A 70,565-nucleotide genomic window follows, 5' to 3' on the forward strand; every position below is an offset into this window, starting at 1 on the left:
ATGTTTCCATTATTTTTGAAGAGGAGTGCTATAGCTCAGTGGCAGAGAAGCTGCCTTGCATTCAGAAAGTCTCATGTTCAGTCCCTGCTGGCATCTCCAGGTAGGGTTCATAGAATCATAGAATCTTAGAGTTGGAAGGGACCCCAAGGGCCATCCAGTCCAACCCCCTGCCAAGCAGCAAACACCATCAAAGCATTCCTGACAGATGGCTGTCAAGACTCTGCTTAAAGATCTCCAAAGAAGGAGACTCCACCACACTCCTGGGCAGCAAATTCCACTGTCAAACAGCTCTTACTGTCAGGAAGTTTTTCCTAATGTTTAGGTGGAATCTTCTTGCTTGTAGTTTGAATCCATTGCTCCGTGTCCGCTTCTCTGGAGCAGCAGAAAACAACCTTTCTCCCTCCTCTAGATGACATCCTTTGATATATTTGAACATGGCTATCATATCACCCCTTAACCTTCTCTTCTCCAGGCTAAACATACCCAGCTCCCTAAGCCGTTCCTCATAAGGCATCGTTTCCAGGCCTTGGACCATTTTGGTTGCCCTCCTCTGGACACCTTCCAGCTTGTCAGTATCCTTCTTGAACTGAGACTCGGAGACAAGACTAAGTGAGATGAACCAATGGTCTGGCTCTGTAAGTTTCTAGGAGAACAGTCTGCCTTCTGCCCATCTCGTTTACAAGGACAATGCCTCCAAGTGTAGCATCAGCCCTGGGCATAAAAATTAAGCTGGAAATTCTCCCCAAAGGCCAAGTTCCAGGTTCCACACTTGCATACAAAGCTCCCACTGCTGACTAAAGGATGTAGATGCCAACGAGCCTTCCTGTCTACTTCAACAAGTAATGGGCAAAACCAGAGATTTTTCCAAGGAAGCCCTGTTCCTTGGCAGGTCAAGTCTGTGATTGACTGTGGTTCCTGCCTTTGCAGGGGGTTGGACTAGATGACCCCCTGGTTCCCTTCCAACTCCACAATTCTATAATTCTTGTGAATGGTTTCTATTTCCACCCCTCCCTCCCACCCACTCCAGTTTCTCATTTTTCCAGTCTGCCTCATTTCCACATCTCTTTGCTTCTTTCTATTCAATTCCTCACGTAAAAATTGACCAGGGCTTTCGTCTGCGTGTCTCCTAAAATATGCATTTTTTTATATACCATTTTGCAAATCTCCATGGGAGCTGGGAGTCCAAAACCAGAAGGTCTCTCTAAAGTCTTGTTTTTCTTTGTTTGCTTGAACGCACACACAAAAACAAATGCAGGCACAATTTTTAGAGAAGAGCTCAATCCAAGGATGGCTCATGGTGCAGAATTGAACCATCTCCCCACAAAGCTGTCCAGTTCGGAGCTTTCTTTCTACGCCCCCCTACATTTTAACCGGTTCTTTTCATTGCTTAGAACAGGGGTCTGCAACCTTTAAGACACAAAGAGCCACTTGGACCCGTTTCCAAAGGAAAAAAAAAACCTGGGAGCCGCAAAACCATTGCGACATTTAAAACAAATATAACGCTGCATATATTGTTTCTTACCTTAATGCAATAATAATAAATAACGTATAGGAGCCAATGCAAAGTATAATTAGTAAAAACAACAAGAATAAGTTCTTACTTTTTTGCATTGACTCAGGGGCATACCCAGGATCAAAACTAGGGGGGGGGCAAGCCATGGTCCTTCAGGTTGTGACATTTCAGCACGGAAAGGCGAATGAAACCAAAATTTTAGGGAAATTATATATAATTATAGCAGTGCTTTATTACAGTAGTTATTACAATTATTTGCTTGGTTTTTTAAAATTTTTATTCTAGTTACATGTCTTATACCAGGGGTGGCCAACTCCCAAGAAACTGTGATCTACTTTCAGCAGTGATCTACCCCCGTTTTTTGGGGTTCAGCTCAAAGTTGTTTTGGGGGGGTGTGGTGGGTGGGAGAGAGGGCTTCCCCCTCTAAGATAGGTTGGCAAGCGAACTAAGAAAGAAAGAAAAAGGGGGGTGGGAATGGAAAAGTGGGGTGGAAAAATATAAATTGGGGGTGTGGTGGGTGGGAGAGAGGGCTTCCCCCTCTAAGATAGGTTGGCAAGCGAATTAATAAAGAAAGAAAAAGGGGGGTGGGAATGGAAAAGTGGGGTGGAAAAATATAAATTGGGGGTGTGGTGGGTGGGAGAGAGGGCTTCCCCCTCTAAGATAGGTTGGCAAGCGAATTAATAAAGAAAGAAAAAGGGGGGTGGGAATGGAAAAGTGGGGTGGAAAAATATAAACTGGGGGTGGGGTGGGGTGGGGAGAATATCTATTAAAAATATGTAGTAGTTTAAAAAATAAAAATAAAGGGTGAAAATCTTTTTCTTCTTTTTCCTTTTTTTGAAAACAAAAACAAAAGGGGAAGAGAAAAGAAAAAGGGGGGATAGAGGGAGAAAAGGGTAATAATAAAAATTCAAATAGAGTGGCTGCAGCAGCTGTGGGGGGTGTTTGTTTATTTTTCGTTTGTTTCTTTGTTTTAAAAATGGGATTTCTCCCCTTGGATTAAAAAAGGAGGGGAGGAAAAAAAAGAGGGGGGGTGGGAGAGCAAGGCAAAAAGCCAAAAAGCAAAAAACAGGTTTTTTTGGGGGGGGGATCGCGCCAGGCTCTGCAGCGCGCCGGCCTCGGGGCTCCGGGCCCCCGAGCCGCCCTTGGGGCCATCGTTGAGCATGTACACCGCCCGCAGCGAGCGCTGGCGAAGCACCGGTTGGCGGAGGTTTCAGAAGCAGCCCGGACGTTTTCGCCGCCGCCGCCCGGCCTTCCTGTTGCACGGCGGCGCAGGAAGGCTCCGAGTCCCGGCCGGGCCCCCGGGCGCCCCCCGGATCCCGCTGCCAAAGAGGCGCCGGACGGCGAGGCAGAGCAGCAAAGCCAGGCGGAGGCGGCAGCAGCACCATCCGGCGACCGACGCCGGGAAGGTCCCCCGCCCGCCCGCCTCTCCGGGGGCGGGGAAGGCGCAACGGAGCCAAGCCCCACAAGGACACCCCAGCCGCCCGCCGGGCCCGACACTCCAAGGAAGGAAGCGGGCAGGCGCGGCGGGTCAGGAGGACGGCGCGGCGGGCGCAGCCCAGGCGGGCCAGGAGCGCAGCGCAGTGCCCCCACCACTCCGCGCCACAGGCAGCCGCCCCGGAGCCGAAGGAGGAGCGCCTGTTGCGCGCTCACAGTGGCGGGCCACGGCGGGGACGGCCCCGCTCCGCTCCGCCAACTGCGCTGCCGCCGTCGCACCAGGCCCCGCCCCCCGCGCCTCCCCCCGGCTGCCCCCTCCCTCCCTCTCTCTCTCCCCCCTGCAAACCGCCCCTCCATCACGGGCAGGGCTGGCGCGTCTTCCCTCCGGCCGAGGAGTTCTCAGGCGCAGTGCCCCCACCACTCCGCGCCCCAGGCAGCCGCCCCGGAGCCGCGGCAGGGCCGCGAAAGAGCCGCATGCGGCTCCAGAGCCGCAGGTTCCTGACCCCTGGCTTAGAAAGTGGCCCCTTTGCACTGCCCCAGGGAGAGGACCTTGGTGGTCGGTCGGATCTAGGAGGACCTTTCCTGGCCCCGGACTGACGATGGGAAAGTTAAGAGGCATAAACATTCTCACTCCCCCTCAGCTTAAAAAAATGAGCATCTTTATCAGGTCGGTGCCAGAGGCAAAAGGAGGGTCTGGGAGGCTCCTTCTTCACTTTTGTCTTGTGTCAGCAGATGATCGAGACTCGCTAGAAAATTGTGGTTTAAAGGCTGCAAACAGGATGGACGGATCCTTTGCTTTCAAAAAGTAAAAGCTCAAATAACAAAGCCTATATAATCCCTAGTATAGTAAGACCTTCGGAGCAGGCATTAAAAAAAAATTTCAAAAAAAAATTGTTCCTTGATAATTTGTCATCCCCTCCATTATGGAACCCGGGGCGGCCCGCCCCCCTCGCTACGCCCCTGATATTAAGTAAAACAGAAACATCCTCACCCAACACCCCCCCCCAGCTTCCCCCCCCCACCTCTTTCCCGCTTTTCTTCCCAATGTCTCAACAAATGAAACTGATTTGTAAAAATGATACATGGGGAAAAATACGAGAGACATTGCACATACTTTTGTAAATCAAGAAATCTTTAATAAAAATACTTCCGGGGGGTGGGGGGGGTGGGGACTTGCACTGAATTGCCTCTCCATATATATCAAGTTGGTGGAATGTGCCATGTAGCAATATTTTGTCCTACAGGTGCTGTTTGGGCACATATCAGGAGGCCTTGCACTGTCCCCTCTCCAGGAAACGTTTCCTGGCTCAACTGTCACAACATTTCCCCTGCCAGATGACACACTGGAAGCAGCTTCCAGGGGTTTGGAGGGAGCCCGGTGGCCGCAAATCTCTCTCTGCCACCGCAAACCCACTCCCAACTGCTAGTCTTCCCTTCCCATTTGCATTGAAGTAACAAAAAAGAATGAACCGAAAAGCAAACTAACTAACCCCCCCTATCCCTCTAGGAAAAAAACTTTTCAGGCAAACTGCCCATGGGAAATACATTGAAAAACACACCTCTTCATCCTTAGCAGAGAGCAATACAGTGGTACCTTGGTTCTCGAACGCCTTGGTTCCCAAACGCCGAAAACCCAGAAGTGGTCCGATTTTCGAATGTTTTTCGGAAGCCGAACGTCCGATGCAGCTGTCAGCTGTTGTTTCCGGGACGCCTGCACCAATCAGAAGCTGCGCCTTGGTTTTCGAACATTTCGGAAGTCAAGCGGACTTCCAGAATGCATTCAGTTTGGCGCTTTTGTATTTGCTATTTATTTTGTGTTTTTGAGGCTTTTTCGGTTAATTGGTTTTTGTGACTGTGTGGAACCCAGTTCAGCTCCTGACTGACTGACTGACTGATTGATTGATTGATTGATTGATTGATTGACTGACTGACTCTGTAAATGGATAAAAGCCCCCCATCTAAACAATGACTATCATCAGTGCAGGTAAGGGGGGAAAATATTTTTAATTTTTACCATCTACAATACTGTCTTATTTATTTTATAGTACAGTACATTGATTCTTGCTTTCCTTTTCTGGATCAATGGTCTCGTTAGATAGTGAAATTCATGTTAAATTGACATTTTAGGGGTTGTTTCTAAAAGTCTGGAACGGATTAATCCATTTTGCATTACTTTCTACGGGAAAGCACGCCTTGGTTTCGGAATGCTTTGGTTTTGGAACGGACTTCTGGAACGTATTAAGTTTGAGAACCGAGGTACCACTGTACAGAGCTTTCTTCCTATATACATAAAACGTAAGGGTGTCGTCAAGCTGCAGTTTGCAAGGCAGCCATGCCAACTCCAGGGGGATGACAGAACAGCAGGCAAGCAGGTGAGCGAATGCACGGTGCAAGTGGCAATTGGTCGCAGAATTGTACAGGTATGGAAGGGATCCCAAGGGTACCATTATTATTATTATTATTATTATTATTATTATTATTATTAGCATCAGCTTCTGAATACCAGTTTCTGGAAACCATAGGCAATGAGAGGACTCTAGTGCTTGAATCCTGCTTCTGGGTTTCCTACAGGTATCTTTGAGAGCAGGATGCTGGACTAAATGAGCCATTGGCCTAATCCAGCAGGCTCTTCATATGAAATGTTTGAAGGGCACCAGGTTAACCAAGTCTGCACTAATGGATCTCCTATTGAATCTATTCATTCGGCGAATTCTTCCTGGTTTAGAGGGCTGGGTGTGGTCCTTTTCTTTTCCTTCTTGCTGCTGACATTGCATTTACTTGACAGTTTATGCCAAAGCAAGTGCTCTGGACCCTCCTTAGCATTTTGCATGACAACATCACTAGAGTGTAAACAGCACCACCTAGAGATGGGCTGATCTCCATGTCACCAAGCCAGTTCTGGGAAAGGAGCTGGAGGGATAGACTGTAGATGTGGATAGCGAATGGAAGCATGTGCTGGGCTGTGACCCGGGGAGACCCAGGTTCAACTCCTTGTTCGGCCATGAAGAAGAAGAAGAAGAAGAGTTTGGATTTGATTTCCCGCTTTTCACTACCCGAAGGAGTCTCAAAGCGGCTCACATTCTCCTTTCCCTTCCTCCCCCACAACAAACACTCTGTGAGGTGAGTGGGGCTGAGAGACTTCAGAGAAGTGTGACTATCCCAAGGTCACCCAGCAGCTGCATGTGGAAGAGCGGAGACGCGAACCCGGTTCACCACATTACGAGACCACCGCTCTTAACCACTACACCACACTGGCACTCTGCAGGGCTGTTGTCAGGATGTCGTGTGATTCTTTTCCCCCCGGAGGTCCTTGGAAAGACAAGATCAAAGGCATCTTTCTGGACAATTTCAAGGTGTATGGGGAGATGACTTTCTTCTCACTGTTTGAGGGAGCTTTCCAAGGAGCTTAGCCTTGAAATGCAAAGGATGGTCAACGCAGCTGACATCAAAGGCCATTTCCTGCAATCTGGAAGAGGCAGAAACTTGCAACAGACGCATTTGGGTCGATGTGGTTTGAGTTAATGTAAACTTCCTCCTCTACAGAATCTCATGGTATTTCCTGATTCCTACACAGACCCACACTCACCCCACCCCACCCTGGTGTGATTCCCACAGTTTATTTTTTCCCTAAGGGAATTTTGCTTTATGGAAAATCCTGGCACGTCAAATTCCGTCCTGGATTTTTGCATGATTGTTATCTTTGAAATACTTGCTGTTGCAGATTGAATCTCACCACTTCCTCTCAGAAATAATCTGTTAGTCCTTTTTCCTTCCAACCCCCCCCCCCAAAAAAAACCCTCAGAAAGGTAATTTAGGATGAGGAATGGATAGGGTGGTGTTACAGTAATACTAACGTCTCATATATATAAATCATATGTTCATAAATCTACAAGGCAAACACACACATAAGTATATCAACCACGTGTCTGAAATAGTACAGGAGAGCAATCCTGGAGCCATTTTGACTCTCCCAAATGGACCTCCAATATTTCTCTACAAGGAGGAAGGAAATGGGAAAAGCTCTCCAATGTCTCTTTGCTCAAATCCTGTCTCAAGGATCTCAAAAGGAATAGCCAGGCTGCCCAGGTTGTTGTTGTTGTTGTTGTTCAGTCGTTCAGTCGTGTCCGACTCTTCGTGACCCCATGGACCAGAGCACGCCAGGCACCCCTATCCTGCACTGCCTCTCGCAATTTGGTCAGATTCATGATGGTAGCTTTGAGAACACTGTCCAACCATCTCGTCCTCTGTCGTCCCCTTCTCCTTGTGCCCTCCATCTTTCCCAACATCAGGGTCTTTTCCAGGGAGTCTTCTCTTCTCATGAGGTGGCCAAAGTACTGGAGCCTCAACTTCAGGATCTGCCCTTCCAGTGAACACTCAGGGCTGCCCAGGTAGAGGTATCAAAAACATCAAAATTATCAATAAAATATAGTTAAAACATATTTTAAAGTATTACACACACACACACACACACACACACACACACACACACACATTATATTCATAGTATATATATGAAGCAGGTTCCAAAAAGAGCACAGTGAAGGCGCCTGCCTGGTGTCAATAGGCAGGGAGTTCCAAAGTGTACGTTGTCGTTGGCATCCAACGTACACTTTGGGGGGAAATGCGATTTTTTTATTTAAATCGGATTTTTTTAAAATTTAAATCGGATTTTTTAAAATTTAAATCCACCCTGAGCCTTACTGACTAGTGATTTAAATCGTGATTTCAATCAGTTTGATTTAAATCCAATCCACCCTGCAAGGAACTCAAGATGGCAGCCGACAGAAGCTTCTCGTCGTTCAACCCAGCATCAGGAGACTGGGAAGGATACGCCAGCCATTTCACCTTTCTCCTAGTAAGGTGATCTGCAAGCCAACTGATCTCAAGTTGCTAAGGGCTTTATATACGAAGAACAACATCATGGCCGACGGTCAGAAATGATGGTGGGAGCTGGCTTGATCCAGCAGCCTCTTTTTGCATCCTGCGTTCTTCGGATTTCCCCCAAGGCTCGCAGAAAGCTTTTGCATTGAAGGAAATCAGTTGCAGGGGGGAAATATCTGACAGATGAAGTTAGACAAAGCCGCAGAGTATTGCAGCTCCAGACGCCCGTCTCCAAAACAGAACACAAACATAGTTGATGGGGGTGACATGATTTCCGCCAAAACCAAACTTGCGAAATTGGGTGTGCTTCGTATATCCAAAAGACTGGTGTCAATAACATCCAAGAGTCATTCCTCCTCTTCTGCATCCGGTGGCTACCCTGGACGGTGCTAAACACTCTGACTCAGAAGGGAGCACTGCGATGGGTGGGGTGCCAGCGACTAGGCTGTCTGCCCTACCAAGGAGAGTCAAGGCCAGGGGTCAGCAAACTTTTTCAGCAGGGGGCCGGTCCACTGTCCCTCAGACCTTGTGGGGGGCCAGACTATATTGGGGGGGGCATGAACGAATTCCTATGCCCACAAATAACCCAGAGATGCATTTTAAATAAAAGCACACATTCTACTCCTGTAAAAACACCAGGCAGGCCCCACAAATAACCCAGAGATGCATTTTAAATAAAAGCACACATTCTACTCATGTAAAAACACCAGGCAGACCCCACAAATAACCCAGAGATGCATTTTAAATAAAAGCACACATTCTACTCATGTAAAAACACCAGGCAGGCCCCACATATAACCCAGAGATGCATTTTAAATAAAAGGACACATTCTACTCATGTAAAAACACCAGGCAGGCCCCACAAATAACCCAGAGATGCATTTTAAATAAAAGGACACATTCTACTCATGTAAAAACACCAGGCAGACCCCACAAATAACCCAGAGATGCATTTTAAATAAAAGCACACATTCTACTCATGTAAAAACACCAGGCAGGCCCCACAAATAACCCAGAGATGCATTTTAAATAAAAGGACACATTCTACTCATGTAAAAACACCAGGCAGGCCCCACAAATAACCCAGAGATGCATTTTAAATAAAAGGACACATTCTACTCATGTAAAAACACCAGGCAGGCCCCACAAATAACCCAGAGATGCATCTTAAATAAAAGCACACATTCTACTCATGTAAAAACACGCGGGCCGGATTTAGAAGGCGATTGGGCCAGATCCGGCCCCCGGGCCTTAGTTTGCCTACCCATGGTCAAGGCGGAGGGAGAGAGGCCATGGCTGAGAATCAGCAGGAGCATTGGGGTCTCTCTCTCTTTGCCCCCCACCCTCAGCCCCTTGGCCGATCTTATCGGAGATTCCTCCATCCGTTCTGCTGAGACAGGCCAGCCCCATCAGGTCCCCTCTCCCCTCAGCTGTCCCCTGGGGGAGAGAGAGGAAGCAGAGCTCACTCCATCACCTTTGCTGAAGGCCCAGCTGCATCAGGGTCAATGGGGGGGGGAGGCTATTTAGAAACGGGTGGGACTCTGGTTCATTCGAGGATTTGAAGCAGAGGTTTATTCTATTTATTCATTTATTTTATTTGTACCCCGCCCTTCATCGAAACATCTCAGGGCAGTTCACAAGATAAAAGCACAAATAAAGAAGAGAGGAGAAAAGTTGGGTGGCCACCTGCCGTGGGAGCTTTAGTTGCATTGCAGGGGGCTGGGCTAGATGACCCTCGGGGGTCCCTTCCAGCTCTACAGTTCGATGGTTCTCAGATTCTATGGTGCCTGAGTTTTGATTTTGATTTCCCTCTTCTCTCCCTGTCCCTTATCACTTGTGTGCAATGTTTTTTTTTTTTTCCAGATTGCAAACCTGTGGGTAGGGACAGTGCCGGATTTACGTACAAGCTAAACAAGCCTGCTATAGCTTAGGGCCCCACTCTCTTGGGGACATCCAAAAAATTTGCAGGGAGGAAAAACTGCATGTACATTTCCAAAATATAAGATAAAAAACAAATAGTAAGTAAAATCTACATACAGCAACAATGTTTTTGTGTTGTGTAGGCTCCTATGGTGTAAGTCATGGGCCCCGCCTGCTAGCCGGCTCCCTAAAATATCACTGGTTTGCTCCTTTCTGTATCAATTACTCCCCTTCATGGATCACTGCCTTGTCGTGGCGAAGGGGCTTGAATTACTCAGGGAAGCTATGAGCTATGCCGTGCAGGGCCACCCAAGATGGACAGGTCATAGTGGAGAGTTTGGACCAAACGTGATCCACCTGGAGGAGGAACTGGCAACCCACTCCAGTATCCCTGCCAAGAAAACTCCATGGACAAAGACAACAGGCATATAAAAGATATGACGCTGGAAGATGAGCCCCTCAGGTCGGAAGGCGTCCAACATGCTACTGGGGAAGAGCGGAGGACAAGTACAAGTAGATCCAAAGCTGATGAAGCGGCTGGGCCAAAGCCGAAAGGACACTCAGTTGCGGATATGCCTGGAAGCGAAAGGAAAGTCCAATGCTGTAAAGAAAAGTATTGCATAGGAACCTGGAATGTAAGAACCATGAACCTTGGTAAGCTGGATGTGGTCAAAAATGAGATGGCAAGAATAAACATTGACATCCTAGGCATCAGTGAACTAAAATGGACGGGAATGGGCGAATTCAGTTCAGATGACTATCATATCTACTACTGCGGGCAGGAATCCCGTAAAAGAAATGGAGTGGCCCTCATAGTCAACAAAAGAGTGGCGAAAGCTGTACTGGGATGCAATTTCAAAAATGATAGATTGATCTCGATACGAATCCAAGGCAGTCCTTTTAACATCACAGTAATCCAAGTTTATGCACCAACTTCCAGTGCTGAAGAAACTGAAATTGACCAATTCTATGAAGACTTACAACACCTTATAGAAATGACACCAAAGAAGGATGTTCTTCTCATTATAGGGGATTGGAATGCTAAAGTAGGGAGTCAAGAGATAAAAGGAACAACTTGCAAGTTTGGCCTTGGAGTTCAAAATGAAGCAGGGCAAAGGCTAATAGAGTTCTGTCAGGAGAACAAGCTGGTCATCACAAACACTCTTTTCCAACAACACAAGAGACGACTCTACACATGGACATCACCAGATGGGCGACATCGAAATCAGATTGATTATATTCTCTGCAGCCAAAGATGGAGAAGCTCTATACACTCAGCAAAAACAAGACCTGGAGCTGACTGTGGCTCTGATCATCAGCTTCTTATAGCAAAATCCCAGCTTAAATTGAAGAAAGTAGGAAAAACCACTGGGCCAGTAAGATACAATCTAAATCAAATTCCTTATGAATACACAGTTGAAGTGAAAAACAGGTTTAAGGACTTAGATTTGGTGGATAGAGTGCCTGAAGAACTGTGGATGGAGGCTCGTAACATTATACAGGAGGCAGCAACGAAAACCATCCCAATGAAAAAGAAATGCAAGAAAGCAAAGTGGCTGTCCAATGAGGCCTTAAAAATAGCGGGGGAGAGAAGGCAAGCAAAATGTGAGGGAGATAGTGAAAGATACAGGAAATTGAATGCAGATTTCCAAAGAATAGCAAGGAGAGACAAGAGGGCCTTTCTAAACGAGCAATGCAAAGAAATAGAGGAAAATAACAGAATGGGAAAAACCAGAGATCTGTTCAAGAAAATTGGAGATATGAAAGGAACATTTCGTACAAAGATTACCACAATTAAGGACAAAAGTGGAAAGGACCTAACAGAAGCAGAAGACATCAAGAAGAGGTGGCAAGAATACACAGAGGAACTATACCAGAAAGATATAGAGGTCTCATACACCCCAGGTAGTGTGGTTGCTGACCTTGAGCCAGACATCCTGGAGAGTGAAGTCAAATGGGCCTTAGAAAGCCTTGCTAACAACAAGGCCAGTGGAAGTGATGATATTCCAGCTGAACTATTTAAAATCCTAAAAGATGATGCTGTGAAGGTGCTACACTCAATATGCCAACAAGTTTGGAAAACTCTGCAGTGGCCAGAGGATTGGAGAAGATCAGTTTACATCCCAATCCCAAAGAAGGGCAGTGCCAAAGAATGCTCTAACTACCGCACAATTGCACTCATTTCACACGCTAGCAAGGTTATGCTTAAAATTCTACAAGGCAGGCTTAAGCAGTACGTGGACCGAGAACTCCCAGAAGTGCAAGCTGGATTTCGAAGGGGCAGAGGAACCAGAGACCAAATTGCAAACATGTGCTGGATTATGGAGAAAGCTAGAGAGTTCCAGAAAAACATCTACTTCTGCTTCATTGACTACGCAAAAGCATTTGACTGTGTCGACCACAGCAAACTATGGAAAGTTCTTAAAGAAATGGGAGTGCCGGATCACCTCATCTGTCTCCTGAGAAATCTCTATTTGGGACAAGAAGCTACAGTTAGAACTGGATATGGAATAACTGATTGGTTCAAAATTGGGAAAGGAGTACGACAAGGCTGTATATTGTCTCCCTGCTTATTTAACTTATATGCAGAATTCATCATGAGAAAGGCTGGGCTGGATGAATCCCAAACCGGAATTAAGATTGCCGGAAAAAATATCAACAACCTCAGATATGCTGATGATACAACCTTGATGGCAGAAAGTGAGGAGGAATTGAAGAACCTTTTAATGAGGGTGAAAGAGGAAAGCGCAAAATATGGTCTGAAGCTCAACACCAAAAAAACTAAGATCATGGCCACTGGTCCCATCACCTCCTGGCAAATAGAAGAGGAAGAAATGGAGGCAGTGAGAGATTTCACTTTCTTGGGTTCCATGATCACTGCAGATGGTGACAGCAGTCACGAAATTAGAAGACGCCTGCTTCTTGGGAGAAAAGCAATGACAAACCTAGACAGCATCTTAAAAAGCAAAGACATCACCTTGCCAACAAAGGTCCGTATAGTTAAAGCTATGGTTTTCCCAGTAGTAATGTACAGAAGTGAGAGCTGGACCATCAAGAAGGCTGATCGCCGAAGAATTGATGCTTTTGAATTATGGTGCTGGAGGAGACTCTTGAGAGTCACATGGACTGCAAGAAGATCAAACCTATCCATTCTCAAGGAAATCGGCCCTGAGTGCTCACTAGAAGGACAGATCCTGAAGTTGAGGCTCCAGTACTTTGGCCACCTCATGAGAAGAGAAGACTCCCTGGAAAAGACCCTGATGTTGGGAACGATGGAGGGCACAAGGAGAAGGGGACGACAAAGGATGAGATGGTTGGACAGTATTCTCGAAGCTACTAACATGAGTTTGGCCAAACTGCGGGAGGCAGTGAAGGATAGGCGTGCCTGGCGTGCTCTGGTCCATGGGGTCACGAAGAGTCGGACACGACTGAACGACTGAACAACAACAAGTATCAATTACTTTGATAAAATACGTATTTTGTTATGTGCAAATTTGGGTCCACAAATTACCATATATAGCATATATTCAACACAAAAGACAGCAACAATTTGTTGTTGGCAAAGGACAGCTGGACATCTCAAGGGCCCCATTACTTTCAGTAGCTTAGGGCCTCATCAATCCTAAATCCGGCCATGGGTAGGGACCATATTTAAGTCACCCTGGAAGTGATTTTGGCTTAAATAGCAGGGTAGAAATGCTCTAAATCAGTGGCTTTCAACCAGTGGGCCATAGCACCCTTGGGTGCCTTGAAGGATGGTCAGGGGTTGTGCAGGCCTTTGTCCCTCTTTCGTTCCCTCCCTACTCGGATGCCGTCTTGCGTCTCTGCCTCCCAAAGGCTTGCATGGATGTTCGTTGCAGCAGGATCCCCACCCCTGGGCTACTGGTTTCTGGAATGTCTTGAGAACTCCATATATGAATCCTTTCCTCTTGCAGATGGGGAAGCAGATGGAGCCGTGGTGTCGCTGGCCGTGGAAGTGATTTCCTGGGTGTGTCCCTCGTAGGCAAATGTGCGTCTGGGGGTTCCCCACGCCAAGAAGCTGAGTCACCAAAGCACTGGAAGATGACTCACCAATACGGAGAAATAATGTAGGGTGAAAAACACCAAAAATGACATGCTGGGGCTCAAGAAGGGGGGGGGGAGTGTTTTCATTTTGCGTTTAGCGATGGCTCTTCTCCCACAAACAAGAAAGATGCCAGTATTGGAGAAGGGAAATACTTTTAGTGGTTTTTAAACTGTAACAGCCAGATGGGCAGGGTATAAATATATTATTATTATTATTATTATTATTATTATTATTATTATTGTTATTATTAATTTGGGGCAGAGCTACTTGATTTTGGTTCCTCTGTAAAGCATCAGACACAATCATATTCATTACTATGACTTAATATTTTAGTAGTAGTGGTAGTAATGATAATGTTGATGATGATGATAGTGATTAATAATATAATATTTATTTATTCCAAAAAATGTGTATACCGCTTGATTGGGGGGGGGGAACCGTTCAGAGCACTTTACAAAAAGAACAATACAATTATTAGTAAAAGCAATTAAAACATTCAGAAAATTAAAATTGGTGTTTCACACCACCCCATTATCCAAGCAGTAGGAGATTGCAGGGGTTCCAGGCACTTGCCCAAGGTTTGGTGTCCTTGGAATGAGACACAGCCGAGACTGCAGTGTCAGGATCTATGCTTTACTTACACATATAGAACTCTACGATTTCTATAAAACCAAAACGCACACCAGCTTTCTAGATCTGTGGGGAGGCTTGGTTATCAAGAGGCAGGGAGTTCCAAAGTGTAGGTAGTACCACACTAAAAGATATACAGTATAGTAAAACACAAACAAACAATACTTGGTTGTGCTTAGATTAATCTCACAGATATAAATGGGAAAAAATGATTTTAATAAATCAATACAGAATATTTGTCACTTAAGAGACAATGTTGAAGATGCAAAGAGATAGAGGAAAGTCAACTAATATAGCAGGGATTCAAACTAGTTTTCCGGAACAGAAAGTGACTGTAAAGAAAGTGTAGCAGTGGCCCAAAGGGGCCACAATGAATATGATAATGTGAACCCCAATAAATCATTGAATATGCTTATAATAGAAATGCTATGGTAACCTGTTGCTTTAAGGAAACTGATGATTCTTTGCAAGAGACCTTCCCTACAGGGAAAGAAGGACAGCAAATACGTCAATCACATTCATAAGCTAGAACATAAGTTGATACTTAGAACAAAGGCCTAACACAGATTCCCATGCACGCAAACTAACGAAGATGTAACAGATTGGTGAGAACCAAGGTTCAGTTAGAAATGCTTATCGCGCATGCGTATTAGATTAGGTAATGTACATGTGTACTAAACTGAAATGATGTAATGAAATATGATTGGTTGATTTGAAATCCTTTGTTTGAAATGTTATAAATACCCCTGCCCAGACCTTTGGGCGGGGTTGCAGGCTTGCGGAAATGATTCGACTGTAACCCTTATTGCTTTGCAATAAAGAAAACAAAATGGACTCCTAGCTCCTCTAGTCTCTGAGTTTTATTGGCGTAGCTCAGAAGAAGGGCTTTTTTGCCCAATGCAACATTTGGTGCCGTGACTTCTCGGATCAACCAAGGTTGAAGCAGGACGATTTGGGACGCTTTTTGTCTTCTACACTTCCGTCGAAGTTCTTGGGATTTTTCTTCAAAGCACGTGCCAAGGGAGAATTCCTGGAAAGTCGGTGAGGCAGTGGAGAACAAAGGAGGCCCAACCTGCGTTCCAACCACCTGTAAGGAGAGGAGCAGGAGCCCCAGCAACAAACAAGCCTGGATGAGAAAGGTATGAAGAAGTCCTTGGTGTTGGGAACCAAAAGGATTACAAATATAATTTCGTTCGGAGAACCTGGCCTATGGAATATTCAAATTACTGTTTGTATCCTTTGAACAATTTTGTGTACTTGACTAATTCTTTTTTCCTTTCCTTGTTATATTTTTACCTTTTTGTATTTTTTCTTTATCTTTTTCAATATCTGGATGTAATGTTTAATTCATGCTTTCTCTGATAGCTGTCAACTTTTCCCTTTTCTTGCGAGGAATCCTATTTGGAATAAGGGAATTTCCCTTAAAAAAAGGGAAAAGTTGACAGCTATGTAATAAAGATAATAATAAAAACAAACAAACAAACAAACAAACAAACAAACAAATAAAAGAGATATAGTAATGAATAATAATAATAATAATAATAATAGCAATAATAGTAATAACAACTATAACGACATTTAAACATAACGCGCTTTTGACCACGACCACGCTGAACGATGGGAAAGCAGTGCGCATGCGCACCCCCGAGGCCTTCGGCATTCCGTTGCTACACGTCTTCCCCGCCCCGCTTGCCTTCCTTAAGAGCCAGAGCGCATGCGCACTGGCAAGCCTGGAAAGGTTTGGCTGTTGCGGGAGGGAGATTGAGCGAGTGGGAAAGGGGCGGGGCAAGGCAAGGAGCGCCCTTTCCCGATTGGCTCCTTTCCACGGCGTCGCGTCGCGAAGGAGCCTCCGGGCCCCGCCCCGCGAGCCGCCACGTCAGTCAAAGCTACGCCCGCCGCCGGGATCCTGCGCATGCGCGCTGGGAGGCGCCTCGCCGCTCCTCCCCGCAGCCGGCGTTTCGCGAGGGGGGGGGCGGCGCAGAAGGAGGGAGAGAGATCGGCGCGTGCACGCGGAGGGTAAGTGCGTGGGTGACGTGGGCGCACGTTGGTGAGGGGGAGTAAATCAAGGGGGGGGGGTCCTCGTGTTTTGTGTCCCCACCCCTCCCACTCAGGGGGGGGCAATTGGGGGGCAGGAGACAGGGAGACCCCTATGGAACCCGCAGAGTAACGAGAGTGCCTCTGAGCGTGTGCAGAGCGCCCGCCCACTAGCCTCCCGCGGGCCCGCCCGTCAGGTGGAAGGCGGCTTCCAGGCGAGCCCAGTTCCCCTCCGCGCTTCAGTGAGTGCGAAATACTCTGTTTTGAACGTTTCGCTTCTTAAGGGGGGGGGGGTTAAAATATTGCCAGTTGACTCAAGGGGCTCCCGCGAGGATTGCAAGGACCCTGCCAGGTTGGTCCGTCCCCCCCCCCCCCGTTGCAGGTGTGGTGGCGCCTCCTCCCAGGTAAGCTTTGAGGGTGGGGGCTGGTTTGTAACATGGCAGGTGCCAGTCTGGGATCGCAGCCCCCGGCCAGACGGCAGGGGTGCGTGGGCAGTCGCCTATTATTTGCAAGATGCTCCCCTGAACCTTCCTTTTTGCTACACCCGAGTGACCTGTGGCACACGGTTGGTTGCAGAAATGCATGTTGGGCGCATCAACCGATTCAGGTACAATCTGCTGTGGAGCTGGATTTGCTGATGCCCAGTGTGAGAAACAGCCCTCAGGTACAGGCTCCGTCGTGCCTAGACGACTCTCTGTGTTTCTATATCTGTATGTGAGAGAGGGGTTAAGAGTTTTGGACTAGGACATAGGAGACCAGGGTGCGAATCCTCACTTGGCCGTGAAGCTCTCCCTTGGCCAGTCCCTGCCTCTCAGGCTAACCTACCTCAGTGTATCTGAAGAAGTGTGCATGCACATGAAAGCTCATACCAAGAACAAACTTAGTTGGTATCACCTTGGAAGGATTTTTTTATTTTTTATTTTGTTTTGACTATGGCAGAACAACACGGCTACCTACCTGTAACTACCTCACAGGGTTGTTGCGGAGATTGAAGAAAGCATCTGTCTGGCCTCCTGGTTGTCAGAGCTGACAGCTGACTTGGAGATACCTGGGGCAGTCCTGCAGTTGTGAGGGGCTTTCCACCCCCATCGTTCTGCCCGGACACTGAGGTCCAGCTCCAAGGGCCTTCTGGCGGTTCCCTCACTGCGAGAAGCAAGGTTACAGGGTACCAGGCAGAGGGCCTTCTCGGTAGTGGCACCTGCCCTGTGGAACGCCCTCCCACCACATGTCAAAGAGGAAAACAACTCCCTGACATTTAGAAGACATCTGAAGGCAGCCATGCTCAGGGAAGTTTTTAATGTGTGACATTTTAATGTATTTTTAATCTTTGTTGGAAGCTGCCCAGAGTGGCTGGGGAAACCCAGCCAGATGGGCGGGGTACAAATAAATTATTATTATTATTATTATTATTATTATTATTATTAGGCATCTGCTTGGCACCCGTGAGAACGAGATGCTGGACTAGGCAGATCTTTGGTCTGATAGAAGAACGCTTTTCTTACAGTATGTTTGTTCAGGGACTTGAACCACCAACTTTCGGGTTAACAGCCAAACACCATTTATATCCCACCTTTCCTCCAAGGAGCACAAGGTGACGCACACAATTCCGTTTAACCCTCACAACCACCCTGCAAAGTAGGCTAAACTAAGAGACAGCAGAGCGAGCTTCATGGCAGAGTAGGGATTTGAACTCTCGATCTCCCACACCCTGTTCCAGCGCTCTTTAAGCATTTCGCCACAATGGGTTAGAAGGGAAGATGCTGGCAGCTAGTGAGAGCTGTGGAACATCTGCGTTTCTGAAATAAATACAAAAAAAATGTAATTCTGTCAGCCAAAGGGAGTTGAGCTCAAGTGACTGAATGGGGCTGCTTTTTTAGGAATGGTGTGCCAAGTCAGACGAGAAGGATAGCTGTGAATTCACACCCACTTTTCTACAAAAGTACACGGATGCAAAATGTAGCCAGCTATTTCCTTGTTTGCTTTCTTCACATTATAGCAAACATTTCCTTCATGTCATTCTTACACTTTAACAGTTGACTCAACTGCAGAACTTATTTCTGTATGTTGAACGGGGATCCCTACACCTTGCAACAGAGTTGTTGGCGTCAAGGAACGAGCGCTGGCATCGAGAGCTGCTTTAGGTCTGGATTTGGCCGCTGGAATTCTTGACTCTCTTTCTGGGAACAGCAGACACCCACTTCCAATGACACATCACACACATGAACTTATTTTGTCATGCTGTGTACTGCCTTAATAACTCCAGGCTGTGAATCAGTTTATAAATTGGTGGGGTTTTTTTTTTAAGTATTATTTTTTAAAGTCGTCCAGGTTCCACCAGTGGCTAGTTATATGTCAAAGATGGGGGAACGTGTGGTCAGGTGCTTTTGGACTCCAGCTCCCATCATCCCTTTCACTGTCCATTCTGGCTGGGGCTGATGGGAGTTGGAGTCAACAACACTTGGAGGTTCCCTACTTCTGCTATACAGCATGGGAATTGGAAAGGGACCTTTGAATCTTCGCCTTCACACTTTGCATCCTGTAGTAGATCCTCAACCTGCTGTCCTCCAGATGTTTTGGACTGCAGCTCCCATCAGCCCCAGCCAGCATGGTCAGTAATGATGGAAGTTTTAATCTGGATCACCTTGTAGATCACATGTAAAGGGTAGCCAAGAACTGGTGCAGTGAGTTCAGCTGGCACTCACTTTGGCTTAAGAACATTAGCGTGGGAAAATGATCATTGGTGTGTACAAGAAGAGGAGGAGTTTGGATTTGATATCCTGCTTTATCACTACCTGAAGGCGTCTCAAAGCAGCTAACATTCTCCTTTCCCTTCCTCTCCCACAACAAACACTCTGTGAGGTGAGTGGGGCTGAGAGACTTCAGAGAAGTGTGACTAGCCCAAGGTCACCCAGCAGCTGCATGCGGAGGAGCGGAGACGCGAACCCGGTTCCCCAGATTACGGGTCTACCGCTCTTAACCACTATACCACACTGGCTCTCATAGATAGATAGATAGATAGATAGATAGATAGAAGAGTTTGGATTTGATATCTCGCTTTATCACTACCCGAAGGAGTCTCAAAGCGGCTAGCAATCTCCTTTTCCCTTCCTCCCCCACAACAAACACTGTGAGGTGAGTGGGGCTGAGAGACTTCAGAGAAGAAGTGTGCATGCACACGAAAGCTCATACCAAGAACAAACTTAGTTGGTCTCTAAGGTGCTACTGGGAGGATTTTTTTATTTTTTATTTTGTTTTGACTATGGCAGACCAACACAGCTACCTACCTGTAACTAATAAGAGAAGGCTCACTGTCTTGGCAGGAGTAATGCTAATTTTGTGGTCTGCACAGATTACAGTATGAATGATAGTAGCCCTTGCTCTGTAAAATGTTTTATAATTTTGTTTCCGTGAGAAAAGAAAGCCCTCCAAACACAAACATTGTTATCTGAAAGTTCATATTCTGTGCTTGGGGTGTTTGTTTAACCCCAGGTCCTGGTGTATTTTTTTAGTCCAAAGAACCTGTCTGATGAAAAAATAAATATTGCTTTAATGTTAAGCTTTCATTGCGTCAGGGAAATCAAGGTAATGGGCTGCTGTGCAATCATGTTCTTATTTACCTTACATTTCAGAAGGGTGGCATTGATATGGAGTGTATATTTTAACTTCTGAAAGTTTTGGCACAAGTGTCAAATATTTTTAGATGGTATCTTTGAATCACATACATTATTATGATTTTATGTTTTAGCTGTGAGTTAAAGTAAGGAACGTGGCTAGTTTAAAAGATACTTCGAAGAGGAGCAACAGCAGCCTCCTGTCAAATTCTTGTCTCTCTTGGTGCCTGAAAGGTAAAGGTAAAGGGACCCCTGACCATTAGGTCCAGTCGCGGACAACTCTGGGGTTGCGGCGCTCATCTCGCTTTACTGGCCGAGGGAGCCGGAGTACAGCTTCCGGGTCATGTGGCCAGCATGACTAAGCCGCTTCTGGTGAACCAGAGCAGCGCACGGAAACGCCGTTTACCTTCCCACCAGACTTTGACGTGCTTTTGAACTGCTAGGTTGGCAGGAGCAGGGACCAAGCAACGGGAGCTCACCCCATCGCAGGGATTCGAACCTCCGACCTTCTGACCGGCAAGCCCTAGGCTCTGTGGTTTAACCCACAGCGCCACCCGTGTCCCCTTGGTGCCTGAAAAGAATAGTTTAAATTATTCCTGTGTTCTAGATTCTGTTTTTCTAGTATTTCTTAAACCCAGGGATAAATTTGTGTATTTGCACTGGGACAGAAGGTTATTCAAAATTAGGAGCAGAGTTATAGGCTGCCTGGAAAGTTTAGGACAAGGCAGAGGTCAGTTTGACATTATTTAAGGCTAGTCAAAGGACTGAAACACCCAACTGCTGTTAGCCACATTGAGTAACTGCATGGGGTTAGAAAGGCAGTAAATAAATTTAAAATGAGCAAAAAACATAGAAACGCTAAACTATTTCCAAATGTGAATCATTGTATTTTTTAATTCCAGTTGCAGTCTCAGCTGCCATGATGCCTGCAGCAACAGTAAAGACTGACACCACGCCATTGTATGACCCTCACCTCCTTCGGGAACTGGACTGGAGTCAGAATACCGTGACATTTTCCCCTGCTATTTCTCCTGCGGAACCGGGCAGCGGTTTAGTTTTGCGGCCACTTTGCATTGCCGACATCAACAAAGGTGCCGCTCACTTTTCTCTGAACGCCTAAGTCCACTTGAACTAAAATGCTACATATGCACATCATAACCCAGGGCTGCATTTGAGGACAATGGCCAGAGCAAAATATTAAGTTTTACAGTGGATAGTTTTGTAGAAAAATGCAGGACTGTTGGTCTTGGATAGGAGAGGCTTAAAATAATTCCGAATGTAGAAAGCACTCTTTATCCGCTTTGCTAGGTTTTGTGTGCTTCCTCTCCTCTGCTAGTTTGTGTGCAATTTCCCATTTTTGGGGGGTGTTTTAATTAACTTTGTTCTATGCTGCCTTGATAGCTTTGCTGAAGGGCTGTCGCAAAATCTTGCCCATTTCACTGCACTTGAAAAAAATGTATTGTATTGGCTTCTTGGATCTTGTCTCTCACGTCACTCCAGATACTGAATTGTGGACACTACTTGTGGAATCTCTACTTGAATATCAAGTTTTGTGCTTGCCTTGGAAAATACATTTATGCAAACTCTTTCTCTCTCTCTCGCAGGCTTTTTAAAAGTTTTAGGTCAGCTGACTGAAACGGGAATTGTCAGCCCTGAGGAATTCATCAGTGAGTACCTTCTTGTATTTTGCAACGGGGTTTGCTTCAGTGGAGCTGCCTCACCGACCTTGCTTGGCTTCTAAAAGAGATGCCTTGTTGGTAAATTGTGAGTTCATGGGTGTGAAGAGTGGTTTAAGCAGCAAAAGAAGCAGAGGGAACCCGGTCATTGGGCAGCCTGTGGATTTGACTACATTGAAAATTACACCTCACTGTTGCTTGCCTTTTCCCGTAAGATACCCTCACATTCTATTTACCTGCTTGCTAAGGGTTAGGTGCAGTATATTCCAGCAAATCGTTTCTCTATAACTACCGTATATCGCGGCGTATAAGACGACTTTTTAAGCCCGAAAAATCTTCTCTGAAGTCGGGGGTCGTCTTGTACGCCGGCAACATCATGACCCGGAGTTCCGCCCCGCCACTGGCTGCATGGAGCCTCTCCCCGGCGCTCCAGCCGCAACCGCTGCCTCAGCCGCCATGGAGCCCGGGCTGGGCGTGGGCGGCAAGCGCGGCGGGGAGGTTCTCCCCACTGCCCCAGGCGTCGCTGCCGACGCCTCAGCAGCCGTGGAGGCCGTCCTGCGCTTCAGCGGCAAGCGCGGAGGCCTCCTTTGGGGCGACGGGGAGATTCTCCCCGCTGCCCCAGGCGTCGCTGCCGACGCCTCAGCAGCCGTGGAGGCCATCCTGCGCTTCAGCAGGAAGCGCGGAGGCCTCCTTTGCAGCGACGGGGAGCTTCTCGTCGCTGCCCCAGGCGTCGCTGCCGACGCCTCAGCAGCCGTGGAGGCCGTCCTGCGCTTCAGCAGGAAGCGCGGAGGCCTCCTTTGCAGCGACGGGGAGCTTCTCGTCGCTGCCCCAGGCGTCGCTGCCGACGCCTCAGCAGCCGTGGAGGCCATCCTGCGCTTCAGCAGGAAGCGCGGAGGCCTCCTTTGCAGCGACGGGGAGCTTCTCGTCGCTGCCCCAGGCGTCGCTGCCGACGCCTCAGCAGCCGTGGAGGCCGTCCTGCGCTTTAGCGGGAAGCGCGGAGGCCTCCTTTGCGCCGACGGGGAGCTTCTCGTCGCTGCCGCCGCCTCAGCAGCCATGGGGGCCGCTGTGCGCTTGGGCGGCAAGCGCGGAAATCTCCTGTGTGGCGCGGGGGACGCTCTCCCCGCCGCTGCCGCCGCCTCAGCAGCCATGGATCCCGGGCTGGGTGAGTATACCCCAAACTCTGTTTTTTCACATTAAAAGTTGGGGGGTCGTCTTATACGCCGAGTCGCCTTATACGCCGCGATATACGGTAGGCCTTTGTTATAACAAAGTTTTAACTATAACTTTGGCTGATTGAACATTCTAGGGCCTTTTAAATGTGTTTGTGGGATGGGGGGGGGTTATTGGTTTGCTTTTGCTTTTGTTTTATTAAGTATTTTGTGTTCTCATTTTGTATTTTTATGTTGTCAACTGCCCTGGGATCTTCATATGAACGGTAGCATACAAATTTAATTAGTAAGTAAGTAATAATAACTCCTGCCCACCTAGCAGTTCGAAAGCACGTCAAAGTGCAAGTAGATAAATAGGTACCGCTCCAGCAGGAAGGTAAACGGCGTTTCTGTGCGTTGCTCTGGTTCGCCAGAAGCAGCTTTGTCATGCTGGCCACATGACCCAGAAGCTCTACACTGGCTCCCTTGGCCATTAACACGAGATGAGCGCTGCAACCCCAGAGTTGGACACAACTGGACCTAATGGTCAGGGGTCCCTTTACCTTTAAGGAATAATCATCATCATCATAATCATAGAATCCTAGAGTTGGAAGAGACCTCAAGGGCCATCCAGTCCAACCCCCTGCCAAGCAGGAAACACCATCAAAGCATTCCTGACAGATGGCTGTCAAGCCTCCACTTGTTGTTGTTCAGTCGTTCAGTCGTGTCCAACTCTTCGTGACCCCATGGACCAGAGCACGCCAGGCACGTCTATCCTTCACTGCCTCCTGCAGTTTGGCCAAACTCATGTTAGTAGCTTTGAGAACATTGTCCAACCATCTCATCCTCTGTCGTCCCCTTCTCCACTTAAAGAAAAGCCTCCACTTAAAGACCTCCAAAGAAGGAGACTCCACCACACTCCTTGGCAGCAAATTCCACTGTCCAACAGCTCTCACTGTCAGGAAGTTCTTCCTAATGTTTAGGTGGAATCTCCTTCCTTGTAGTTTGAATCCATTGCCCCGTGTCCACTTCTCTGGAGCAGAGAACAACCTTTCTCCCTCCTCTACATGACATCCTTTTATATATTTGAACATGGCTATCATATCCCCCCTTAACCTTCTCTTCTCCAGGCTAAACATACCCAGCTCCCTAAGCCGTTCCTCATAAGGCATCATTTCCAGGCCCTTGACCATTTTGGTTGCCCTCCTCTGGACACGTTCCAGCTTGTCAGTATCCTTCTTAATCTGGGTAGGCAAACCTGAGCAGAGCTATAGGAAAACCCGAAACCAGGGTATTGTAGATTCTCTTACCAAGAATGCTCCTACCTGTATTTTCTAGAAACATTTGAACACATGAAGAGTTCTGGGGACTACTACATTACAGTAGTGGAAGATACTATTCTAGGAGAGATTGTGGCTACTGCAACTTTAGTCATAGAACACAAGTTTACTCACTCATGTGCAAAGGTATGTTGGGTGTGCGGGAAATACTGTTGCTGTGAATAAGGTATGGCCCTTTCTAGTACTCAGCGGCTAAGTGGTATTGCCTGTCTTCACAGAGGGGAAGAATAGAAGACGTTGTTGTAACCGAAGAATGCAGAGGAAAACAACTTGGAAAATTGTAAGTGGCTGTTAATCGTCTACAGCAGGAATGTCCAACAAGTAGATTGTGATTACCGGTAGATCACTGGATGTCTGTGGTAGATCCCCGGTAGATCAGTGGCTCCCCCCAAAGAAGATAAAAACTTTGGCTCCCCTAAAATAAAGCTCAGCGTATTTGCCCTGCACCCCTAAAATGACCTGAACCACCAAAAATAGGGTTTTCCTTTCCTTAAAAAAACTCAACATTGCTTTCATCTACCCTAAAGAAGCTCAACAACTTTTACGTGAACCCCCCCAAAACAGGACTTTCCTTCCTAAAAAAAGCTCAACAACTTTCACCTGAAACCCCAAAAAGGGGGTGTAGATCAATGCCAGTTTTTAACACTGTGAGTAGATCGCAGTCTCTTGGAAGTTGGCCACCCCTGGTCTGCAGTAGCTTACCAGCCGGGTTGTGCAGTGGTGCCAGCTGCCTCTTACACGCCCCCCAAGACCTAAGTGAGCAAATGAACAAGGACTACCCCTCTCTATATGAACCAACCCAGTCCGTGCAATAATTCTCCTTGCATGCCTCCTCTATGAGAGGTCCAGAGGGTGGCAACGTAAGAACGGGCCTTTTTCCGAGGTGCCTCCCCACTTGTGGAATGCTCCTCCTAGGGAGGCTCACCTGGCGCCTTCAGTACATATCTTTAGGCCCCAAACAAAAGCTTCCCTCTTCTCCCAGGGCTTTGGCGGATTAAACAAGCTATGGCCTTTCAAACTGTGGGAGGGGTGTTGTTTGTTTGCTACTACGTTCTGCATTTTTATGTTTTTATACCGTAAACTGCCCTGTGATCCTTGGATGAACGGTGATATAGAAATTTAATTAAAAATAACAATAGCAATAAAAATCACCTATGGTGTCTGACGCCCTCCTCCCCCCCCCACACACATTCTGCGAGGCTAAACTTCTTCTAAAGCAATAAATTGATATTTCAAGCATCCCAAATTAGTCATATTCGTTCCTTACAACCATTCCGTAATATGGGGCCGGTATTATCCCTGTATTGCAGGAGTGAGGTTGAGGCAAGTGGCTATCTGAAGACCACTTAGCGGCCATTTTACAGCTCATACTCTTTGCCCATGGATGGGGAACTTGTGGGTCTCCAAATGTTGTTGGACTGATTTCACACCAGCCTCACCCAGAACGACGTATGGTCAGAGTTGATCTGGTGGGCTACAGCTTCATCACCCCGATTTGAGTCTCTTAAGCGATTCCGGAAGTGTGATGCCGCAGATGGGAGCGTTAGGTTTATGGGAACATAAAGAGCTGTCTTATACTGTCAGGTCTTTGGTCTATCCAGTATTGTCTACAGCAGCTATCCAGTGTTTCTTAAGAGATGCCAGGGATTCAACCTGGAAACTTCTAATTGCAGAGCATGCAGCCTAGTAACAGGAACCAGATAGCTCTCGAGAAGCTCCAAATTGACATCCATACGCACACACCACAAACTTTGTCTCATCTTATGCTAAAACAAAACAAAAAATCCTTCCAGTAGCACCTTAGAGACCAACTAAGTTTGTTCTTGGTATGAGCTTTCGTGTGCATGCACAGGTATCTGAAGAAGTGTGCATGCACACAAAAGCTCATACCAAGAACAAACTTAGTTGGTCTCTAAGGTGCGACTGGAATGATTATTTTTTATTTTGTTTTGACTATTTATTTTGCTTTGACTAGAGATAAGCAACTACCTGGCATTTAGAAAATACCTGAAGGCAGCCCTGTTTAGGGAAGTTTTTAATCTGTGACATTTTAATGTATTTTAACATTTGTTGGAAGCCGCCCAGGGTGGCAGGGGAAGCCAAGCCAGATGGGCAGGGTACAAATAAAAATTATTATTATTATTATTATGGCAGACCAACACGGCTTCCTACCTGTAACTCATTTTATGCTAGTTTAGTTGTAACCTACCTTATTAGGTTATTTGGCTAAAACACAGCCTTGAGGGATGTAAAGGTAACAACATCCTATCTCCGTTTGGACTCATTGTGCTTCTATTCTTTCCAACTGGCATAGTTCTTTGTTTGACTTTTGGGCATTTAATCTGTAACCAAATTGCAGGACCCTGCCAAGGTATACACTTCAAACCTCCTTCGAGATGAATGTCTCCCTAGTTCAGTGGTTCTCAAAGGGTGTGGCAGGAGAGGGAGGCAAGGGTGGCAGGAAGATTCAAGGACAATCAAATAAACATTTAAGTATTTCAGTCTAGTATAGTATTTTTGGGGGGGGGGATATACAACCAGAAATAGTATTCACACCTATCTTCAAAAGCATTGGCCATCCTCCTACAGTTCCCCATGATAGCTTGTTGTGAACAGGGATTTTCAACTCAGACAAATGTGAACAATTAGAAAAGAGAAAAGCTTCTTTGTGCTGATTAAGAGTTTGTTTGCCTCAAATTAGACCTAATACAAATGTACAAATACGTACAAATGTAAAAAATACGTTTCCGTGCGCTGCTCTGGTTCACCAGAAGCGGCTTAGTCATGCTGGCCACATGACCCAAAGCGGCTCCCTTGGCCAGTAAAGCGAGATGAGCGCCACAACCCCCGTCTTCCACGACTGGACCTAATGGTCAGGGGTACCTTTACCTTTACTAATGAGATTACCTGGCAAAAGCAAGCTCACACCTCTCATTAGGTCTGTGTACATCCTTATATTACATATGGAAGAGGCTCATTTATAATTATATTTTGGGAAGGATTCCTGTTCTTATGTAGCTGCATTGTTTTATACTTTCTGGATGTCCCCTGATCATATTATAAAGTAGTTGTGTTCTGGGTTATAAACCAAGCACTGCTAGGAGTTGCTTCTTTCTGTTTTCCAATGTATTTAGCAATAAATAAAAAATTGGTGTGACACAAGCTAATTTTTATTCTGAACATGTGGCTCGGAGAAAAAGTTTGAGAACCCCTGCCCTAGTTAAGAGACTCCTTTTGGACTTTCCTTATTTAATCACAACGATGTATCTGTCTCATCTTACTGTATACTCTGCCTCTGCAATTCTTGTCTCCTTCCACTCATTTCAAAGCAGGGTTAGGGTTGGAAAGTGGGAGTTTCCTATTGTTTCCCCTTTGCTGAAAAGCAGCCCCTGCTATCCATTTGGGCATGGTGGCGGCAGCAGCAGCAGTGCTACTGTGTAGATTCAGGGTTGCCTGGTACAGTGGTACCCCGGGTTACGTACTTAATCCCTTCCGAGTTACAGTACGTAACCCGAACAATTAGTTCTGCGCATGCACAGACCAAAAAAACACTCTGCGCATGCGCAAATCGCACGTGCGTCGGGTTGTGCTTCCGGGTTAGCGGAGTTCGTAGCCCAAAAAGTACGCAACCCGGAGCGTACATAAGCCGAGGTATGACTGTACATGCAGTTTGACGTCCTTTTGCAAGAGTATACCCATACAGTTTGTTTCAGAGTATTAACCCTTGTCATCTTCTTCTTCTAGATTGATGTCAACTCTCACACTGCTAAGTAAGAGACTGAATTGCTACAAAATCACTCTCGAGTGTCAGCCAAAAAATGTTGCTTTCTATGAAAAATTTGGATATTCAGTATCTGAAGAAAATTACATGTATCAAAGATTCTTCAATTAAAGGACTTCCAGGTATAATCTCATGCAATGGACTGTTGGTGGAGGACTGTCTCTTCTCTTTCTCTCTTTTCTCTTTGTGGAAAACAAATGAAATTAGCACCTCCGGAGATGGCACAACAAATACAGTACAACAGACTTCGACTTAGGTTTCCTTGCTGACAGGAAACATTTTAGAAGCCATTTCCTACTGTTAATCCTTTTTCTGGCTGGGATGTGAAAGATTATTGCCAGGTGAGGGTGGTTTTTAACCAAAGGTTATATTTTTACCTGATTTCTTTCTTGCCTTGTATTTTTCTAAGTCTTGTGCTGCTTTGTGTTGCCAATTCAAGGGTGGTTAATGAGGCAGGACTGACTTGAGAGGTTTTTAGTCATGTGGGTAGGAGAAACGCAAGACCAGGCTGTCAGTGGTCTTGGCGTTAGTGCGCCTCAGATCTTCATGAGCCCCAGAAGAGCCCTGCAATGATTGATTTGTTGTGCAGTGGGCTGAGCAGTTCTGTTGGTCCCCTAGCAGTCGCAACTGGTAAACATTATTGCTTACACAAAGAACCTGCATTTCTAAAGTATTCTTTATCTCTTGTAGCTGTGAAAAGGCAGTGGGGCCAAGGGGCCCCCTTTTCCAGCATGGGCTATCACATGTATGCTTTGCAAAAGCAATCTTCTGCCATGTTACAGACCCCAAACCCTCATCTCGGAGGCTCCCCGTGCTTTGGGGCTTTAGATAAAGCCATCTAGCACTTCTTGCCGTGTGCCGGCAGTAACGGTACAACTTTCCTCCCACCATTTCAACTTGGAAGGGGGTAGTCTTGGGCATTACAAGCAAATGAAGGGCACTGCAGAAAAGTTTTGTAGTTGAGTAAATAGCTTTATAAAATATTACTGAGGGCTACTGTAAATGGATTTCATGCATTTTGTGGTACTCTAAAAACTTTATTGGGGATGACTAAAGTTTATTTATTCAGTTGTTTTTTAAGAAGCACTGTTAAGACATAAATAAATGGAGGCTGTTAATCTTTTGAATTATGGTTTTCCTTCTTCATTGGTCTAGATGTAGTTGGCCAGCTGTTTTACTTGGGTAATTTGAGAAGTGTTAGCAGAGTTCATCCATGTGGGACAATTAAATACTGTTGGATGGAGAATATGTTTGAAGTTAAGTGGACCATAACCTGTGGGGGGGGGGCTAACCCACAACCTAAGTTTCAGTTCTAAATGAGATTGCTGATTCAGTTGGCCTTTAAATTGCAGCCAGGAAAAGGCGCAAGAGCCTCCCAGAGCCTGGTAAGCAAGCAAGAGAGCTTAAAAGCGCTCTGCCTTTCATAAGGGGCAAGGCCTGCTTGGTGTACCAGCTCCAGAACAGTAGGGATGGTCTTGCAGGGGTGGTTTTAGGGTTGTTTCGGCTGTATGTAATTTTGGCTCTACGGCAAGTACTTAAGCCTCACGTAAATTACAAGTCATCCGTATAGGTTTGAAGAAGAGAAAACTAAAAATACTGGCAATATGGCTAGAAGGCTACGTTCAGCAGTATGGCTGTACACCCGTATTGGCCTGTTAGGAGTCAATTCTTGCAGATTTTCATAAAGCTGGGGGAAATTTGTCTTCTTGGAGGCCTTTCAGGGAAAAGCCAGAAAGGATCAATAAAAGAGCAGCCATTTAATCTGGAAGAGACCTTGAGTTTGCTCTTACGACTTCATGATGGCCAAAGCAATGATTTCCAATAGCTACCAAAACTTGGGAAATGAAACAAACAGAACCCACAGTGAATTTTAGGAAGTTGTTTCTTTTCATTCTTTTCCTTTTTTACTAAAGACTCTTGTTATAAATTACACAAATAACTTTATAAACAAATCACCCCCCCACGTTTTGTTTAAGTAATAACTTTATCAATACAAATAAAGAAATTTCAAGTATGAAAAGTGCATTATTGCAATAATACCTCTTTGCAAGTCCAAAGTCTTGGTTTAGGGTAAAACTATAAAGTGTGTAAAAAAAAAAAGGAGCAAAACAATCAGTGCCATCTAGTCAGTCAAGGAATCCAATACCCTTAACCGTGTTGCCTGGTGTGCTACTGGAGGGGCAGGTTTGCATAAGGAAGTTGGACTCATCTCCCATTTTATATATATAAAAAATAGATCTGGTTGTTCGTCTTGCTGACGTTAGCAGCTGCCATGAATTGAAATTCCCAGCCAGCAAGTCCAGAGTGCCCTTGGTGTCAACCGTTCTGAGCTGCGGCTTGCATATTGCTGATTTCCTCATCCTCTTCATGGGTTCGTTTCAGACTTCCTGCAAAACAGGTGGGGCAGGTGGAGAAGGTGGCTAAGAGGACAGAAACAAGATTTCCAAAATGGTTTGAGTGGAACCAGAACTGTTCTACAAAACACTTTCATTTTGCCGCACAATTCCAATTAGAACCCAATTTTTCTACCTTTGTTTTGCCCATTTTAAGCATCCAAAAATAGTTTTAACAGCCAGTCTCCCTCTGCTTCTCTTCCTACTTCTGAAATAACTCATTTCAGTCATCGGGTATTACAAAATTATTTCGTTTCGAGGGATTGCTGCAGAAGTTCAAATAGATTATATCAAATATGAACCAGGTTGGGTTCTATCAGTAATCCATCAGCTTTGAGTAGCTTCTCATGGTAGTTTTCATACTCTGGATGTAGGTGTGGGGAACCTTTTCGATTCCACAGGTCAGAACCTCATCAGAAATGGACTAGGGGGGCACATTTGACAGGTGGGTGGGGCTGCACACTTGTCAATCACAGGACATCAAGAAGTTGGTACTTTGACCTTGAAAGTTCATTTTAGCAGGGCGTTTTAATGCACACACCCTCCTAATTAGGGAGGGATTTGTACTGGGGGCAAGTGAAGGGGAGAAATACATGTACATGAAGAAGGGTGGACGGTGTCTATACCACCAGTACTACCTATTTTATTCTGGGTAGAGGTAGCAGTTAGCAAGGGATTGCATGCACATCTGACTCAGGTAGGAGTCTGCCTGGAATTCCCTGCTGAAAGGAAGGTTTCCCACTTTGTTTTACGAGGGGATTACAATGCAAATCTTTGAGAAAGCAGGCTTGGGCGTGATTGCTCTGTGAACAGATACATTAGGAAACGTGCCCCTTGGGCTGAAAATGTTTCCCCACCCCTGCTACACAGAAATATATGCTCACCCGTACTGACAGACAGTGATTGCTCCAGCTGCCGAGGAGACATCATCTGGATAGTTAACTTTGCTAGATAGATGGCTTCATATTCCTTAAAAAAAAGAAAAAAGAAAAAAAATATATGAAGCAGCAGCAGAATGACTGGATTGGTACAAATGGGCAAGAATTCACTTGACATTGGGATCCTGGGATAAGAACGGGAGGGCAGCTAAAGGAACATAAATGTTTACAGCCATGAAGGCTGGAATACTGCAAGAAACTGAGGTGAGGGAAGAGAAAGAGTGGTTCTGGATAAACGTAACTGCTTCTATTTGGCTGACCTGAGAAATTCCAGAAAGCCACACCCACTGTTTAGGGCAGGCACCAGTGAGCTACTCAAGAGTCAACAGCGACCAGGACTACACCTGGTCTACCCGTTCTGGTCTACCAGAGAAGAGTAGAAATGGGGCGTCAGAGAATTTTGGACACTGGCTCAAAGAGATTTTATGCCACTAGCCTCAAGCTCAGCCATGGAAGGCACAGACACCCCTGCTGCCGAGACCTACTGCTCTACACTGGCCACGTGGTTATCAACATAAAGCTGATAAGTTGTTCAATAAATATCATTAATTTTAGGTATCTTATGCTTCTGTTTTACATATTTTACATTTGTTAGAATTGCTCACATCCTCAGTACTGCATCAAAGCAAACAAAATGATAGAAAAGGCCAAATACCGGTAATGTACCAATTAACACTCCAAACAGCCAGGCAAGAGATAATGGAAGTTTTTCATTTTAGCCAATGCATATCAGATACTTGGGGAGGCCGGGCCAGACCATCAGTACAAATATCATATTTCTACATCATCAACAGGTAGGAAAACAACTTACCTGAAGTTGATGGACAAATCCAGCATTGGGATTAATACAAAACCTTCTTTCTTGCACATATGTAAATGCATCCCTACAAGAAAGAGATTCTCCATTTTCATCTTTAATACCAGTTTGCATTTGGTTTCTGACTCATTCTCTTGGTATTTACTTTCAGTTTAGCTATGTAGCCTGTATTCTGCCTTCAAATAGTTTAGAATGACATACAAGGGCTCCCATTCAGGAATTAGTCATGCCCAGACCTGCTTAACTCCATAAAGGCCTACAGCCAACAACTCCTGGGTCCAGTTAGTTACTTTAACAGATTTTCCTTATAGAAGATGCTGAGAACTGACCCTGCTGTTACATGTGAAATTTATGTTATAAGCCAGGCTTCCTCAACCTCAATTCTCCAGATGTTTTTGTCCTACAACTCCCATGATCCCTAGCTAGCAGGACTGGTGGTCAGGGATGGTGGGAATTGTAGTCTCAAAACATCTGGAGGGCCGAGATTAAGGAAGCCTGCTATAAGCATTAAACACTGAACAGAGGGCCAACTCACTGGAAACATCTGTTGTGCGAGGCCTGAAGCGAAGAGGCCAACTGAAACTCAAACCTCACCCCACTCAACAGTGCCAACCCTCATCGTCTTCATCCTCACAACAGTCCCATGTGGAGTGCCACTCCTATTTCACAGATGGGGAATTGAAGCAGAGGATACAATGATCCCCGGGCAGAAGTAGGACTTAAATCCAGGGACCCTGGGCTAAATGTTCCATTCACTGGACCCAAAGACATCGAGTTATTGTGCATAAGCCCACTTGCTTGGGACCCATCACACATACCTCGTCTATCTCAGGCTTAAAGTTCTCAATTAAAACATGAAACAGATGACCCACAGAGCCAATCTTTATCCCCAAGAGTCCATTATCCCTAATAAATTCTCACTGCATCTCCATCCTTTGTAATAAGGCCATCACTGGGGCTCCCTCTTCACTGGGACCAGAATTCTCTACAGATGTTTCAACCCCAGAATTTCCTTGCCCTGCAGCATATCCAAGACCTGTCATTCCAAAGTCAGATGTACTGCAAGCACTGCACTCTATGTCAGCTAAGGTGGCGATGGAGGAGTGACAAGGCATGAGCATACTGGAGGCTATCAGTATTGGAGGCAAGTTCTGTGCAGAGGGAACATGCACACCTTCCACAAATAGATCTTGGGTCTTTTTGCTGGGAGAGGTCACAGCACCAGCAGCAAGTGTTACAACCACCACCATCACAAAGGCTGAGAAGGGGCAACTTGGCCTGGCACTGAAAGAACACAGCAGACACATAGGCCTGTATTGCCAACTTTAGTCTGCAATATTTTAGGGTAGTTTTGCTTTTGAAAAAGTTGCACAATATTGAAATACTTTGGTGATCACGTTGTACAACTGTTTTTAATCCCTTCTTGTTATAAAGCAGGGTCTCACTCAGCTAGTCACTAGACACGGAGAGCTGCATTAACAACAAACTACAACTAGATGGCCCTCGTGGTCCCTTCCAATTCTACAGTAGAATCACTCAAGATGCCCATTTTGGCCACGTCATCACCCAGCAGTTGCAGACCAATATTCTCTCCAAGGGGTGGGAAGAAGTCTAAAATCACTTCTGTACCTGTACTTCACTCCAAATGTTTCCATAATATATGCAATAACAAAGGCAGCACTGAAAAACAGAAAACAAACCAACAAAAACAAGTTAAGATATGTCAGCCATGCCTTGGGTTATTTTTTTTTAAATAAGTGAGCCTTGTTACCTTCTAGAAATCCCCGCGTTCCCATGGACAAGAACTTTTCCTGAGAATGAAAAGAATTCCTTTACACAAAACAGCCAGAGCTTTTACAGGCATTTTGTATTATTTGTACTATTTAGTTTACATCCCACCATTCAGTCCTCAATAAGATCCAAACAGTCCAGTGGGCTCTTCTTATATTAAAATTAATTTAAATCATTAGCATAATCAAAAACAGTCATTGGCAAAATCAGCATAAACATCTTAAAACACATATAAGCAGGAAGCAGAGTTCAAGCCTCAGGAACCTTATTTCCTTCTACATTACCTGCTGTGTTGTTATGTACCCCAATAAGCCTCCAAGGAATCTGGGCAGTTTAAGGATGAACTAGATGGCACCATCACTACACATCCTATAGCATTCCCATGAGGGACTGTATCCCAAAGTACAACCATCCCATCTGTATTTACATGTAGCTAAAAAAGCAACACATTTGTATCAAGCATCTGATAAATTAGGCAGGCAAGCAAAGTGAGTATACGTACCTCCAGTTTGTAAACTCCCATCAATAAATGCCTTAGTCTAAAGAAAAACATAACAGACACAGATTCCGTTCCAATTACCACCATCTCGAAGAGTTCTTAACACAAATGCAGCCTATTTCTGTGTTCTGGAGCATCATGCACTCGAGGAAACTGTAAATAACTTGGGGCCCAAAAGATTTATAATATGAAGACTTAAAACATTTAGCAACCATTGATCATCTTCATCTTTATATTGCATTCTTGCTAACAGAACGCCAATACAAAAAAAAAAAATACTATGCGTGATCAAAAATGCTTAAACGCACCTGCTTTTAAAAAGCACCTTAAAACGCCTTCTGCTTTCAAGCTGCTTTACATCAATAGCAGCAGGTGCAATGGTTTAAAACTACTTCCTCAGAATGCAACCCAATGTACAGCAACTCAAAGGCTCTGAAAGGGGCAACTAGATTCCCACACGTGGTGTTTGTAGCCCTTGTTATATTTATCTTTTGTTATGGACATCAACGTTTTCACAGCAACACTTCCAAGCGGAAAGATGCGTTTTGTAACTCATGGATGTATGCAATCAAGGTATATCCTGCCAGGCCAGAAAAATAGTGTGAAGATTTAAATCGTTCATAAAGAGTTGACAGCATTTAGGTTAAAGGCTACCAGTGATGTTTATCTACCCCAAAACCTAAACAATGACTTAAGCTACTGCATTTCTTTTAAATTCTGATTCCTGTTTATCATTTTTATTGTGGATAGTATTACAGGCAACTCCCCGTTTGTGCAGGGATTGCGTTCCAGTCATGGCATGTGTAAGTACACCCAGCCCCTAACCCCGTTCTACCCCCTTTCCAGGGCCAAAAAACACAAACGAACAAGTGCAAAATTATCACTGTCTATATTTCTGCTGTTAGCCTCCCTGGGCACTTTTAGTGGAAAAGCGGGATAAAAACATGTAAAATAAACAACTTTTTCAATGCTCAGTTTTATGGCAAGAATTAACACCCAAGATTCATTAAAAAGTTTTTAAAGTGACATGGCAATTTAACAGGGCAGAACGGAAGTTGTGGTGGGGATTCCTCATGGCCCTCCTAACACAATTATTGTTAAGACGTTGTGGGGGTGGGACAGCAGACTGGAGAGCTCATTATTTTTATTAAGGTTTTTAATACTCCTTGTCTTGAAGCAGCAGCAAGGGGGCTCTCCCCAGCCGCTTCCTGAAACTCCCTAGCCAGCTTGGCCTGGCACAAGTATTCAGGCATCCACACAGCCATTTCAAGAGGCCCCCTCCATTACCAGCAGTTCACAAGAAGTCAATGGAGTGCACTTTCAGCAGATGCCTGCCATGGACAATGGCCACCCAAGGGGCAGGAGAGTGCGCAAAGTAAAAAGACAGATGCTGAGAAAGCAACTCAGATATCTTGCAGAGAGTGAATAGCAAGCAGACACAGCCATTTTTTAGCTGAGAATTGCATTCTGTGACCCGTCCCCCTTAATATCTGATATGACAGTTACCATGGGTACAATTCCCTGGGAAGTTTCTCCTGTATGTGCCATGCTAAAATGAAAGGGAATCCTGCAAAAGCACTTTTATGCAGGAGAACTTCCCAGAGGACTGTACGCATGGCAACCAGCAATACTACCAGTCAGGGGCTTATCCACAAGACCATTAAATTAGGTGGACATCGCAGGAAGAATTATTTATCAATTTAGCTGAACTGCTTCAGAGATGGATTGTTTCTTCTCTTTCACTCGCACACTGGGCTGCATTTGCTCACATGATTTCTGAAAGATATTGGGATGAAACAGTTTAACTCACAATCCATGCTAAACACTTACCGTCGGGAAAAATCTGATTATATTTTCAATGGGATGATCTGCAATATCCAAGACTAAATACCTACAATTAAAGTAAGTGTGTTAAGTACACAACCAGAATTGCTCATCTTCTAGAACATTAACACCTAGCCTGAAAAATGTTTCTTTTATCATCTGAAGCAGATATAAATATAAATATAAATATAATATATATAATATAATATAATAGTTAAAAGGTCCAACATATTGTTCTGTAACAGAACGCACGATAGCCAAATGACACTTCGTCTGTTGTTGCAAAATTCTCTCATGAAACCTATCAGGCAAAACTTCAGGAGAAAAGCTACTAGCAGAGTAAGGTTCTCTCCTCCTTTCTCTTCACTGCTGCAAAACAGCTGTAAAGACTGATCTGCATTCCAGAGCAAGCAGGGCTGGGAAAGACTCCTATCTGAAAGCATGGGAGAGCCACTGCCAGTCAAAGCAGAAAAGAATGAGCTAGATTATCATTAAAACAGCTTTCTGTGGGTTGTATTCTTGCCCATGTCAGTGGGAAAAGGGGGCAATAATTTTTCAATGATTTCTCACCCCCTCTGGAGCACCCTGCTCCTAAATCTGCTCCAGAAGGCTGGGAGACGCTCCAGAGCAGTTTTGGTGATGCATGGAGGGTTGCGGAGGGTAAAGGGAATAGCTGAAAATTGTTTCCTTCTTCATTTCACTGAGGGAAGTCTTACTGCCAGCTGAGCAACCCCTGTTGGGCTATCACCACATGCAGCTGTGGTGTAACATGTAGTTTGGTCCTTAGGCTGCCTGTCTTTGAACACCAGTTTTTGTCAAGTTCAACAGCAGAAGGAATCACTTTCAGCCATGTTTGAAAAGAATATAGAGCAACTGTGGGAAGGACTATGTCAGGGAAGAGGAACCTCAGGAGTGGAGGCTGAATGTGCACCCCAAACTTTCTATCTGGCCCTTGGAATGCCCCAGCCACACCCCTCACTGGCCCTGCTTCCTACCCAAAGCATTTCGCCTTGTCCTTACAGCAATATCATTCCTCACAGGAAGCCATAAAGAAGTTCTTGCACCTGTCTTTCTGACATTCACGCTATGCAATATACCTGCTAACTATTGTGATCTACTGAAACTTTTATGCATTAACTGCAATCTTGCTTTGCAGTGTAAAGACTGAAAACTACACTAGCACAACAAGCATACATCAAACATGACATATTTTCACAACATTGATTTATAGGTTTCTTACCGAAATAATTGCTGGAAGTTTGGTTTAATAAAGTTTGCTTCAATATTTTGTCGTATGCATATGACATGGGTAATTCCATGTTTCTGAAGTATAGGTAGCTGCAAAATGAAAGTTTGAAAAAGCGAAAGCTTCTTTAAACTAGTATACAAACAAGAGTAATAATATTGCATTATGACTAGCTGATAGCTTTATTAAGACATTTTATTAAGACAATGTATTTAGATATTTAAAATGTTCAGTAAGACCATGATAGCTTAAAACCAAACACACACACACCAAATTCATTTTTGTGGCCGGTGCAAAACGAGCCGGAAGCCTACAAAGTTACTGTGTGCGTTTGTTTTAAAAAGGTGGCTTTGTTTAAAGCTGACAAAATTTCCTTTCCACATTCATTTGAACCTTTCAAAATAGGCTGGACAAGCTTCTGGTTGTTTTGGTGTTAGCAGAAAGGTGCATCTCATCAATAAACAGTGTAACTATATTCAAAGACAATTAATGTTGTGTCAGAAAGTGTGCATGTTTGTTTATTTAAAACACCTTTCTCTGTCTTTCCTCAAGCAGAGTCCAAATAGCAAACAGAAGAAAATTAAAATGTTACAGGGGAAATTTACACATGACAATCAAGGAGAAGGAATTTATATTGGTTTATATGTATCAATAACTGTGTATTAATGTAACATTTTTATATGTAACTGGATTTTTGTAAAATTTGTTGTTGTTCAAGGTATTGTGGTTGTTATTGAATTTATATACAGCCCTGTACCCGCAGGTCTAAGGGCGGTTTACAGAATAAAATCAGAATATAAAACCACAAAATACAGAATCAAAATGAAAACAACCCAATAACCCCCTGAAACAACCACCACCACCACACATTAGTGGCATAGTGGTCTACGGCAGCTTTAGGTTTTTTTTTTTTATACCGCTTAAGTTTTTTATGTTATAAGTGGCACAGAAATGGACAGGAAGAGGGTGATCACGAAGAGTGGGGGATATTGAAACCAGTGCCTTGTCATGGCCAGATCACTTCCTGCTGAGATTAAGCTTTCAGCACTTTTTCTCCTCTGCAGAGGCAGGGGACCTATTAAGATAGTCTGCCCTAGGAGGCTGATGGATCCAAAGGATTTCCAGATAGCTGATATGATTGGCGCTCCTGTCAAAGCCCTGGCTGGCCTCTGGAACACCCAAAGGGCTTGGGACATTGACATAATCACCCTGAGTGCCTTTCCCCTCTTCATTATGCCCATTTGGCTCCCCAGAGTACTCCAGAGCTTAGGCTAAGGAAACAAATTGGGGCACTGCTCAAACGCGAGTGGAGGAAAATTCCAGTAAAATACAATCAAACAATGGGCCTACCCAGCAGCAGTGAAGGCAGCTAAGAAAGTATGCTTTGCGGTCTCCATTGCATCCTAACTGAGCCATCCAGCAGAGCTTTTCTGGGTAGTGCAGGGCCTTTTACAGTCTGGCCCAAAGGAGGTGACAGAACTGATGGCAGCTTACTGTGACTTGTTTGCAAAGCATTTTGAGGATCATAAAATCATTTGCATCCGCACCGGGACCTTGACTCCAAGTACAGCAGATGAATCTTGAGAGGTACCAGAGCACAATCTAGTTCTGTTATGTTGGGTGAATTTTAGTTAGTCAGGTCCGATGATGTGGACAAGGTGCTTAGATTGGTCAGGGCAACCACTTGCGCTCTGGACATGCAGAGCTGACAGGCAGGGAAGAAGCCTCCTTGCGCGTCAGTTCTGCTGGCTCTTTGGGCTCTGGGGTGGGTCTCCTCTATGAACCACTAAGACTCTCCAGTGTGCTCCCCATTATATATAATTTTGGGTATGCGCGAAGGGGCCTGGATCGGAACCACCATCTAATTTGGGAGTCACCTGTACTACTAGTACAAGGTCTGTTCAAGATTAGCTCCTGTACCTTTTTTCTAGAAAAAAAGCACTGGTGACCAGCATTAAAATATTCTAGAAAAACACACCTACCTTGCTTTTCATAGCTGAAGAATACGGGCCCAGGAACAACCCAGGTAAAATTTCCTTTAAAAAAAGGAGAGAGAAAGGGAGGAATGAAAATTCAATCTACCTCAAAAGTATGGTAAAAGCTACACAAGACCAACACTGGCAGTAGATTTTAATTATACTAGCATTAACTGGATGCCTATATGGGATCTGGAAAGAGCTCTGTGGTTTTACCTAAGAAATAGGTACTTTTTTCCTGTATTTTGCACAACAGAAACATAGGAGGTAAGAAAATCCCCAGCCACCCACTAAGCTTGCAAAGGACAATGGCAGAGAAAAAAAACCACAAGCACACTTCTTGGAATTGACTAACAGAATTCAGGCACAGTATAATAAACGGTTTATGAGAAAGGCATTTATCCTTTGCTGATAAATGACTTGGTATATTCTGCCTGAGAAACAGAGCAGGGGGAGAGAGAAACATGAACAAGTTTGAGGTGACAGAGAGGTGGAGAGAAAAATCTAAGCAGCAGGGAGCTGCCTGCCACCAAGGTAATAATATCCCAGAATAAGATTCCAGGAACTGTCTTGCCTCACTGAAGCTGCAACTCAAGCTTCCCTCCCCCACCAGCTCCTTCTAGACTAGAATGTTTCTCTTGCCTTTAATCCTCAAAGGCTTCTCAAAGCCTTCAAAGGTTTGAATGTAACAGGACTGAGATAAATGTACCTCACTGACAGTATAGTTGCTCTATGCTAAATGCAGAAGAGGATGTGCGATCTTACACATAGGTTAACTTACCACACCACTTTTTCATTGCATAGCTTCCTCCTCATCTGAATACTACCTTACCATCCCTCTGAACTAGATAACCTATAACCAAAATTCTCCAATACCCACTATGTGGCTTGCTAACTTGAGCCATTTGGATTGTTTTACTTAACTATTTCTCAAGGCTCCTGCAATACAAGAGGTGTACTCTCTTTTCTGGGAGGGCTTCTGGCTGCTTAACATTAAAACCCAACAAGCAAACCATAATTCACTGCATCTCAATGCTAGAAATTTTTTCCTGCCAAATTTTTGCATGCCATACAAACCACACCTTGTGAACAAAGCCTACACCTACAAGAAATCATGAGGGCTTCTCCTGTTAAGTGTTCTCTATCCAGAAAAAAAGACTTGTAATTTAGGAAGCTTCCTATGCAAACTGCAAGTTTAGGAGGGAGTTGCAATAGTCTATTAACATTTTAATTTTACTTTGCTGAGGCCTCTGCTAATCCAGACAAATTCACTTTATTTCCCCCTTCACTATATATGACTAGTACTTAGCAACCTACAGAATTGTTGTGTTACTCTTAAATTTAGGAACCAATTCAGTGAGCGTTACAGCACGAGCACCAGCTTTCCCTACCGTCCACAGACCAGGAGAGAAACAGCAAGTTCCAAACAAAGAAATAGTGGCACCTGCAGGCTCCTGGAACATGTGGAGAGGGGAATGAGTGACAGATATGTGCAGAGAGCAGCCAACTGGCCAGGAGCAAAGATAGCAGAGACAACCATTTTTGGAAGGAAGGTTAGGGCTGGGAATTGCCCACAAGGCCCAAGAAGACAGCGAGGAAAGGGAAGGCCACAGATCTGGGGACCTTGAGTAGGTCTCTCTCAACTGGACATTAATGCAAGGTAATGCCTAGATCAGGGGTCCCCAAATGAAGGCCCGGGGGCCAGATGCAGCCCAAGCGCCTTCTAAATCCGACCCGCGGGTGGTCCGGGAATCAGCGTGTTTTTACATGAGTAGAATGTGTCCTTTTATTTAAAATGCATCTTTGGGTTATTTGTGGGGCCTGCCTGGTGTTTTTACATGAGTAGAATGTGTCCTTTTATTTAAAATGCATCTCTGGGTTATTTGTGGGGCATAGGAATTCATTCATTTTTTCCCCCAAAATATAGTCTGGCCCCCCACAAGGTCTGAGGGACAGTGGACCGGCCCCCAGCTGAAAAAGTTTGCTGACCCCTGGCCTAAATGAATGAGAGAAACTGGGTGTGAGTCTAGGGCAAAAAAGGAAGGTGAGAGTGTCTCAGGGCACCACATGGTAGCAGCAGCAGCACCACCACCAAGTATCTACTGAACCAGTAGCTAGCTTTGATTAAAAGAAACAGCCATACCTGCATCTCTCTTCTCATTGGATATGTCCAGTCCTAGAGAGAGAGAAAGAATGCAGTGATCACATAACAATAATTTTCAGTACTGCCCTTATCTGGTAGACACAATGTTTTTAAGTCTTTGAACTGGGTGGAAAAGATACACACACACATATATAACATGATCTAAGTTACATCTTATTCAACATGTTAAATTGTGTATATTTTTCGTTATCATAATTACAGGTTGAATAGTAAATGATGAATTATAGCTTCAACCATATAAAAACTAGCAGAAACTTCACAGACTGTCAACAAAAAGGAGTCTTGCAAATTACAATTTTTATACAGGCAAAGCAAAAGAATACACATTTATTCAGTTAGTAAGTAGTTAAATTCCAGATCCTGAATAGACATGTTTTTCAGACATCAAACAGACTTTTATTTCATCATCAAAAAGGCCTTCTGAGATTCAACAGAACATATAAGTGTGCTCAGAATCAAAAGACCCAGAGTGGAAGTTTTGTAATGTCAAGGGTGCTAGCTACCACAAAAAGCATATCTAAGGGTTGTTAGAAATTACAAGAGCAGCAGCAATATATTTTTTTTATCAAGTGCTGATTTTTGTCTGTCGGAATCAACATTCTTAACTCTCCTCCCCAAGGACGTGCTCTGCAGGGAGCTCTCTGCCTGTTGGCAGACCAACTCTGCATTACATAGATGTCTGCAAACATGACATGAAGGCTGCAAACATTAACTCCACAGTCCGCAGCAGAGCACAGAGAGAAGTGCCTGATGCACCTGTAGCAGCAAAACCAGACACCTTCATCTGCCCCAGTTGCAACATGTCTGTCCCATATAGGTCTCTGCAGCCGGAAGCAGAAAACATGCAGAATGAATTACTAGACTTATTTAACTCCTCTGCATTAGTTTTTAGCTATTTGCATTTTGAAAGGTATACTTTCATGCCAAATAATAGCTGGTTTGATCCTAGATATCTGGCAACCTGCTTTTTATAGAATAAATATTTACAAATCTAGAAAGTGTTGAATGAGCAACAGCTAAGTGCAAAAGGTCAGCTGTTAGTTTCATATTAAAATATGAACATATTGTGCTAAAAACTGATTTAGAAGCACATGCATTAAATATTACTCATACTGTTGCTACAAATTCACTATTTCTGATCTGTTCCTACCAATGAGCTTTCACAGAATTCTGGCATTTGCTATGATTGTGTCTTTTAAAAGAGAATTACAGTTAAATGCAGATCATGCAAATTCCAATTACCGTTCTTTGTTTATATATTTATTAAGTACTGCAACAGGCTATGGTGTCTTAGAGAATTTAAAGTGGACAATCACAACAGGTTTGCAATCTAACAACAACTGGATAAGCTGCATTGTTCGATTTGAACAAATACTAGTTTTTATCTGTCACTTTAAAATGTTATTTTTAGGTTTTAATAAAGTTCTGCTTATCTCATGCCTTTGAAATGGAGTTGGTTCCATTTTGAAAAATCTAAACTTCATAAAACCTGTCTACATATATGCCTCACACAATATAGGCATGTGGTCTTGTCAGATTCTCTCCCAAAGTATCTGCAAGTCAGCATCTGACCATGGTTCAGATGTGATGTGGTCAAAATGAACAACTCTGTATCCCAACAATATGATAGTAATGATGCATTATAAGCCCTGTGAATTGGAAGGATGCAGAACTAAAAAAGATGGATAGCCAATATAATCAGTATATATAATCAGTAATCCTGCACCTATTTTAAAGCTTTCCACAATTTAATGTACTGGTTTTAAAACAGGGTTGGGCTATATTTTAATCAGTCTTAGAAACTCAGTATTAGCTAGGCACCAAATAACTCCTTAAACCAGGGTTATAGTCCCCAAAACGGAACTTCAAGTTGCCATTTTTGGGCCAGATGGCTTGAAAATCGTATTTTTCAATATGACTTTTTGCTTCTGGAAATTTGTTCTGATTACGCAGGTAAAATATTAAGGATAGAATTCTACAGGATGTGGCATTAGTGTGTGAAAACAGTCAAGACCCCATGATCCCCAGGCATGCATCTCCAGATGGTGGAGATGTCAGGCACCATCCTGGTGCCCAGGCATCTTTACTTGGTCGCAAGTGGCCGATAGCTAGGCGCAAAATGTGCCTGGTGAATCTGGAACACTGGTTTTTATATCTGTTTTTCTTTTGTCTCCTCACAAGATATGTTGGCTGAGGAGAAACTCCTGCATGGAACTGCCCCTCCATGAAGTAGGCTGGTCAGCAAGGGCATGGACAGCATTTTCTGTGTGCCCCCCTGCTGAAACTTTTTAAAAGTACTTTAATACATTACACAGCTGACTGAGTTGGGGCAATGGGGAAAACCTTACATTTCTTACAATGCACAATTATTGCTAAATTAAACAGGGATGGTAAAACAAACAGCAGTTAAGATCATTCTGGATTCTGAAAGGAAATGGGAGAGTCTAAAAATAGAGATGAAGTACAGCATGATTGTTTGCGCATGGGGTGTGTGAAACAGTAGGAAGCACCAAGTGGGGCTGTACATGAGATAAAGTTTAAGACCACCACTTAGGATTTATTACATCTTAATTTTATTGTCTGCTTTTTTATTGCAGGTGGGCATTTTACTGCCCTGCAACTTGCTTTTGGTATAATATATAAGGTGATTTAAAAAGAGAATTAATAAATCTGTGAGCTGACAAACACAAGTAGGAATGAGCAAAGGTACCTACCACTGGGTAAGGTTTCTCAATAAACCTTTGTCAGGCAGAAGCAGCTAAACAGGAGAGAACGAGACGGATGCTGCAAGTGACAAAACCCTGGAATTATGTAGGGTGAAGGACTGAATAACATGGGCCTTCAAAAACCTGCTGGATGAGACTATGGGCACATCTAGTCCAGGGTTCTACTCTCAGAGGACGACTAGATGCCTCTGGGAGGCCTGCCAGCAGAATATGAATGGAACATGAGCACACCAACTGCCTCTAGTAATGCACAGCCATCATAGAATAATAGAATTGTAGAGTTGTAAGGGATCCCAAGGGTAGTTCAACCCCCTGCAATACAGGAATGACAACCAAACAATCCTTGAGAGATGGCCATTCAACCCCTATTTAAAAACTTCAAATGAAGTAGAGTTCACCACTTTCTAAGGGAGTCCTTTCTTCCACTACTGAACAGCTCTTGCCATCAGAAAGTGCTTCTTAATGTATAGTTGGCATTTCCTTTCTTGTAATTTGAATCCATTGGTTCAAGTATGCCCCACCCCCACCCCTGGGCAGCAGAAAACAAGCCTGCTCCATCTTCCATGTGACAGTCCTTTAGATATTTGAAGATGGCTCTCTCATCTCCTCTCAGTCTCCTCTTTTCCAGACAAAACATCCCCATCTCCTTCAAGCACTCCTCGTAAGACTTGGTTTCCAGACCCTTGCTCATCTTGGTTGCCCTCCTCTGCACACCTTCCAGCTTGTCAATATCCTCATTAAACTATGGTACCCAGAATTGGACACAGGACTCCAGGTGGGTTCTGACCAAGGCATAATATTACTTCCCTTGATCTGGACACTACTTTTGTCTAAACCAGTTTTAAAGCAAACCATCATTGGTGGCCCTCACAGCATCTTATTGTAGTGACTTCTGCAACTGAATATGCACTGCGTGAAGTACTTCTTTTTACCTGTCCTGAATATTGAACATTTAGCTTTGCAGAATAATCCTTTTTTGTGGTACTGAGTATAAAAACTTTTCTCTATCCAATTTCTCCTCACCATGCATATTTTTTTAACCCTCGTATCAGATCACCTCTTGTGTGCCTTTTCTCTAAATTAAAAAGCCTCAAACGTCACAACTTTTCCACATAGGAAAGTCGCTGCAGCCACTTGATCATTTGGGTTGCCCTTTTCCAGTTTTTCCAGTGCCACAATAGCCTTTCTGAGGTGAGGCAAACAGAGTTGTACACAGCATTCCAAGTGTAGCCAAACCACAGATTTGCGTAATGGCCTTATGTTATGGGCAACCTTATTTACCACCCTTTTCCCAAGGATCTCTAACATGGACATCTCCTTTTACACATACATACTGGGTTTACCTTTTCACCTAACCATCCTCCGTGACCCCAATACCTCTTTCTTTCCTGGTCAGTTCAAGCCCTGACCCACAACCAGCATTATAGGGTGGAAGAAAGAGAACATCACTCTTTAAGTGGTGTTGTTGCATTCTCCCGTTTTTTGTAGTAAACAGATGCTGAGTCAAATACACCCATGTAGTGTGAAGAGTCACACACACCCATTCAGGGCAGAATGGAAAAAGGAGATGAGTTGTGGGACTTCCCAGAAGAAGCCGCAGGCTACAAAATGTTAAACCCCCCCTTCCAAACACACACACACACACACACACACACACACGCACTCTGTGTGACACCACAATGGTGTGGCAGAAAAATTACACCAGATCTAATAGGGTAAAGCGAGAACATATGAAACACACACATATGCACATACACACACGTTCACAGGTATGAACACGGGCCCTGGATGGAGGAATTACAACGGGACACGCCCCAACCGAGAAAGGTGTCTCCCCGAATTCACACACCCACAAAATGGGAGGAGGGTGGGGGGGGGGCAAACCCTTGAAGACCGACAAGGGTCCAAACACCCAAGGGTGGGGAGGAGGCCATTATTATAAAGGTTGATTCCTCAAGCCACCCCCACCCGTCATTGCAAGCCGAGCACCTGCACGACCCCCTCCTCTTCCTACGAGGGGTGTGTGTGTGTGTAAGTAGTAGAGGACAGACAGCACAGCCCGCCTAGTGACCGTTTCCAGCCATTGAGATGCTGAGGGGAGAGGGGAGGAAAAGGCGGGCAGGGGGAGAGGAGGGGGAAGAAGAAGACCCTCGATGCCGCCGCGCCCCCGCTCACCTCAGAGTCCTCTTTGGGCTGCGGCAGCGCGGGGAAGACCGGCTTGGCGAGCTCCATGGCCGGGGGGGCCGAGCGGGGGTCTCTGGTCTCCCCCTCGTGCCTGCTGCCTCTCCCTCCCTCCCTCCCTCCCGCGCTCTCCTTCCTCTCAGGCGGTCAGTGGGTCAGGAGCAGGACGTCGTCGTCGTCGTGGTGGGCGGCGGGCCTCGGCGCTCGGGAGGCGGCCAGGGCGAGGGCGGCGGCGGCGGCGGGGAAGCGACAAGGCGGAGAAGGAGAGAGCAGCAGCGGCGGCGGGAGCGGCGGCGGCGGCTCTCGCCCAGCCGCCATGCCGCTGGCTGGGCTTGGTCGGCGGCCCCTCCCCCCTTCCCTCCCCGTGAGGCGGTCGGTCCGTCGGTGGGAAGGCCGGCCGCTCCGCTTCTTCTTCTTCTCCCCTCCCCTCCTCCTTCTTGCCCCCGCCCCCTCACAGGATCCCGTGCGCGCAACCGCGGCCGCCTCCCTCCCCCTCCTGCTCCTCTTCCTCCTCAGGCACCAACTGTCGCTGGCTGCCGCCAGCCGGCCGGGAGAAGGGAGGGGGCGTGGCCCTAGAGACGTGCCGTAAAAGGAGTGGGCGGGGCACGAGAGACCCGAGCGGGGAAGAGGAGGAGGGGGAGTGGGCGTGACTCCAGGGAGGGGCTGTAAAAAGAATGGGCGTGGCATAGACAGAGAGAGAGAGAGAGAGAGAGAGAGAGAGAGAGAGAGCGCACACTCGGAGAGGGAGGGTGTGTGGCCCCAGGGACGGGACGTAGAAGGAGTGGGCGTGGCAGAAAGAAACCCGCGCAGGGAGGGGGCGTGGCCCTAGGAACGGGCCATAGATGGAATGGGCGTGGCAGGAATCCCTAGGGAGGACGAGGAGGAGGCGTGCCCGGGCAACAGGCAGGGGTGGGGACGGACGGAGAGGGCGCCCCGCTATTCCTCCGGCTGTGCGCATGCGCGAATGTGTGCCTGGGGCGCCCGGCCCTCCCTCGTGTACTGGTGGGAGCAGGCAGTATGGCGTGGCGCTCAGGGCCCCTGGGAGACGTGGGTTCGAATCCCCGCTTCGGCCGTGAAACTGCCTCTCTGGCTAACCTTGGGCGCCATAGTCACTGCAGCCCCTCCTCCTAACCTGCATCGCAGGGGGGCTGTGGGGATAAAACGGGGGGGGGAGCTGGAGTACAATAGAAATGTAATAAATGCACCAGCTGCTTCCTCCTTGAATTTACCTCATGCTTATAAAACAACAACCCCAAACCCCATTTTGAACAACATCAGCATTAATAATGAACAAGGCAGAGGGCCTTTTCGGTAGTGGCGCCCACCCTGTGGAACGCCCTCCCATCAGATGTCAAAGAAATAAACAACTACTGGTATCTGACCTTTAGAAGGCAGCCCTGTTTTGGGAAGCTTTTAATATTTGATTAATTATTGTATTTTAATATTTTGTTGGAAGCCGCCTAGAGTGGTTGGGGAAGCACAGCCAGATGGGCGGGGTATAAATAATAAATTACCGGTATATAATAATAGTAATAGTAATATTGCAGATTTATAAACTGCCTCACAGCCCGAAAACAGGTTCAACACTTTCCCCATGGAGACTTGCCTGGCACCTTCGTTGCATATCTCTAGGCAGCAGGTGAAAATGTTTCTCTTCCTTCAGGCGTGGGCTGATTTAACACTCCATATCCTTTTAGATGTGTTTGTGGGAGGGAAGCTATTGGTTTGTTTCGGTTTGTGTTTTGTTAAGTATTTTGTGTTCTCTTCAGATGAAGGGCAGTGCACAAATTTAATAAATACAGTAATAATAATGTTCTGCAAGATAAAATTACATCGCTTTGTGGCAGCAAATAGTACTCAAGAAGGGAACATTCGTGGAGGGCCCATCCAGAAAATGCCCTACTTTGCCCATTGGTTGCTCTCACACCATGCTATTTTACTTACTTATTTTTATTTTATTTCTGCCCTGATAATTATATATTGGGGTGTGCTATACAAATCTGGTAAGGGGAGGGGCGCAGATCTGAAGCCGAAACAGCTGTGATACAGCTGTGTCCCAGATTCAATCCCCAGGATTTCCAGGTAGGACCTACACATGGGATATAGGATAAGTAAGTACATTTAAATGTGGAACTTCTACATTTCACATTGGGTTGGCCTACAGCTTAGCATAAAGCAGAGACATCACCTTGCCGTCAAAGGTCCGTATAGTTAAAGCTATGCTTTTCCCAGTAGTAATGTATGGAAGTGAGAGCTGGACCATCAAGAAGGCTGATCACCAAAGAATTGATGCTTTTGAATTATGGTGCTGGAGGAGACTCTTGAGAGTCCCATGGACTGCAAGGAGCTCAAACCTCTCCATTCTGAAGGAAATCAGCCCTGAGTGCTCACTGGAAGGACAGATCCTGAAGTTGAGGCTCCAGTACTTTGGCCACCTCATGAGAAGAGAAGAATCCCTAGAAAAGACCCTGATGTTGGGAAAGATGGAGGGCACAAGGAGAAGGGGACGACAGAGGATGAGATGGTTGGACAGTGTTCTCGAAGCTACTAACATGAGTTTGGCCAAACTGCGAGAGGCAGTGAAGGATAGGCGTGCCTGGCGTGCTCTGGTCCATGGGGTCACGAAGAGTCGGACACGACTGAACGACTGAACAACAACAAAACTTTTGCCACCTCATGAGAAGAGAAGACTCCCTGGAAAAGACCCTGATGTTGGGAAAGATGGAGGACACAAAGAGAAGGGGACGACAGAGGACGAGATGGTTGGACAGTGTTCTCGAAGCAACTGGCATGAGTTTGGCCAAACTGCGGGAGGAAGTTGAGGATAGGGGTGCCTGGCGTGCTCTGGTCCATGGGGTCACGAGGAGTCGGACACGACTGAATGACTGAACAACAACAACAGCTTAGCATGGCGGAGCACAGCATGTTATTCTCAGGAAAGGTTCGTGTCCGATCCTCCACCCCACTTGAAGCAAACTCACCTGGTAAAGAAGCAATATATATATATATATATATATATATATATATATATATATATATATATATATATATATATATATATATATCCTTCCAGTGGCACCTTAGAGACCAACTAAGTTTGTTCTTGGTATGAGCTTTCATGTGCATGCACACTTCTTCAGATACCTGGTAAGGTCACCTGGTGAGGTGTGCCTAGGAAAGGGTTGTTTCTGGCTTGTGTAATTGGCTTCCTGCGAATGGTGCTTCCCGTCAGAGCAGACAGTCCTGAGTGTGACGAACCAACGATCTCACTAATTATAAGGAAGCTTCATATGTTCATAAATGTAAATGAACATGGGTTATGGCCCACAACAATTCTATTGCCACCGGCAATCCAGTCCTCAAGTAAGACAGACTCGGCATTATGCATTGCAGCGGGTGCCATTTTCATTATTAAAGGAAATCTGGCATACACCTCCAATGCAGCCACAATGTGAAAACAGGAACATTTTAGGTAAAACAAAATTCAGGGTTGTTGTTTTTTTTCTACATTTACTCCTCTGTCCTAATAACAAGTTGGTGCAATTTTTATAGCCAGAAAGCATTTCTGCTGAATATTAACCACTTGTGTAAGAGAAGGGCGTCCCAGGTTCAATCCCTGACGGCTCCAAGTAGAGTGAGGAATATCCCTTGCTTAAAACCCTGGAGAGCTGCTGCCAGTCAGTGTTGACAGTACTGAATGGACCAGTGGTCTGCCTCAGTATAAGGCAGCTTCCTGTATTACCATGTCTTTCATTGGGATAACTTCTATTAGAGTAGGAAGCTGCAAGTCTTGGGTTTTAGTTACTTCTTATTGACAAACTAAAAATACACTTGGAACCTGCTTTGCTCCATACGCAACTGAGAATTGTTTTCATTTCTGCTGAGGAAGACTTCAGTGTAACCCAAATCCTCGTTCAGGCGGCCAGCAAATGTCAAGTCATTAAAAGTTTGCCGTGTGCCAGATTTGCTTCTCTTTGGGAGCAAGACTGAGATGCATTCTAGGGCTGTAGGATTAGCTATTTGTGGGGACCTGCCAATGTTGTAACATTATATTATAAACTGCCCTGTGATCCTCGGATGAAGCGTGGTGTCGAAATTTAATATAAATAAATAAATGTTGAGCCCATGCCGTAATCCTCCCTAGCTGAAAAAATAAACCTATGCTGCCAATACTCGTGGTAAACCAGTATACAATAAGCAGCACAAAAACGGCGCACACAAATCTACCCAACCATTCCACGTTCTGAATTCTATATTGGTTGTTGTTGTTGTTCAGTCGTTCAGTCGTGTCCGACACTTCGTGACCCCATGGACCAGAGCACGCCAGGCACGCCTATCCCTCACTGCCTCTCGCAGTTTGGCCAAACTCATGTTAGTAGCTTCGAGAACACTGTCCAACCATCTCATCCTCTGTCGTCCCCTTCTCCTTGTGCCCTCCATCTTTCCCAACATCAGGGTCTTTTCTAGGGAGTCTTTTCTTCTCATGACGTGGCCAAAATACTGGAGCCTCAACTTCAGGATCTGTCCTTCTAGTGAGCACTCAGGGCTGATTTCTTTGAGAATGGATAGGTTTGATCTTCTTGCAGTCCATGGGACTCTCAAGAGTCTCCTCCAGCAACATAATTCAAAAGCATCAATTCTACGGCGATCAGCCTTCTTTATGGTCCAGCTCTCACTTCCGTACATTACTACTGGGAAAACCATAGCTTTAACTATGCGGACCTTTGTCGGCAAGGTGATGTCTTTGCTTTTTAAGATGCTGTCTAGGTTTGTCATTGCTTTTCTCCCAAGAAGCAGGCGTCTTCTAATTTCGTGACTGCTGTCACCGTCTGCAGTGATCATGGAACCCAAGAAAGTGAAATCTCTCACTGCCTCCATTTCTTCCCCTTCTATTTGCCAGGAGGTGATGGGACCAGTGGCCATGATCTTAGTTTTTTTGATGTTGAGCTTCAGACCATATTTTGCGCTCTCTTCTTTCACCCTCATTAAAAGGTTCTTTAATTCTTCCTCACTTTCTGCCATCAAGGTAGTATCATCAGCATTTCTGAGGTTGTTGATATTTTTTCCGGCAATCTTAATTCCGGCTTGGGATTCATCCAGTCCAGCCTTTCGCATGATGAATTCTGCATATAAGTTAAATAAGCAGGGAGACAATATACAGCCTTGTCGTACTCCTTTCGCAATTTTGAACCAATCAGTTGTTCCATATCCAGTTCTAACTGTAGCTTCTTGTCCCACATAGAGATTTCTCAGGAGACAAATGAGGTGATCCGGCACTCCCATTTCTTTAAGAACTTGCCATAGTTTGCTGTGGTCGACACAGTCAAATGCTTTTGCATAGTCAATGAAGCAGAAGTAGATGTTTTTCTGGAACTCTCTAGCTTTTTCCATAATCCAACGCATGTTTGCAATTTGGTCTCTGGTTCCTCTGCCCCTTCGAAATCCAGCTTGCACTTCTGGGAGTTCTCGGTCCACATACTGCTTGAGCCTGCCTTGTAGAATTTTAAGCATAACCTTGCTAGCGTGTGAAATGAGTGCAATTGTGCGGTAGTTGGAGCATTCTTTGGCACTGCCCTTCTTTGGGATTGGGATGTAGACTGATCTTCTCCAATCCTCTGGCCACTGCTGAGTTTTCCAAACTTGCTGGCATATTGAGTGTAGCACCTTAACAGCATCTTCTTTTAAAATTTTAAATAGTTCAGCTGGAATATCATCACTTCCACTGGCCTTGTTGTTAGCAAGGCTTTCTAAGGCCCATTTGACTTCACTCTCCAGTATGTCTGGCTCCAGGTCAGCAACCACATTACCTGGGGTGTATGAGACCTCCATATCTTTCTGGTATAATTCCTCTGTGTATTCTTGCCACCTCTTCTTGATGTCTTCTGCTTCTGTTAGGTCCTTTCCACTTTTGTCCTTAATTGTGGTAATCTTTGTACGAAATGTTCCTTTCATATCTCCAATTTTCTTGAACAGATCTCTGGTTTTTCCCATTCTGTTATTTTCCTCTATTTCTTTGCATTGTTCGTTTAGAAAGGCCCTCTTGTCTCTCCTTGCTATTCTTTGGAAATCTGCATTCAATTTCCTGTATCTTTCACTATCTCCCTCGCATTTTGCTTGCCTTCTCTCCACCGCTATTTTTAAGGCCTCATTGGACAGCCACTTTGCTTTCTTGCATTTCTTTTTCATTGGGATGGTTTTCGTTGCTGCCTCCTGTATAATGTTACGAGCCTCCATCCACAGTTCTTCAGGCACTCTATCCACCAAATCTAAGTCCTTAAACCTGTTTTTCACTTCAACTGTGTATTCATAAGGAATTTGATTTAGATTGTATCTTACTGGCCCAGTGGTTTTTCCTATTTTCTTCAGTCTAAGCTGGAATTTTGCTATAAGAAGCTGATGATCAGAGCCACAGTCAGCTCCAGGTCTTGTTTTTGCTGAGTGTATAGAGCTTCTCCATCTTTGGCTGCAGAGAATATAATCAATCTGATTTCGATGTTGCCCATCTGGTGATGTCCATGTGTAGAGTCGTCTCTTGTGTTGTTGGAAAAGAGTGTTTGTGATGACCAGCTTGTTCTCCTGACAGAACTCTATTAGCCTTGGTAGTCCAACCAAAGAGAGTCCAACCAAAGAGAGAGCAATGCAAGAAGTCTAACAAAGATGAGATGTAACATGTAAATTCTAAGTATGGACTTTTGTATTTGTCTGTTCAGACACTATTTACAAATTTTGATATCCTTTGCACTGAATGTTTTAATACTAATAAGGTTTGACTTATCCCACCAGTGTATGTATGAAAATACAGTAAACCCTGGGAAAGAATTTACTGAAGAAGCCCAAAACTGTCCATGGGCGAAACAGGGGACAAACGCCGGCACCCTGTCTAACTTTTGTGCGTAACATCTTCAATATTTCATCTGATTGGACTTGCCTTCATCAATTAACATCTGTGCGTATCATCATTGATATTTCATCTGACTGGACTTATTTTCATCAATATCTACAGGAGCCTGGCTAAAGAAATTTAAAGACTGAAATTGTCCTGTTGCACTAACTTGAATGAGTTTTCTGTTTGTGGCTTCTTTGTTAGACTTCTTGCATTGCTATCTCTTTGGTTGGACTGCCAGTATAGAATTCAGAAAACGTGGAATGGTTTGGTAGATTTGTGTGCGCCGTTTTTGTGCTGCTTATCGTAATCCTCCCTAGGGCATGCTCAACGTTTTGGCATGAGAATGTAAAAGTTCGGCAAGCATGAATTGCACAAACGCTGCAACTGAGCATACACAGGGTGCTTTTCCTTCACTGTAGGTACCAGGTGCATAGGGCTGGTTAGACAAAATAAAAAAATAATTAATGGGGAAGCTAACAGAACCTCTGGGCTAGCTACAGTTACGGCCCCTCTGCTTTTATTGTTTATTTCATTTTATACCACTGTTTCCTCAAGGTGGTGTGCATGCTTCTCCACCCGCTCTCATTTAATCCCCTGCAACAACAAGGCTGTGGGGTAGGCTCAGAGGCAGCGGCTGGCCCACGGTCACCCATTGAGCCACATGGCCAAGTGGGGATTCGAACCCTGGTCTCCCAGGGCCTAGTCTGACAACACTTCAACCACCACTACCACCACTGCGGGCTAGATAAAGTATTCGGCAGGGGGCAGCTCAGGGGCCTGAAGTGTGTGAACCAGGCAATCCTGTTTAGGGAAGTTTTTAATCTGTGACATTTTAATGTATTTTAATATTTGTTGGAAGCCGCCCAGAGTGGCTTGGGGGACCTAGCCAGGTGGGCGGGGTACAAATAATAATAATAATAATAATAATAATAATAATAATAATAATAATAATAATAATAATAAGTGAGAGCTGGACCATAAAGAAGGCTGATTGCTGAAGAATTGATGCTTTTGAATTATGGTGCTGGAGGAGACTCTTGAGAGTCCCATGGACTGCAAGAAGATCAAACCTCTCCATTCTGAAGGAAATCAGCCCTGAGTGCTCACTAGAAGGACTGATCCTGAAGCTGAGGCTCCAGTACTTTGGCCTCCTCATGAGAAGAGAAAACTCCCTGGAAAAGATCCTGATGTTGGGAAAGATGGAGGGCACAAGGAGAAGGGGATGACAGAGAATGAGATGACTGGACAGTGTTCTCGAAGCTACTAACATGAGTTTGGCCAAACTGTGGGAGGCAGTGAAGGATAGGCGTGCCTGGCGTGCTCTGGTCCATGGGGTCACGAAGAGTCGGACACGACTGAACGACTGAACAACAACAACAAAATAATAATAATAATCCAGTGTCACCGTCACCTCGCATCATTCCTGCACTCACTAACTGATTTTAATGCCTTTTTTATTGTTTTCCCGCAGCCTGCCTAGTCAAGGAACAAATGGGCAGTTGAGGAAGCCATTCTCAGCCCCATGCCTCCTTTGTGAAAGCTACTTTAAAAGGTTGTTGTAAACTTTGCAAAAATAACATAAGAACCACCTTGCTGGATCAGGGCAAAGGCATCCAACAATGGAGACAGAGCATAGGTATTATGGCTGGTAGCCATTGAATAGCCTTATCCTGCCTGAATTCGCCTAATATCTGTTTTTTATTATGTTTTTATCATTGACGTTCTATAATATGTTTTTAGGGACGCGGGTGGCGCTGTGGGTTAAAACCACTGAGCCTAGGGCTTGCTGATCAGAAGGCCGGCAGTTCAAATCCCCGCGACAAGGTGAGCTCCCGTTGCTCGGTCCCAGCTCCTGCCAACCTAGCAGTTCGAAAGCACATCAAAGTGCAAGTAGATAAACAGGTACCGCTCCGGCGGAAAGGTAAACGGCATTTCCGTGCGCTGCTCTGGTTCGCCAGAAGCGGCTTAGTCATGCTGGCCACGTGACCCGGAAGCTGTCTGTGGACAAACACCGGTTCCCTCGGCCAGTAAAGCGAGATGAGCGCCGCAACCCCAGAGTCGTCCACGACTTGACCTAACGGTCAGGGGTCCCTTTACCTTTACCTTAATATGTTTTTAATGTTGTAATGTTGCCCTGCAATCTTTTGATAAAGGGTGGTATATAATTTGAATAAATATTATTAAGTATAATAATCTTTTAAAGCCACACGGAGACCTGTGGGCATTGGGCAGTATACAGCTCCCGAACACCTTGGGAGCCAAACGTTCCGGCACGGCTTCTGCAGCTTCTGATTGGCTACAGGAGCCTTGGATGCCGAACTGTTTCAGGAATCGAACAGACTCCTGGAATGGATTAAGTCTGGGAACCAAGGTTCTGCTGTACAAATTGAACAACAACAACAACAACAACAAAATAATAATTTTTATTTATATCCCGCTCTTCCCCGCCAAACCGGGCTCAGGGTGGCTAACACCAATAAAATCACAACAAAAACATAAAACAATTTAATTAAAATACAGATTAAAATACAATTTAAAATTTAATTGACTGCAGCCTCATTTTTAAGCCCACCAATCACACCAAAAGAATGAAACATCAAGGTTAAACTGAAACCAGCCCAAAGGCCAGGTGGCCACCTCTACTTCTTGTGGGAGCGAAATTCTTTAACTATGTGTGAACACAGGTTCTTCCTTTTCTCTCCTGGCTCTTCCCACATTCGGCCCCATCAGGTCCTAGTATGGTACCAACAGCCCCTAACTATTCACTTTCCCCCCTAAATATCCGTTGCCCTCGTTAAAATGGCTTCCGCTCGTTCCAGAGATCAAACCCAGTTCCCGATTTCAGCATCCCAGTCCCAAGGACATTCCATATATTCCCCTCACCCGTTTCCATCATCCATGCGTTGATGGAAGTGCACAATTCAGGGCAGTAAATATAGGTCACTTCATGGCCCACAGGCTGGATCCCAGCCAAGCAGCTCAGCCAAGCAGTTTGCCTGCCTTAACAAACACACAACCCTTCGTTTTTGGTGTGTTTTAACAACTTGCTTCGTCTCAGTTGCTTCTGTGGTATCATAGACAGAAAATAAGTCAGCCCTGCCCTTTCAGTCTCTACTCAAGCATTGAAAGCTGATTATGTTTACCATTTTATCTTTTTGTGCGCTTTTTTCTCCCTCTTTTTCTGTTTCTTCATCACTTTATTTTCTGTAACTGAAATTCTTTTAATTTTTTTTTAAAACAACAACATTGCAAACGGCTTTTAGATGAACAACTGTGCAGCTATGAAACTATGCGATTTTAAAAAGACATCTGAAGGCAGCCCTGTTGGGGGAAGTTTTTAGCATTTGATGTTGTATTGTCTTGCTACTGTTTTTTGTTCGGAGCTGTGGCAACGCAGTCAGAATAATATACTTATAATTAACATAGATAATAAATTATGATGATGAGATGTTTGTCTAAAGACTTTTCTGTGGACCGAAACTGGACGATTTCAAGCACTGTTCAGACATTCATTGCCATGCACATTTAACTTTTGTTCAGTGCAGTGGGTTAGACCATCAGGCTTGCTGATCAGAAAGTTGGCGGTTCAAATCCCTGCCACGGGGTGAGCTCCCGTTGCTCGGTCCCAGCTCCTGCCCACCTAGCAGTTCAAAAGCACGTCAAAGTGCAAGTAGATAAATAGGTACCCCTCTGGCGGGAAGGTGAATGGCGTTTCCGTGCGCTGCTCTGGTTTCACCAGAAGTGGCTTAGTCAAGCTGGCCACATGACCCGGAAGCTGTCTGCAGACAAACACCGGCTCCCTCGGCCTATAGAGCGAGATGAGCGCCGCAACCCCAGAGTCGGACACGACTGGACCTGATGGTCAGGGGCCCCTTTACCTTTACCTTATCTACAGAAGGGGAGGTGGCGGGGGAGGGTGGAGGAGGGTTCAAGACTTGCCTTTGAAGACAATTTGAAATCTTCCAATTAGTGTAAAAAGCAGGTGGTAATGGGAGCTTTGATGGGCTGTTCCTGTTAGCTGAGCCCAATTCATAGGTTGTTTTAGGTACACTTGAGATTGGTTAAAAAGGTTTCCTCTTAACCTTGGTATTTGTGAAGTCTGAATGGTTCGTTTATAATAACGAGAGTTGAAAACAACGGAGCTTCTTAACCTTTTCCATCTTTGTGTTCTTTGGCATTTTCCAACATTTTTAGTGAGGACTTTGATGGCATAAAGTGGGCATAGCTGTCAAGTTTCGGATTTGAAAATAAGGGATCAGCAGCCTCACCTATCCCGGGGACAGTCACATGGGAGTGGTGGGCGGAGCCAGAAGCAAAAGTGGGCGGCACTGGTGTGAACGCGCGCAGTAGGCTTACTGTATTTTGGAAACGCTGCCCGTGGGCTACGACGCCTGTAAGCACAGGAAATGGCTCCCGTTTGCTTTGAGGCTGCAAGGAGGCGAGGTCTTCCCAGTCCCTGGCCAGCAGGGGGAGGGAGAGGAGCTGCTTCCTTTGAAAAAACGGAAAATTAAAGGGATATAAAAAATAAGGGATAGCAGCGGGAAACTGCTTGAAATAAGGGAGATTCCCGGGGGAAACGGGATACTTGACAGCACTGAAGTGGGGAGGAATTAAAGAACCTTTTAATGAGGGTGAAAGAGGAGAGCGCAAAATACGGTCTGAAGCTCAACATAAAAAAAAACAAAGATCATGGCCACTGGTCCCATCACCTCCTGGCTAATAGAAGGGGAAGAAATGGAGGCAGTGAGAGATTTTACTTTCTTGGGTTCCATGATCACCGCAGATGGTGACAGCAGTCACGAAATTAAAAGACGCCTGCTTCTTGGGCGAAAAGCAATGACAAACCTAGACAGCATCTTAAAAAGCAGAGACATCACCTTGCCGACAAAGGTCCATATAGTTAAAGCTATGGTTTTCCTAGTAGTGAGGTGTGGAAGTGAGAGCTGGGCCATAAAGAAGGCTGGTCGCCGAAGAATTGATGCTTTTGAATTCTGGTGCTGGAGGAGACTCTTGAGAGTCCCATGGACTGCAAGAAGATCAAACTTATCCATTCTTAAGGAAATCAGCCCTGAGTGCTCACCGGAAGGACAGATCCTGCAGCTGAGGCTCCAATACTTTGGCCACCTCATGAGAAGAGAAGACTCCCTGGAAAAGACCCTGATGTTGGGAAAGATTTAGGGCACAAGGAGAAGGGGACGACAGAGGATGAGATGGTGGGACAGTGTTCTCGAAGGTGCTAACATGAGTTTGGCCAAACTGTGGGAGGCAGTGGAAGACAGGAGTGCCTGGCGTGCTCTGGTCCATGGGGTCACGAAGAGTCAGACATGACTAAACGACCAAACAACAACAGGAAACACTGGTATAAAGAAAATGAAGGTGTTTTCAGATTTTGAACACAATGCTGGTAAGCTGTATCATGAGGGGCCAAAGACCACTCTGCTCTAGAGTAAACTGTGGAAAAAACAGACGAAGGAGGCTGGATTTAAACAAGTTTTATTTAACTCTTCAAAGGGAAGGGGGGGAAGTTAAATGATATAAAATAAGAAATGCACTGTCTTACAATCTGCTGAACCAAACCAGCTGTATGTTTCCGTTAGGTTCTCATACGAGGACACATTTTGCTCTGCGCTTAAGAACGAGACTGTAACAAAGGCCATGTTGAATTCAGGGTGCCACCATGAGCTTCCCAGCAGCAGCAGCACCACTAATACAAAACAGCCGGCGAGCTGGCTGGCGCAATGCAGACACTTGTAATAAAAACACAATCAAGGGATAGTTTTGCTTCTCATTTCACCTATCAAGCCCCTTAATTCCCATGCAGTCTCAGCCAGCCATTAACCGCGTGGTCATGCTTAGATGGGCTTGTAGTCCAACTTAGACTCCAGCTTCTTGGAGTCGGCAACTTTCCTGACAGCCTTCATGAAGTCCTCCTGCACCACGAAGTCGTGATCGGCACGAATGGCAAACATCCCTGCAAAGACACAAGAGTTTGGGAATCAAGCCGTGAGAGAGAAGGAAAGGGGCGCAATCTGGCTTGTGCAGGCAACTCTGTGCTTCAGTTTTAACTGCAATGTTATGATCGCAATTCAGACCCTACAAGCATGTTAAGGCTTCCCTTCATGAGCTACAGCGGATGGAGGCCATGCACACGCTTCTCATTTCCATAACTGTGACACATCATGAATTAAAACGAAACAAAATAAAAAATCCTTCCAGTAGCACCTTAGAGACCAACTACCGTACGTTTGTACTTGGTATGAGCTTTCGTGTGCATGTACACTTCTTCAGATACACTGAAACGGAAGTCACCAGACCCTTAAATATAGTGAGGGAGTGGGAAGGGGTATGACTCAGAAGGGTGGTGGGAATTGGTGATCAGCTGATAGGTGTGGAAAACCTGTTGACGATTAACGACTGCAATTTTTACAGGGTCATACAGGGAAAGGCAAGGGGTGAGATGGCTAAAGATAGCTTTGTCATGTATAATGAGATAAGAATCCAATGTCTTTGTTCAGACCAGGTTTCTCCATGGTTTTAAGTTTGGTGATTAGTTGCAATTCAGCCACTTCTCTTTCCAGTCTACAGTGGTGCCCCGCTAGACGAAAATAATTTGTTCTGCGAAAATTTTCGTCTAGCGGGTTTTTCGTCTAGCGAAGCGGCAATGACAGCCGCGCTTTCGCTAGACGAAAAATTTTCGTCTTGCGAAGCAGCCCCATTGACTTTTTCGTCTTGCGGGGCAGCTTCCGCTAGACGAATGCCGTTCGTCTAGCGAGTTTTTCGTCTAGCGAGGCATTCGTCTAGTGGGGCACCACTGTATTTCTGAAATTCCTTTGTATTAAGACAGCTACTTTGAGATCTTTTATAGAATGTCCTGGGAGATTGAAGTGTTCTCCTACTGGTTTCTCTGTCTTGTGATTCCTGATATCAGATTTATGTGAGCTTTATAATAAGTCTCCAAAGGATCAGGAAAATGGAAAGTGATGTCTCGTTTCCTTACCTGCTTCAGTGCATACGTTTCTCAGATCAGCACCATTAAAACCATCAGAAAGCTTCACAATTGCTTCATAATCTATAAAAGAAGAATTCCTAGGTTAATGGGAATTCTGGAATAAGGGCAAAAACTTGTTGCAAAAATCAGAACTCTTTGCTTCTGACTGACACAGCATGTCAGTCAGAAGCATGTGTGATGTGTGAACAAGCCAGCCAGGATGGCTCTGCCCTGCCTCCACATTCAGAGGCAGCCAAGCTTCTGAATCCGAGTTTCCGGAAACCACAACAGGGGAGTATTGCTGTTGCGCTTGGATCCTGCTTGCAGGTTTCCCATAGGCACCTGGGTGGCCCCTGTGAGAACAGGAGGCTGGACTAGATGGGCCACTGGCCTGATCCAGCAGGCTAATCTTACACCCACCCATTCATCGTTTTATTAGCATGCCGTCTTTCCATAGTTAAAACCCTGCTCAAAGGTGGCTCACAACATGAACAAAGTAACATAATTCAAAACGCAACAGTAGTAGTCATAAACTATAAATAAAACATTTTTTAAAAATATCTTTATTACGGTCGTAGACCAGCAAAAATACTCTGGCTTCTTCTCAGATCGTATAAATAAAACATTAAAAAGTGCACAATCAAATTGAACTATCTTTACATTGATCAAAATAAAGACACACAAAAAAAAATCAATACAGTGGAACCTCAGTTCCCGAACAGCTTAGCTGACGAACAAATCAGCTCCCGAACGCCGCAAACCTGGAAGTTAAGTTTTTCGGAAGCTGGATATTCGTTTTGGCTGTCGCCGTTGTTTCCAGGGCCAACCCGCCAATCAGAAGCTGTGCCTTGGTTTTCGAACGTTTTGGAAGTCGAATGGACTTCCAGTATAGATGGAGCTCGAGAACAAAGGCACCACTGTATAAAAAACAGCAATAACACCCCCCTCAACCCCCAAAACCAAGCAATACGACACTCAAAGAGTCTGTTCAGCAGCCTCAGTTTTTGTAGCTGGAGTTCACAAGAGAGATCAGGAGCAGGTCAGACAACCTGATACAACATACTATTCGTTATGCCACCATAACAAAATGTTTTTTTGGCTGTGCCGGCTTCACTATTCCATCAGCACTAAAAATAAGTGTGGGTCGGTATGGTGCAATGCACAAGTGGGAAACAGATATGGCTGGTGGGCCAGGTTGTTAACTCCCCCACCCCCCGAGGGCCAAGTTCGTCACACCCTTGTGGCTGGCCAGCTGTCAATTGCCTGATGTCCACAATGGGAGAGCTGGAGGAACTCCCAGAACAGATCTGGGCAGTATTAGGGGGGCAGTTCCAACATCCTTCTGTGAACAGGACAACTTTCACTGGATAAAACCCAAATAATTTTGTGGCAACTTAAAGAGCAACAAATTTATGATGGCACAAATTTTTGTGGACTGTAGTTATGAAGGTGTGCTATAAAATTTTGCTGCAGAAGACCAAGGTGGCTATTTCCCTGGAAATGCACAATCTCTTACAGGAAACAGACTTGAATATGCAAAGCAAAGCCCAGCCCTCTCCCAGATGCATCCATGAAGCCCTAGGGACTTACCTATTTCCCCATGTTTTGTTATAGGTCCGGCATGGATCTTCAATATGTCTAACCTGGCCTGTTCATTTGGCAAGTCAATATCTAGAAGGGGGGGGGGAAGCTATGTTAATTTCGAAAGGTAAGCAAGCAAAGGAGAGGCACAGACTGACGCCGACCTACAGAAACTCATACTCACGGATTTTCCTGTCCAGTCTTCCAGGACGCAACAATGCTGGATCCAGAGTATCTGGTCTGTTTGTAGCCATTATCATTTTAACTCTATGCAGAGTATCAAATCCGTCCATTTGGTTCAGCAACTGGAACGTGTTGCGAGAGAACAAAAGCTTTGGTTAATTGCCAGAGAACTTGCCCCACTGAGCGGGCTGAGAAGAGCAGTGTGGTACAGCATCTATGCAGCAGGTGCCAGGTTCAGTCTTTCCTTGGCATCTTCAGCTTCAGGCTGGGAACAATCCCTGCCTGGTATCTTGGAGACCTGCTGCCAGTCTGAACTAAGCTTCCTATCAAAGCTGTTCTGCAACCCTTCTTTTTTGTGTATAATTTTTATTAAGTTTTCTATTTTACAATTTAAAATATTCATTAAACTACCTTAAAATGTCAATGACTTCCCCTTCTTCTGTTTCCATGGTTCAATTTGCGGATCATAAATCCCTGCATATTTTACATAAACTAAACTATTCGGTATTCCATTAATACATCCATCAAAACTTGTTTACACTGCTGGAATTTATCTTAATGCTGCCAATGTTTTCAAGTGTACACAGTCCCCCCCCCATATATTCAATAAACATTTTCTGTTCTGCAACAACAACAATTTATTACTTATACCCTGCCCATATGGCCAGGCCTCCGCAGCCACTCTGGGTGGCTCCCAACAGAATATTAAAAACACAATAAAACATCAAACATAAAAAACTTCCCTAAAAAAGGCTGCCTTGAGTTGTCTTCTAACTAGAATTAGTTATTATAAACCCATGGAAACTGGCAATGGAGACATGACCTTAGGATCCAGGAGAACGGTGGCTCTATCGTTTACTGAGAAAGAACATGTGTGAAGGTTATAGTCTTGGACATGGAGATGGGACTGCATTTCAGGCACAGAATGGTTGCTTTATGCCAGAAGCTGTTCACTACATCCAGCTTTTGGTGTTGTCTACTTCCAAGGAAAAGGGACACGGGTGGCACTGTGGGTTAAACCACAGAGCCTAGGGCTTGCTGATCAGAAGGTTGGTGGGGTGAGCTCCCGTTGTTCAGTCCCAGCTCCTGCCCACCTAGCAGTTCAAAAACACGTCAAAGTGCAAGTAGATAAATAGGTACCGCTCCGGCGGGAAGGTAAACGGCGTTTCCATGCGCTGCTCTGGTTCGCCAGAAGCGGCTTTGTCATGCTGGCCACATGACCCGGAAGCTGTACGCCGGCCTCTTGGCGAGTAACGCGATATGAGTGCCACAACCAGAGTCGGACACGACTGGACCTAATGGTCAGGGGTCCCTTTACCTTTTACTTCCAAGGAAAAGACCTCACGTAACAGATTTCAGGAGGCACTACGTGGTGAACAGCTGCATAACAGAACAGCTGCATAACAATTTCAACACCACGCAGCCACTGTTCAGCTATTTCATCTTAGCAACTGATCCTTAAGTCTCACATTTTTTGCTGCCTGCCTAGGATTACAAAGATGTTTGTGTACACGTGAAAGACGACCGGCTCCAGTTCAGAGAAGCGTTACCTCCATTAGAGTTCTCTGAATTTCTCTGTCAGCTGACGTGCCCTCCGAGAAACGACGGCCACCTGAGGAGAAAGTCAGTGGGAAAGCAGTCAGACCATTTCCCTGGTCACCACGCAGGGTAGCCCATCAAACCCTGAAAGGAGCGAGGGGAGTTAAAAAGTCAACTTGGAAGCTGAGGTGCAAGGTTTCTGCTTAGAATCTAGGGGAAAGAAAAGAACAGAAAGGGGTTTTGAAAGGTTCCCTCCAAGAGATGCTCATCACTCAGAAGCAACTTCTGGGTAACAGAAGGTCTTGGGGAGGCATTACCTTTTTCAGGTACTTACCTGAGTAAATTAGTTTTACTTTCAGGAGGTTACCCTCAGCCCCCGTCCCACCGACATACTGTATTATGCTCCAAGTAAACGACTCCAGCCTTTGAAAATGGATGTCATAATACAGTACAGTTGCTAGTTGGCACGTGCCAGAAGACGCTGCAAGGTGGGGTTTTTTTTTGGGGGGGGTCTTTTTTCAGCCCAATTTTCTGTCACGGGTAAATGTCTGGGGCCACATTCCAGTGGCGTGGCCAGAGGCAAAAGTGGGTTTGTCTTTGTACACTAGCCTACATCTGAGGCATGCAGAATTGAGGCAAGGGTCATTATCACAGTGCAAGGACAGGCAAAGGCCCTCGAGGAAGAGGGCAAATCAGGACTTGCGAGGAGTGTGGCATCTGACATGTGGGATGGTCTGGGGAGAGTCCCGAGGACCAGAGAGAGGACTGGCCCCTGGGGTTAAGGTCCTCCACACCTGCTCTTGTGTGTTTGGCGTAAAGGCTTTTGGCACAGCCACCCTTTCTTTCTGCGTCTCCCTAGCCTTGACTCTTGTTCACCTCCAGGAAAGTTGTATCAGGTACATTACGCGTGGGCAAAGTGCATCACAGGTAAGCAGAGCAGTTCTTTGGGCAGCTGGTCGGGGGTGGGGTGGGGGTGAAAGCTTGATGAGCTTCTAGTTGAGCTGCTTAGCCTTACCGATAGCGTCAATTTCATCCATGAAAATGATGCAGGGCTGATGATCCCTGGCGTAGTTGAACATCTCTCGGATCAACCGGGCGCTTTCGCCAATGTATTTGTCCACAATGGAACTAGACACCACCTGCGGAAAGTTGTTACAGGTAGCATGAGCGGCGGTGGCGCCTGCAGATCAAGGAGGTCTGCTTTAAGGTTCTGGAAAGGAATCTTAAAAGAAATTGTTTTACCTTTAAGAAATTGCAGTCAAGCTGGCTGGCGACAGCTCTGGCCAAGAGAGTTTTCCCTGTACCTGCGTGGACAATACACTGAGGTCACATCAAGTAGTGGAAACAAGTGGCAAAAGGTATACATTTAAACGAACATACAAAGCAACATCGTGTTACAGGTGCAGTGTAGGTCTTTGACCAGGGAGACCCACGCTCAAAATTTCCAATCATGCCCTCCAGGTGAGCCAGCCCCTTAATCAAGTCTGCCCGTTAAGCCTTATCAGTCCTGCATTATAGGGTTTAAGACTTTCTATCTTGTTGTAATAAATAATAATAATAATAATAATAATAATTATTATTATTTAATATTTATACCCTGCCCATCTGGTTGGGTTTCCCCAGCCACTCTGGGTGGCTTCCAACAGAACATTAAAACGCAATAATCTATTAAACATTAAAAACCTCCCTAAACAGGGCTGCCTTCAGATGTCTTCTAAAAGTCTGGTAGTTGTTTATCTCTTTGACATCTGGTGGGAGGACGTTCCACAAGGCGGGTGCCATTACCAAGAAGGCCCTCTGCCCGGTTCCCTGTAACTTGGCTTTTCGCAGCAAGGGAACCGGCAGAAGGCCCTCAGAGCTGGAACTAAGTGTCTGGGCAGAATGATGGGGGTGGAGACGCTCCTTCAGGTATACAGGACTGAGGCTGTTTAGGGTTTTAAAGGTCAGCACCAACACTTTGAATTGTGCTCGGAAACGTACTGGGAGCCAATGTAGGTCTTTCAAGACCAGTGTTATGTGGTCTCAGCAGCTGCTCCCAGTCACCAGTCTAGCTGCCGCATTCTGGATTAGTTGTAGTTTCCAGGTCACCTTCAAAGGTAGCCCCACATAGAGTGCATTGCAGTAGTCCAAGCGGGAGATAACTAGAGCATGCACCACTCTGGTGAGACAGTCTGCGGGCAGGTAGGGTCTCAGCCTGCGTACCAGATGGAGCTGGGAGACAGCCGCCCTGGACACAGAATTAACCTGCGCCTCCATGGACAGCTGTGAGTCCAGGCTGCGCACCTGCTCCTTTAGGGGCACAGTTAACCCATTCAGGACCAGGGAGTCCTCCACCCCTTCCTGCCTCCTGTCCCCCAAGAACAGTACTTCTGTCTTGTCAGGATTCAACATCCGCCATCCATACTCCAACCGCCTCCAGACACTCAACTGGCCTTCTGGGATTGATGCTTATTGGTTGGACTGTGACTACCTTTAATTATGTTTTTCTACCTCTGCTATTCCTGTGGGAAGAATGGATATGTTGTTTGGGTTTTAAAACTTGTATTATTGGGCTGGCTAGGAAGTGCAGGAAGTGCAAGAAAATGCGACCTGTAAATGTTTTTAAATAAATAAACAAAAGCTCACCAGGAAGGTTCATTCTCCCCCTCTCCCTCTCTCAGCCTGGCCTACCCCCCAGGACTGAGCTAGCCCTGAGGGAAAGCACACTTGGGAGAGCAAGAGATTCTCAGGGCCATGGGTTCGAGCCCCATGTTGGGCGAAAGATTCCTGCACTGCAGGGGGTTGGAGTAGATCAGTGTTTCCCAAACTAGGGTCTGCAGCTGTTTCTGAACTACAAACCCCATCATCCCTGCCCAGTGGTCTTGCTAGCTAGGGATGATGGGAGTTGTAGGCCAAAAACAGCTGGAGACCCAAGTTTGGGAAACACTGGACTAGGTGATCCTTGTGGTCCCAAGTCTATGATTCTATGAAGATTGTTATGAAGGGGAAAGGGGGAAACTCATGTTTGCTATTATGAGCTCATGGGACAATAGAGAAGAAGAAGAGTTTGGATTTGATATCCCGCTTTATCACTACCCGAAGGAGTCTCAAAGCGGCTAACATTCTCCTTTCCCTTCCTCCCCCACAACAAACACTCTGTGAGGTGAGTGGGGCTGAGAGACTTCAGAGAAGTGTGACTAGCCCAAGGTCACCCAGCAGCTGCATGCGGAGGAGTGGAGACGCGAACCCGGTTCCCCAGATTACAAGTCTACCGCTCTTAACCACTACACCACACTGGCTCTCCTGCACAACTGCTATGAGTTTTTTGTTTTTTTACAGCCAAGCTACATATAAATTCTACGAAACAATGTGATTAAAAATGTATAGAATAATGGGATTCAAACAGCATTTCAAAAGGGATTAAGAGAGACAAAAATTACTGCATTATTTGTACAGGGCTGGAATAACTCCAACAATGCTGGTGTTTAAAATGTAACACCATTTCAGTTCTGCTGGCTCCTAAAAATGTGACCAACCCACCGCTACTTGAAGGAATATTGCCACAGATCAGTTGATACAGAATGAAATCTCCCAAGGGTCATACTGTTTGTTCAGCAGTCAAGGGGGAAGCAGACCAAGGACACCAACCTGGTGGGCCATACAGCAAGCAGCCTTTGGGAGGTATAATCCCCACACGTTGGAACAATTCTGGATTTGTCAGTGGTAACTCTATAACCTGCGAAGAGAAGTAACAAAATGTGCCTTGGATTCAAAACAGAAGGTATACAAAGGCCTGGTTCACGTTAATGATTAACTATGGTTTTATCAAGTCATAGTTTATTGAACCATGGTTTGTTTGATCACTGAAATATCGCTTCACCATGGGTTGCTTGCCCATCTACAAATCAAAATCTGAAACCATGTTGTTGTGGTTTTGCTGGTTTACAAACCTTGGCTTGTTTTCACTGTGTCTGAACCTGCCACCCTTCCCTAACCATGATTTGTCTGGCCACCTCAAAGGCAGGTAGGACAACTGTGGGACAATTTTGTGTCAACTCATAGTTTTGTTAAAGAAACTATGGTTGAAATTTAGTGGTATTCAATTATGTTTGTTCAGTATATTCCCACTGAAATGAATGGGCCTAGCTTAGTTATGTCCATTGATTACAATGGGTCTACTCTAAAACTAGGTGAACACAACTCCAAAACAAGTCAATTGTCTGTGCTACTTTTCTATTTTATTTAATAAATCTTTATTTGCAATCTTATAATTATTACAATACTTTTCATATATCAAAATCATATAGTAAATTACATCACACTGTAATTCTTCCTTACACAAATTTCTTTCTTTATCCCACCACCAGAATCCCCTCCCCACACCCCTCTGACTTCCATCCGTCACTAATTTGACTTCCACAAAAAAGAATGTTGTAAACTTACTCTTGCATTCCAGATTTCCCTTTATATTAATTTATATATTGATTCACCTAATTCATTTCTAAATTTTCTATCTTATTTACCGTATTTTTTGCTCCATTGGCGCACCGGACCATAGGGCGCACCTCGTTTTTAGAGGAGAAAACAAGAAATTTTTTTTTTCTGGTTTTCCTCCTCTAAAAGCCCTGTTTTTTTTGAGGATCAGCTCAGATTTGTGCAGCTTTTTTGCAAAGGGGGAAGAGCAAAGAGGAAAAGCCCCGTTTTTATGGGATTCAGCTCACATTTCTGCAGCTTCTTAAGGAAAGGGAGCCGTTTCTACAGTTTCCAGACTGATAATCTAATCAGCCAGTCACATGTTGCTGGGGAAACAAACAACCTCCCTCTGCAGCACATTCAACAAAGGAGGGCAGGGCTGAAAGGGAGCCAGGGACTCTTATCTCCCTCCCAATCTCTTGCTGATCAGCTGCTGAGCGGGGTCCTTTCAACACCCCCTTTTCTCTTTGCAAAAAAAATAAAATTAAAAACACGATCTGCTTTTGGCCCCTGGGCAATTCGGCTCCAGAGACCACGCATTCGCTCCATAAGACGCACAGATATCTCCCCTTACTTCCTAGGAGGAAAAAAGTGTGTCTTATGGAGCGAAAAATATGGTACTTCTTATCTCCTAATCAAAGCATGTCTGTGCTACTTTTTGTTGTGTGCAAGACTTCGGTGCAATGGTGTGTAAGCCAACTCAAATATCCTACATAAAACCTGAGCTGCTGTGTCGATAAACTGGTGGTGGGATAGGAGTCCACAGCTGGCTAGCAGAAACTAATGCTAAACTACCAAGGCCAGCAATGTTTTGTTCAATGTTGCCCAACTTAGATTTCACACCAATCTAGGGTTACAGGATATAAGGAAAGGGAAGAGGAACTGGCATGACAGCAGGGAAGAAGTGTGCATGCTTGTTCCGAAACCCAACGCTACGACCAAATTGTACCAAAGACTTAAATGTCTTCCCTGCCAGCAAGGTGAACATATCCACTATTCAGACCAATAACGAAGCAGGCAATTACCTCTCTTAGTTCCCTGATTTGTTCCGACAATCCTCCAATCTCGGAATAAGATACATCTCCAGGATCTTCATGAGACATGTTGTAAACGAGGGGATCAACTTCTCTTGGCAAATATCTAAATTGGAGAAGCCATACAACTGATGTCACCCGCTGATTTTTAAAGCCCCTCTAAAGCAACTTCCCACCCTTTCCCCACCCAGAGTTTGTAAGCCACGTATAAAAACGAAGATTCCTAAGTACAGGTGAAACTCGAAAAAGTAGAATATCGTGGAAAGGTTCATTTCTTTCAGTAATTCAACTTAAAAGGTGAAACTAATATATGAGATAGACTCATGACATGCAAAGCGACGTATGTCAAGCCTTTATTTGTTATTATTGTGATGATTATGGCATACAGCTGATGAAAACCCCAAAGTTGAAATTGTTAATTTGGGGTTCTCATCAGCTGTATGCCATAATCATCACAATTATAACAAACGAAGGCTTGACACATCTCGCTTTTCATGTCATGAGTCTATCTCAAATATTAAACTCCAGTAGCTAATGAAAACAATTGCTTACATAAATGGAGTTTTCCACAATATTCTAATTTTTCGAGTTTCACCTGTAAACTGACTGCCTTGGGAGGTGGGGAAGGCTTGCTCTACATGTTGGGGATATTTAAGAAAGAGGCTGGGTAGCATTCAGTCAAGGACGATGCAATTGTGTTTTGTCATGGGAGATCTGACACTAAGCAGGAGGAGGGACTGGATAACCCAGCCTAGAAAACTAAGAAGTTTTTATTTAACACTGGTTAACACATACATATCAGCTGATTCAGTAACTACTCTTTTTAATGGGAGGGGGATGTCTCTTCATGTCATCTTTGCAAATATTAAAAAAAAACCATCACCAAATTTTACAGGTATTTTTAATACCTTTTGTGATGCTAACTAAGATTAGCACTTGGTTTAAACTCATGGTATTTCCCCCTATGTCTGGTATTACTAGTTGCAATGTGCATCCAATAATCATGAGCTATCTGGCATCTCTACACAACCACACACGGATAAGGCCTGCATTAGGAATACTGTGCTTCCAAGATTTAAACAGTGTTATTGAAAACGTTTTTTGAGCTGAGTGCCATTCTTTTTTTTTTTCTTTTTGCAATTTTTACCGTGCCTCCTGAACCAACAAGCTTAATGTTATCCAGTTCACCAAATATGTTTTATATCCCTTTTATTCCCGGATTGGCACACCAAGTGCTACGACGCACTGAGTTTTTGTAGAAAACTGGTTCTCCTTTCCGTTCTGATGGTTACCGTACCAAATCAAGATGGCAA

At 45.1% G+C, this 70,565-nt stretch overlaps 3 protein-coding genes across 5 annotated transcripts in view; 1 reads left to right on the forward strand and 2 right to left on the reverse strand.

Annotated features, from left to right (window-relative positions):
• Positions 1-16,341: 16,341 nt before the first annotated feature.
• On the forward strand, positions 16,342-29,152 carry GNPNAT1 (glucosamine-phosphate N-acetyltransferase 1). Of its 3 annotated transcripts, XM_033163299.1 has the most exons (7): positions 16,342-16,460; positions 18,419-18,422; positions 20,988-21,180; positions 21,694-21,756; positions 24,252-24,379; positions 24,472-24,533; positions 27,998-29,152. In XM_033163299.1, exons 1-7 carry the CDS (start codon positions 16,357-16,359, stop codon positions 28,143-28,145), a joined length of 702 nt encoding a protein of 233 aa, XP_033019190.1. In that variant the 5' UTR covers positions 16,342-16,356; the 3' UTR covers positions 28,146-29,152. The 3 variants fall into 3 exon arrangements, with proteins under 3 accessions (XP_033019190.1, XP_033019363.1, XP_033019275.1); XM_033163472.1 differs by lacking the exon at positions 18,419-18,422 and having other exon boundaries at positions 16,406-16,460; positions 20,992-21,180; XM_033163384.1 differs by lacking the exons at positions 16,342-16,460; positions 18,419-18,422 and adding an exon at positions 17,046-17,142 and having other exon boundaries at positions 20,992-21,180.
• Positions 29,153-29,898: 746 nt separating this feature from the next.
• On the reverse strand, positions 29,899-46,716 carry STYX (serine/threonine/tyrosine interacting protein). Its single transcript, XM_033163579.1, has 11 exons — positions 46,584-46,716; positions 41,662-41,694; positions 39,525-39,578; positions 37,537-37,634; positions 36,303-36,363; positions 34,476-34,512; positions 33,954-33,993; positions 33,812-33,862; positions 32,177-32,249; positions 31,312-31,396; positions 29,899-30,421 (listed from the first exon to the last, which is right to left on the reverse strand). Exons 1-11 carry the CDS (start codon positions 46,638-46,640, stop codon positions 30,351-30,353), a joined length of 660 nt encoding a protein of 219 aa, XP_033019470.1. The 5' UTR covers positions 46,641-46,716; the 3' UTR covers positions 29,899-30,350.
• A 12,236-nt stretch (positions 46,717-58,952) lies between these two features.
• Positions 58,953-70,565, reverse strand: part of PSMC6 (proteasome 26S subunit, ATPase 6) — a 17,559-nt gene continuing 5,946 nt past the window's right edge. Inside the window, exons 6-14 of the mRNA XM_033163689.1 lie at positions 69,244-69,358; positions 67,394-67,481; positions 65,009-65,070; positions 64,782-64,905; positions 63,778-63,839; positions 62,229-62,349; positions 62,054-62,134; positions 60,473-60,544; positions 58,953-59,446 (exon numbers count right to left, since the gene is read on the reverse strand). Of these exons, the coding sequence (XP_033019580.1) occupies positions 59,328-59,446; positions 60,473-60,544; positions 62,054-62,134; positions 62,229-62,349; positions 63,778-63,839; positions 64,782-64,905; positions 65,009-65,070; positions 67,394-67,481; positions 69,244-69,358 (844 nt within the window). The 3' untranslated portion in view covers positions 58,953-59,327. The remainder of the gene's footprint in view (positions 59,447-60,472; positions 60,545-62,053; positions 62,135-62,228; positions 62,350-63,777; positions 63,840-64,781; positions 64,906-65,008; positions 65,071-67,393; positions 67,482-69,243; positions 69,359-70,565) is intronic.

The sequence above is a fragment of the Lacerta agilis genome, chromosome 1 (assembly GCF_009819535.1).
Source record: "Lacerta agilis isolate rLacAgi1 chromosome 1, rLacAgi1.pri, whole genome shotgun sequence".
Lineage (NCBI taxonomy): Eukaryota > Metazoa > Chordata > Lepidosauria > Squamata > Lacertidae > Lacerta > Lacerta agilis.

Excerpts from the sequence above, each read along its gene's own strand:
- STYX (XM_033163579.1), bottom strand. The coding sequence starts at position 46,640 with ATGGAGCTCGCCAAGCCGGTCTTCCCCGCGCTGCCGCAGCCCAAAGAG. Across the intron at positions 37,635-39,524 it reads CTTCAGCTATGAAAAGCAAG|CTACCTATACTTCAGAAACA; the intron begins GTAGGTGTGTTT and ends TTCATTTTGCAG. Across the intron at positions 31,397-32,176 it reads GATTTGTCCATCAACTTCAG|GAATATGAAGCCATCTATCT; the intron begins GTAAGTTGTTTT and ends CTTTTTTTTAAG.
- GNPNAT1 (XM_033163299.1), top strand. The coding sequence starts at position 16,357 with ATGCGCGCTGGGAGGCGCCTCGCCGCTCCTCCCCGCAGCCGGCGTTTC. Across the intron at positions 21,181-21,693 it reads CATTGCCGACATCAACAAAG|GCTTTTTAAAAGTTTTAGGT; the intron begins GTGCCGCTCACT and ends TCTCTCTCGCAG. Across the intron at positions 24,380-24,471 it reads TTACTCACTCATGTGCAAAG|AGGGGAAGAATAGAAGACGT; the intron begins GTATGTTGGGTG and ends CTGTCTTCACAG.